This window comes from Nerophis ophidion, linkage group LG26 (assembly GCF_033978795.1).
Source record: "Nerophis ophidion isolate RoL-2023_Sa linkage group LG26, RoL_Noph_v1.0, whole genome shotgun sequence".
Taxonomy (NCBI): domain Eukaryota; kingdom Metazoa; phylum Chordata; class Actinopteri; order Syngnathiformes; family Syngnathidae; genus Nerophis; species Nerophis ophidion.
Genome location: NC_084636.1, coordinates 14,641,005 through 14,713,093, shown reverse-complemented (window position 1 = coordinate 14,713,093; position 72,089 = coordinate 14,641,005). Strand labels below are relative to the sequence as shown.

The 72,089-nt window shown below is 41.7% G+C and overlaps 2 protein-coding genes and 1 long non-coding RNA gene across 3 annotated transcripts; 2 read left to right on the top strand and 1 right to left on the bottom strand.

The window, feature by feature from the left end:
- Positions 1 to 32,240: 32,240 nt before the first annotated feature.
- LOC133543532 (zinc finger protein OZF-like) lies at positions 32,241 to 41,693 on the bottom strand. The gene is made up of 2 exons (XM_061888140.1): positions 41,257 to 41,693; positions 32,241 to 33,662 (listed from the first exon to the last, which is right to left on the bottom strand). The coding sequence occupies exons 1-2, from the start codon at positions 41,435 to 41,437 to the stop codon at positions 32,704 to 32,706; spliced, it is 1,140 nt and encodes a 379-aa protein (XP_061744124.1). The 5' UTR covers positions 41,438 to 41,693; the 3' UTR covers positions 32,241 to 32,703.
- An 8,162-nt stretch (positions 41,694 to 49,855) lies between these two features.
- Positions 49,856 to 56,784, top strand: LOC133543351 (zinc finger protein OZF-like). The gene is made up of 2 exons (XM_061887878.1): positions 49,856 to 50,291; positions 53,712 to 56,784. Exons 1-2 carry the CDS (start codon positions 50,102 to 50,104, stop codon positions 54,887 to 54,889), a joined length of 1,368 nt encoding a protein of 455 aa, XP_061743862.1. The 5' UTR covers positions 49,856 to 50,101; the 3' UTR covers positions 54,890 to 56,784.
- Positions 56,785 to 64,223: 7,439 nt separating this feature from the next.
- LOC133543548 (uncharacterized) lies at positions 64,224 to 66,085 on the top strand. Its single transcript, XR_009804401.1, has 2 exons — positions 64,224 to 65,636; positions 65,713 to 66,085. It is a non-coding gene; the product is annotated as an uncharacterized LOC133543548 (long non-coding RNA).
- The last annotated feature ends 6,004 nt before the right edge of the window (positions 66,086 to 72,089 follow it).

The following is a 72,089-nucleotide window of genomic DNA, read 5'->3' as shown; positions in this document are numbered from 1 at the left end:
CATGTACTGCTTGCCTGTGTATCGGCTGGGGACATCTCTGCGCTGCTTATCCGCCTCCGCTTGGGATGGTTTCCTGCTGGCTCCGCTGTGAACAGGACTCTCGCTGCTGTGTTGGATCCGCTTTGGACTGGACTCTCGTGTTGGATCCATTATGGATTGAACTTTCACAGTATCATGTTAGACCCGCTCGACATCCATTGCTTTCCTCCTCTCCAAGGTTCTCATAGTCATCATTGTCACCGACGTCCCACTGGGTCATTATTGTCACCGACGTCCCACTGGGTGTGAGTTTTCCTTGCCCTTGTGTGGGTTCTTCCGAGGATGTCGTAGTCGTAGTGGCCTACTGAGGATGTTATTTGTGGTTTGTGCAGCCCTTTGAGACACTAGTGATTTAGGACTATATAAGTAAACATTGATTGATTGATTGATATACTGTATATATAGTATTCTATTTTGTTACATTGAATTTACAACCCCCTGGCACTGTTTTTACTGTTTTTATAATGTTTTGTACCTGGTTTATTATATATATATATATATTATATATATTATATATATATAATAAACCAGGTGCAAAAGCCATAGGCTCGTTCAGATTCATTAAATAACTTAAATTTGGAACACAGTATCATCGTTTCCACAGCTTTTTTTGTTGTTAGAGGTAGAGAGCGTTTTAATGTAAAGTTAAAAATGTGTGCCATTGCATTTTTTTTATGTTTATTTATAGATTTCAACAATAACAAACAGATGAAAAACAATAAAATAGTTCAACAACAATATAAAACATTACAAAACTTTATAAAAACAGTACAAAACAGTGCCAGGGGGTTGTAAATTCAATGTAACAAAATAGAATACAAAAAAAAAAAATTATATATATATATAAAATAAACCAGGTGCAAAAGCTCGTTCAGATTCATTAAATAAAATTTGGAACACAGCATCATCGTCTCCACAGCTTTTTGGTTGTTAGAGGTAGACAGCGTTTTAATGTAAAGTTCAAAATATGTGTGCTAAAATGGATAGTGGTTTCGAAGATAGCGAAAATAAGGCACTTTAAAGCTTTATTTGGGATATTCCGGGACCGGTAACATTTTGAAAAAAAACTTCAAAAATACAAAAAGCCGCTGGGAACTGAATATTTTTTTTAACCCTTTTGAAATTGTGAAAATGTTCCCTTTTTAAAGGTGAGCTTCAGTGTTGAGTCACGTGTCTGAAGCTCGGTTTTGCTATCGGTGGAACGAACCATTTTGCAATTTCTTTAGGGGGGTGTAGATAGTGTTGGACAATTTTACTTTGATGCAGCGAAACTTATTATTGAACCTTCACATGCTATATTTATTTAATTATATTATCTATGTTTTAGTGTACATGCAGTGTTTAAAATACATAAAATAATCTTTAAACTTTACAAAGCCGAGCCAGCCCGCCCCCGTGCTTGGAGTCCGGTAGAGCACCCTCACCTCAGCCATAAATATGAGAACTCGGCGCCAAATTCGCGTGTTTACAGTGAGGAACCATCTAAGAAGATCCGAAAGATAGTATCCATCCATTGTCTACCGCTTGTCCCATTCGGAGTTAGCAAGTTTGTTGAAAAAAAAAAAAAATGTGTAAAGTCACCCAGTTGAGAGCGTTGATGGAGCAGCGGCTGAATTCTGTCATTGAAGAAATATTTGGAGTGTTGGAAAGAACCATAGCAGAGTACGAGGAAGAACTTTCTAGAACAAAAGAGAAGACAGATCGACAACAACAACTTCTGGACGCCGTTTTCCAACCTCGAATTGTGCTACACAAAGCAGGTTTGTTTACATCTTTTTTTTTTCTTTACCTCATGTAACTTGAAAGTTAGACATTAGCATTTTGTTTGTGGTAAATTAGTATTAGTTTTATTCATATTATTACACGATTGTAATTCAGGATGTGCATTCTCCGAACGACCCAGTCCACAAGATTTTGTTTGTGACCCCATGTTTGTCTGTAATATTACTTATTTATTTTTTTGTATTTATAATTCAACTCTTTAAGGGCCCCCACACCACCCTAAACATAACATACTACTACTACTCTGTGGCCTAGTGCAGTGGTTCTCAAAGGGGGGTACTTGAAGGTATGCCAAGGGGTACGTGAGGTTTTTTTTTTGTTTTTTTTTTAAATATTCTAAAAATAGCAACAATTAGAAAATCCTTTATAAATATATTTATTGAATAATACTTCAACAAAATATGAATGTAAGTTCATAAACTGTGAAAAGAAATGCATCCATCCATCCATCCATCATCTTCCGCTTATCCGAGGTCGGGTCGCGGGGGCAGCAGCCTAAGCAGGGAAGCCCAAACTTCCCTATCTCCAGCCACTTCGTCTAGCTCTTCCCGGGGGATCCCGAGGCGTTCCCAGGCCAGCCGGGAGACATAGTCTTTCCAACGTGTCCTGGGTCTTCCCCGTGGCCTCCTACCAGCTGGACGTGCCCTAAACACATCCCTAGGGAGGCGTTCGGGTGGCATCCTGACCAGATGCCCGAACCACCTCATCTGGCTCCTCTCGATGTGGAGGAGCAGCGGCTTTACGTTGAGCTCCTCCCGGATGGCAGAGCTTCTCACCCTATCTCTAAGGGAGAGCCCCGCCACCCGGCGGAGGAAACTCATTTCGGCCGCTTGTACCCGTGATCTTATCATTTCGGTCATGACCCAAAGCTCATGACCATAGGTGAGGATGGGAACGTAGATCGACCGGTAAATTGAGAGCTTTGCCTTCCGGCTCAGCTCCTTCTTCACCACAACGGATCGATACAACGTCCGCATTACTGAAGACGCCGCACCGATCCGCCTGTCGATCTCACGATCCACTCTTCCCCCACTCGTGAACAAGACTCCTAGGTACTTGAACTCCTCCACTTGGGGCAGGGTCTCCTCCCCAACCCGGAGATGGCACTCCACCCTTTTCCGGGCGAGAACCATGGACTCGGACTTGGAGGTGCTGATTCTCATTCCGGTCGCTTCACACTCGGCTGCGAACCGATCCAGTGAGAGCTGAAGATCCCGGCCAGATGAAGCCATCAGGACTACATCATCTGCAAAAAGCAGAGACCTAATCCCGTGGCCACCAAACCGGAACCCCTCAACGCCTTGACTGCGCCTAGAAATTCTGTCCATAAAAGTTATGAACAGAATCGGTGACAAAGGACAGCCTTGGCGGAGTCCAACCTTCACTGGAAACGTGTCCGACTTACTGCCAGCAATGCGGACCAAGCTCTGACACTGATCATACAGGGAGCGGACTGCCACAATAAGACATTCCGATACCCCATACTCTCTGAGCACTCCCCACAGGACTTCCCGAGGGACACGGTCGAATGCCTTCTCCAAGTCCACAAAGCACATGTAGACTGGTTGGGCAAACTCCCATGCACCCTCAAGAACCCTGCCGAGAGTATAGAGCTGGTCCACAGTTCCACGACCAGGACGAAAACCACACTGTTCCTCCTGAATCCGAGGTTCGACTATCCGGCGAAGCCTCCTCTCCAGTACACCTGAATAAACCTTACCGGGAAGGCTGAGGAGTGTGATCCCACGATAGTTGGAACACACCCTCCGGTCCCCCTTCTTAAAGAGAGGGACCACCACCCCGGTCTGCCAATCCAGAGGTACCGCCCCCGATGTCCACGCGATGCTGCAGAGTCTTGTCAACCAAGACAGCCCCACAGCATCCAGAGCCTTAAGGAACTCCGGGCGGATCTCATCCACCCCCGGGGCCTTGCCGCCGAGGAGCTTTTTAACTACCTCAGCGACCTCAGCCCCAGAAATAGGAGAGTCCACTACAGATTCCCCAGGCACCGCTTCCTCAAAGAAAGACGTGTTGGTGGGATTGAGGAGGTCTTCGAAGTATTCCCTCCACCGATCCACAACATCCGCAGTCGAAGTCAGCAGAACACCATCCGCACCATACACGGTGTTGATAGTGCACTGCTTCCCCTTCCTGAGGCGCCGTATGGTGGTCCAGAATCGCTTCGAAGCCGTCCGGAAGTCGTTTTCCATGGCTTCCCCGAACTCTTCCCATGTCCGAGTTTTTGCCTCCGCGACCGCTAAAGCTGCACACCGCTTGGCCCGTCGGTACCCGTCCACTGCCTCCGGAGTCCTATGAGCCAAAAGAACCCGATAGGACTCCTTCTTCAGCTTGACGGCATCCCTCACTGCTGGTGTCCACCAACGGGTTCTGGGATTACCGCCACGACAGGCACCAACAACCTTGCGGCCACAGCTCCAATCAGCCGCCTCGACAATAGAGGTTCGGAACATGGTCCACTCGGACTCAATGTCCCGCACCTCCCTCGTGACATGTTCAAAGTTCTCCCGGAGGTGTGAATTGAAACTCTCTCTGACAGGAGACTCTGCCAGACGTTCCCAGCAGACCCTCACAATGCGCTTGGGCCTGCCAGGTCTGTCCGGCATCCTCCCCCACCATCGCAGCCAACTCACCACCAGGTGGTGATCGGTAGAAAGCTCCGCCCCTCTCTTCACCCGAGTGTCCAAAACATTAGGCCGCAAATCCGATGACACAACTACAAAGTCGATCATGGAACTGCGGCCTAGGGTGTCCTGGTGCCAAGTGCACATATGGACACCCTTATGTTTGAACATGGTGTTTGTTATCGACAAACTGTGACGAGCACAAAAGTCCAATAACAAAACACCACTCGGGTTTAGATCCGGGCGACCATTCTTCCCAATCACGCCTCTCCAGGTTTCACTGTCGTTGCCAACATGAGCGTTGAAGTCTCCCAGTAGGACAAGGGAATCACCCGGAGGAGCACTTTCCAGTACTCCCTCGAGTGTACCCAAAAAGGGTGGGTATTCTGAACTGCTGTTTGGTGCGTAAGCACAAACAACAGTCAGGACCCGTCCCCCCACCCGAAGGCGAAGGGAAGCTACCCTCTCGTCCACTGGGTTGAACTCAAACGTACAGGCTTTGAGCCGGGGGGCAACCAGAATTGCCACCCCAGCCCGTCGCCTCTCACTGCCGGCAACGCCAGAGTGGAAGAGGGTCCAGTCCCTCTCGAGAGAACTGGTTCCAGAGCCCTTGCTGTGCGTCGAGGTGAGTCCGACTATATCCAGCCGGAACTTCTCTACCTCGCGCACTAGCTCAGGCTCCTTCCCCCCCAGTGAGGTGACGTTCCACGTCCCAAGAGCTAGCTTCTGTAGCCGAGGATCGGACCGCCAAGTGCCCTGCCTTCGGCTGCCGCCCAGCTCACAATGCACCCGACCTCTATGGCCCCTCCTATGAGTGGTGAGCCCATTGGAGGGATGACCCACGTTGCCTCTTCGGGCTGTGCCCGGCCGGGCCCCATGGGAACAGAAATGCAACAATGCAATATTCTGTGTTGACAGCTAGATTTTTTTGTGGACATGTTCCATAAATATTGATGTTAAAGATTTCTTGTTTTGTGAATTTTTTTTTTTCATGAATCCAGATGGATCTCTATTACAATCCCCAAAGAGGGCACTTTAAGTTGATTACTTCTGTGTAGAAATCTTTATTTATAATTGAATCAGATGTTTATTTTTCAACAAGTTTTTAGTTATTTTTATATCTTTTTTTCCTAATAGTTCAAGAAAAACCACTACAAATGAGCAATATTTTGCACTGTTATACAATTTAACTCAGAAACTGATGACATAGTGCTGTATTTTACTTCTTTATCTCTTTTTTTCAACCAAAAATGCTTTGCTCTGATTAGGGGGTACTTGAATTAAAAATATGTTCACAGGGGGTACATCACTGAAAAAAGGTTGAGAACCACTGCCCTAGTGGTTAAAGCAGGGGTGTCCAAACTTTTTCCACTGAGGGCCACACACAGAAAAATTAAAACGTGGGGGCCGTTTTGTCATTTTCAAACCATAACAAAATATATGGATTTTTTATTTTATTTTTTTTTACCTTTAGGGCTCCCAGGGACCATAGAGGGTCTCCGTCATTAACATGTTAAAAATAGGTCAAATTATTTTCATTTTTTATGTAATGCTTACAGTAAATCTCTATATCAGGGTTCACCAACGCGGTGCCCGCAGGCACCAGGTAGCCCGTAAGGACCAGATGAGTCGCCCGCTGGCCTGTTCTAAAAATAACCCAAATGGCAGCACTTACCAGTGAGCTGCCTATAATTTTTAAATTGTATGTATTTACTAGCAAGTTTTTTCTCGCTTTGCTTGACATTTTTAATTCTAAGAGAGACAAAACTCAAATAAAATGTGAAAATCCAAGAAAATATTTTAAAGACTTGGTCTTCACTTGTTTAAATAAATTCATTAATTTTTTTACTTTGCTTCTTATAACTTTTCAGAAATACAATTTTAGAGAAAAAATACAATCTTAAAAATGATTTTAGGATTTTTAAACACATATACCTTTTTACCTTTTTAAATTCCTACCTCTTTTTTCCTGACAATTTAAATCAATGTTGGAGTAAATAATTTTTTTTATTGTAAAGAATAAGAAATACATTTTAAATTAATTCTTCATTTTAACTTCTGTTTTTTCGAAGAATATTTGTGATATATTTCTTCAAATTTATGATTAAAATTCAAAAAAATTATTATGGCAAATCTAGAAAATCTTTAGAATCAAATTTGAATCTTATTTCAAAGATTTTTGAATTTCTTTTAAAATTTTTGTTCTGGAAAATCTAGAAGAAATAATGATTTGTCTTTTTTAGAAATATAGCTTGGTCCAATTTGTTATATATTCTATCAAAGTGCAGATTGGATTTTAACCTATTTAAAACCTGTCATCAAAATTCTAAATAAAAAAACCTTCCGTAAAAGGAAAAAAAATGTACGACGGAATGACAGACAGAATTACCCATTTTTTTATATTTATATATAGATAATTTTACTAAAGGTAAATTGAGCGAATTGGCTGTTTCTGGCAATTTAAGTGTGTATCAAACTGGGAGCCCTTTGCATTATTCAGTACCCAAGAAGTAGCTCTTTGTTTCAAAAAGGTTGGTAACCCCTGCTCTATATTAACTTCAGGTTGATGTAAAAAAAAAAAAAAGTTTTTATGCCTTTTCAGTCAAAGACAACTTTTTTTTTTTTTTACTGTTATATGCAGTATTGGCCAAAAAATTCAGAAAGCAATGTTTGATCTGAAGTAATTGGAGCCATCAAAAGATCAATAATGCAGGACACCATTGATTTAAATGTATTATTATTTCTGAGTAATCACAGTGAAAAAATAAATAAAATCCCACTAAATATCTTCAGGATCCAAAAGGTACCCCACTCATAAAGTGATACATTTTTATTATTTGTTTCACTTTCAACACTTAAATTACGAGATCAACTTCAGATATATCTGTGGATTTTACGTTTGAACTATTATTTTGTTGGTTTTATGCTCTTGTCAAAGAAAACACTGTTTTTATATGGAAACCACACAGTATATGCACATTTTCCACAAAAAACATTATGAAGTGAAATATTTGGAGTAATTGGAGCCTTAAATAGGTCAATGATTCATTATAAAAAGAAAGAAAATACTTTTTTTTTTTTTAGCATTGGCAATAAGAGCAAAATAAAAAAAAACAAACAGCCTGCATGGCAGTTTTGTGTCAACATTGCAACTTTTCCCTGTTAAATTTCACCTCAGTCTACTTTTTTTGTGTTTTTTATTTTTTTATTTTTGCAATGGTATTTCCAGAATGTGTGGCGGGCCACTTAAAAATTAGCTGTGGGCCGCACTTTGGACACCCCTGGGTTAAAGTGTCCGCTCTGAGATTGTGAATTCAAACCCCTGCCGAGTCATACCAATAAGATGATAAAAATTGGACCCATTACCTCCCTGCCTGGCACTTCGCATCAAGGGTTGGAATTGGGGGTTAAATCACCAAAAATGATTCCCGGGCGTGCCCACTGCTGCTACTCACTGCTCCCCTCATCTCCCAGGTACGGGAACAAGGGTGATGGGTCAAATGCAGGGAATAATTTAGCCACACCTAGTGTGTGTGTGACAATCATTGGTACTTTGACTTTAACATCTGCTCCCCACATGCACACAATAAAAATAAATGATTTATTTAGGGCGGCAACAACTAATCGATTAAAATCGATTATGAAAAATAGTTGGCGATTAATTTACTCATCGATTTTTTGGATGTATGTAATGCGCACGTGCTGAGGCTTTTTTTTTTTCTACCCTAAACCTTTATTTATAAACTGCAACATTTACAAACAGTTGCGAAACAAGAATCAAAATAATTCCAAAAACAGTACAAAACAGCGGCAGGCCATGTGTCATATGGTGGCAGTAAGCCAGCCATGATGTGTCATGTGCAGCTCACCTGACCACGCAGTCTCCTTTGTTTGGAAACATCGGGAAAATGTCGGAAAACAGTACCAATAGTTCGGCGCAGAAACATCTGGAGGTTAATGCTGCAATGCAGAAAAGTATATGACCTAAGTCGTCAAAAGTGTGGGAATACTTCACTTTAAACACTGCAAAGAAGACAGTTTCCTGCGTGGCACGGAAGTACTACATCACTTCGGGAGCACCTGAAGAGGAAGCATGTGGGAGCCATGGATGAAGAGAAGAACTCACGGTACGTAACTTTTTCAGTCCATAGTCCGAGTACATTGATCCGTTCTGTCCGTCTTTGTGTCTTTTTATTATTTTGTTAACGAGATATTTTCCAGGAAGCGCAGGAGCAACTGTTTGGTATTAACTTTCAGAGTGTTAGGAATTTTTTGGATAGTTCGACGTCTTCATTTTCTGTGTTGTTTTGAGTGGCAACAGGCATTCATAAGTTCAGCTTTTTTGTGAGTAACGTTAACGTTTTGTCTTTGTTACAACGCGGGGCTGATAATGTGTCTCCGGCACATTTGACTCCGTTTTAAGAGAGAGAAAACGCACGGACGGACAGAATTTCATATCTCAGGTTGGTTTCATAATGGATCAATGTAGCCGAACCCGATAAAGCTATATAGATATATTTAGATTTGAGTGACGCTTTAGTATAACTAAACGTTATGAAGGTGCTGGAATATTTAATGCTATTATTCACAGGCAGCCTAAAAGGAATCCTTTATATTCACAACAGAAACGTGTACCATATCTGATCCAGTTCTGATCTGATGAGTTACATTTCTGTGTTATTATTGGTGTATGCTGCATCCCCAATGTCCATTTATTTCATTTGGCTTTTTTTAATGTGGTGCTGTAATTAGATAGATAGATAGATAGTACTTTTATTGATTCCCTCAGGGAGTTTCCTCAGGAGCATTTAAATTCCAGCAGCAGTGTACAGAATTAAGATCAAATTTAAAAAGTAAAGAGTAAATAATGGAGGATTAAATGGAAAAAGAAAATACAATAAAAATAAAAAAGCAACATAAGAATGAAAAATATAACAGTAAAAATAACAATATAACAAGAAAAACTGGGCAGCAGTTACCATGGTATGAAAACATGTGACTTTTACATCAGAAATTATTAAATAAATCAACTAAGTATGTATTGAGTTACATGTAAATGTTGCTACTATGTATGTTCATTATATGGTTTTTCTCATTTCAGAAAGAAACAAGCCAGCATTAGCGACTTCGTACAAAAGGTCTGCACACCACAGCAAGCGGCTGTATTGACTGATAGTGTCCTAAATATGTTGGTGACTGACATGAGGCCACTATCAATGGTGGAGGATGACGGTTTCAGAAAAATGATTTATGTCCTCAACCCTGGTTACACTCTTCCCTCGAGGAACCATTTTACCAAACTGATGGAGAGGAAGTACGAGCAGACATTTCAAGTTGTGAAAACTGACATTAAAGCCCCCCAGAGCAAAATTGCTCTGACCACTGATGTGTGGACAAGTATAGCCACGGAAGCCTACCTTGGCAATACATGCCACTACTTTGGAGTTGAATGGAACATGAAGTCAATCTGCCTTATGACCATGCCACTAGAGGAAAGACATTCAGCATCCAACATTGCAGAATGGTTGGAATAGGTAGTAGGCAGGTTTGAAATTCCCCAAGCAAAATTATTGCTATTGTGCATCACAATGGTGCACTTCATAAAAAATATTTTTTTCTAACACGTGCCTTGTTTTATTTTGCAAGTCTAAAGGACATGGTGCCAGTATGCGTTTTTTTTAAAATAAAGTATTAAAAAGGATAGAAATGTAGTTTGTCTCTTTTATCCGATTATTAATCGATAAATCGAAGTAATAATCAACAGATTAATCGATTATCAAATTAATCGTTAGTTGCAGCCCTAGATTTATTTAATTAGCTTGAAATAGGTAAAAATATGAAATGTCTCTAAGATGTTTTATGGGAAAAATAACTTTTAAAAGGTTTTTGACTTTTTAAAGATAGGATTGATTTAGCTGATATTCCGGCACGTGACTTCTTTCCGGAAGTTTGGTCATCTGTGTTTTACATTTTTTATGTCTATTTATCGTTTTAATTGGTTTTACTTTTTAAAATAGTTTTTAATCATATTTATTTTTATATTGGTTTTGTATTTATTTATTTTGTTTTTATTCAGTCATTGGTGGATGTCAGGTTCAAATGTTGATGACATCTATTAAACAGTCGAGAAGCAAGGAATCATGCAGAGACAGAGTTAAATTTTGCTCAATTGTGGAAAGACGTTTTTTTGGCTGTACTGTAGTAACATATCCAAACTACACTCTAAAGTCCAGCCCATTTCCTTCCTCTATTTACAAACCCCGTTTCCACATGAGTTGGGAAATTGTGTTAGATGTAAATATAAACGGAATACAATGATTTGCAAATCCTTTTCAACCCATTTTCAGTTGAATATGCTACAAAGACAACATATTTGATGTTCAAACTGATAAAAAAAAATTGGGGGGGGGGGAATAATCATTAACTTTAGAATTTGATGCCAGCAACACGTGACAAAGAAGTTGGGAAAGGTGGCTATAAATAATGATAAAGTTGAGGAATGCTCATCAAACACCTATTTGGAACATCCCACAGGTGTGCAGGCTAATTGGGAACAGGTGGTTGCCATGATTGGGTATAATAGCAGCTTCCATGAAATGCTAAGTAATTCACAAACAAGGATGGGGCGAGGGTCACCAATTTGTAAGCAAATTGTCGAACAGTTTTAGAACAACATTTCTCAACGAGCTATTGCAAGAAAATTAGGGATTTTACCATCAACGGTCCGTAAAATTATCAAAAGGTTCAGAGAATCTGGAGAAATCATTGCACGTATTCGATGATATTACGGACCTTTGATCCCTCAGGCGGTACTGCATCAAAAACCGACATCAGTGTGTAAAGGATATCACCATATGGGCTCAGGAACACTTCAGAACACCACTGTCAGTAACTACAGTTGGTCGCTACATCTTTAAGTGCAAGTTAAAACTCAACTATGCAAATGCGAATGCCATTTATCAACACAGGAACGCCGCCGGCTTCGCTGGGCCAGAGCTCATCTAAGATGGACTGATGCAAAGTAGAAAAGTGTTCTGTGGTCTGACGAGTCCACATTTCAAATCATATTTGGAAACTGTGGACGTGGTGTCCTTCGGAACAAAGAGGAAAATAACCATCCGGATTGTTATAGGCGCAAAGTTCAAAAGCCAGCATCTGTGATGGTATGGGGGTGTATTAGTGCCCAAGGCATGAGTAACTTGCACATCTGTGAAGGCACAGGTAATGCTGAATGGTCCATACAGGTTTTGGAGCAACATACGTTGTCATCCAAGCAACATTATCATGGACGCCCCTGCTTATTTCAGCAAAACAATGCCAAGCCACGTGTTACACCAGCGTGGCTTCGTAGTAAAAGAGTGTGGGTACTTTCCTGGCCCGCCTGCAGTCCAAACATGTCTCCCATCAAAAATGTGTGGCGCATTATGCAGCTTAAAATACAACAAGACCCCGGACTGTTGAACAACTTAAGCTGTACACCAAGCAAGAATGGTAAAGAATTCCACTTTCAAAGCTTCAACAATTAGTTTCCTCAGTTCCCAAACGTTTGAGTGTTGTTAAAAGAAAATGTGATGTAACACTGTGGTGAACATGCCATTTCCCAACTACTTTGGCACGTGTTGCAGCCATGAAATTCTAAGTTCATTTTTTGAAAAAATAAAAAAAAGTTTATGAGTTTGAACACCAAATATCTTGTCTTTGTAGTGCATTCAATTGAATATGGGTTGAAAAGGATTTGCAAATCATTGTATTCCGTTTATATTTACATCTAACACAATTTCCCAACTCATATGGAATTGGGGTTTGTATTTGGGAGGTCCCTGGTTACGTCACTGAAGATGTCGACAGCTCCAGTTAGACACAATATATGATTATTCAGAAATGGAAATGTGCTGACAGTCGTGATATCGCCCTGTCTCTGCTTTGTCTGCGTCACGGCGGTGTTCGGGTTTGGCGGTTAGCAGGCTGTTCCTGGACACTGATACGAGATTACTTCCAATCTTTGGATTTGCAAGTCATCTCTTTGCACAGATAGAGAAGTACTACTTCAACACAATTGGTAATAACTATAGCAACGGCCCTTAAGCATAAATTTGTGTGATAATTTATACATAATTATTTTAATAGTGGAGCTAAGGATTGTATTTGAATATTTTTTGGAATATATCTTTGCAGGACTGTGGAAACATCTTTGTTATTTAAAATGTGTTATATAAATAAAGTGGATTGGATGAAGTTGAAACTAGTGGCGGTCCACCAAGCTAAGATGGCTGTTGTACAGCAAGCAACACGCAAACTGAGTACAAAAGAGGATTAAATCTTCTTGCAAAAAGCAAGTACGAGAAAAAAAATCTAACTGTGCAATGGAATATATCCCTACACTTTGTTAAAAAAAAAAAAAAAAGGTTTGTCGAGTGATAAAGGATTTTACATTAGTCGCGTTCCCAGACACGTCAAACTATTGTGCTCCAGATGTCGTTCTACACGACAAAACAGATGAAAACTTGGAAAAGTATGGAGGTCAACAACTTCTTTGTGTGTGACTGGGTCAAGGAAATTGGCATCAGGGCTCTCCCGGATAAATATGCATTGTTTTTGCTCAGGTAAGGTTGCGTTCCTTGATGTAACTTTGCGTCTACTGCCATGTTTGTTGCTGTTGCAGGCGCCAGTCGCATGTTTTTCCCCATCTTTATCAAAATATAACTATAGATGTAAACATTGTTTGCTGCAAGATTAATTTATGCTAGCTGCCTTTTGTCCCTCATAAGGATCGGGAATGAAAAGTTCACTTCTCCTTTAAAACCTGCTTTTCAAAACACTTAAAAAACCTTAAATATGCCTTTGACTCATTTAGAGCCCCCCCCCCAAAAAACAATCGTCTGCCCCAACCATTTGGTTTTATTTATTAAATCAAAGTTAATGGGGGTGGTTTACAAGAAATCTCAACAAATTAAATAGTATCGGCATAAATGTTCTTATTCATCTTACAACCTGCCATTATTCACTTAAATATGACTGTCAAGTTTTCCTTCAAAGTGTGAAGTACCGATGCACTACTTTGCATTCATTTATCATCAGAGGCTAATACAAACCCAAAAAATTAAATTGTTATTATAATGGTTAATATTACTTAATTTTTTAGGGATTAAAACTAGAGATGCCCGTTTCTGACTTTCGCCGAGGGTCCGTGAACGCACCACAGTTATGGGCTTTGTGATGCAAAAGTTGTCAGGGTCAAATACCATGAGACATTATAAAGACACAAAAACAGAGAATAGAAGACAAACCAGTGATTTCTTTTCACGTACGAGGAGAGAAACTGGAGCAAGTTGTCAGTTACAGGCTCCTAATTTACTCTGAAACTTTCTCCAGTCTCCTCACCTTTTTAATTCATTTAGGGAAGCCCTTTCAGTACAAGCACGCACACAGCTGCGCTCAGGGAGGTGGGTTTACAGCTGTGTGGGATACCGAACCCCTGTGCTGATAACTAAACACAGGCAAATACATAGCAATAAAAGGATTAGCAACTTCCTGCATTGCTCTGGCCCATCTGCAAATTCCTCGTTTAAGTGGGTAGGTCAACCTAAGTTCAATCCAACACCAAGTTTCCTTTCTACTTGTCTACGCAATGCACAAAACAATCATATTTGAAGAAATTAGATGACTTATTTACAATTAATCCAACAAAAGTGGTAAGTAAATTTGGTAAGAGCTTAACTCTTCCAGATTTTGCTCACATTTGCTTTCATTTTTAGACACATAGAGTTGGTGCTTTTCGAAACACTCGTCCATTTTCTACCGCGTGGCCCTCTCGGGGTCGTGGGGGTCTGGAGCCTATCCCAGCTGCACTCTGGCGGAAGGCGGGGGGCACCCTGGACAAGTCGCTGTTGCAACTATGTGTTTAAGAAATACAAATAATATCAAGATAATACCTGAATGGGAAAAAATAACCATTAAAAGAATCTCAAACCTTTCATACTACTGAAATGAACGCTAATGTAGGTGACTCCAGTGTAACGACCGAGTTTGGTCGTTTTTGCCACATAATACTTCAATGATAACGAGGGGGAATTCCATTTTTAATGACTGTTGTTGGTCGCTCCTTTGTATCCTAACAGTTGTTTTTTTTTACACCACAATAGAGCAAAATCATCTATCCCTGAACACGCCCTCCGCTTTTTAGATTATAAATAGTTGGCGCTTTGGCACCGGCATCTAAACTAGAGTTGAACAATCTGAAGCCTGATCAGATGAGATGCTTGTTCAAGTGAGATGCAAAACGTCTTTTAAAACCAACTGAACAGTCCAATTGCGATCGAGTGAATGCCCTGACGAAGAAATGACTTGCATAAATGTTGATGGATACATCTTCCAATAAATATTTTACATGTTCCAGGTAAGGCGAGGTGATTTGGCCTTTTATTAATATCTCAATATTTTTAGGCCATGTCACGATACACAATATATATCTCGATATTTTGTCTTTGCCTTGAATGAACACTTGATGCATATAATCACAGCAGAATCATGATTCTATGTGTCTACATTACAACATTCTTGTTCATACTGCATTAATATATGCTCATTTTAAAGTTTCATGCAGAGAGGGAAATCACAACTAAGTCAATTTACCAAAACTGTATTTATTAAACAGTTATTAAGCAGTGGCACAGACAGTCATGTCATTTCAAAAACCGAAAGTGCAGGATTGACAGAGACATTTTAAAACAAGCTATAAGTGCACTTTTGTGAATGATGTCACTAAGATGACATATCAAAACAACACTAATTTAAAGTGTACTTTTTGTACAGAATGCCACCGCAGTAGTTGAAAACAAATAAAGTGCACTTTTGTGCATGATGTCACACAAGATATGTCAAGTGTCAAATAAAAATGATCTGCATAATCAATCAATCAATCAATGTTTATTTATATAGCTCTAAATCACAAGTGTCTTAAAGGGCTGCACAAACCACAACGACATCCTCTGTACATAGCCCACATAAGGGCAAGGAAAAACTCACCCCAGTGGGACGTCGGTGACAGTGACAATGATGAGTATGAGAAACCCCCCCCCCAGGGAAGACCGAAAGCAATGGAATAGGTTCCTGCAGATGTTATCTCCTTCAGTTGTTGACTTTTTTTTTTTTCATACGATGTTGATCTGGAAATAGTTGCTTCGGCATTTTGTAGGTGTGGCACCGGCCAGAAATGTTGACATGCTGAGTTTCAAGCACTCATTCTCTAGCAGGTGACTTTTCACATGATGCTACATTAGCAGTCGTGTTACTTTTTGTTGCAACACTTTTGCCGCATAAATGTTGAACATATTCCCTCGTGAAGCCAAACCACCACCGGACGATGTTAATGGACGAGAAATGTAACAGTAAAAGGTATAATGATAATTTGCGATAAAATTCCTGAAAACTTAAAAAAAAATGTATTTACAGAAAAAACGTCCTTTATTAATAAGCATTTTAGCCAACCACAGTCAGGCGCATGCACACTAGCGTTGTTTGGCTTGATAATCATGGCGGACTAAGGACACAGACTTTGCTCCGGAGATTTCCCCTCGGAGTAAACAGAGCCAAGTGCTTGCTTTAACGTCATTTTCCCTTCGCTTCCCCGCCGTGCGTTTAAGAGCACATACATCAGGGGTCACCAACCTTTTTGAAACCAAGAGGTAGTTCTTGGGTACTGATTAATGTGAAGGGCTACTAGTTTGATACACACTTAAATAAATTGCCAGAAATTGCCAATTTGTTCAATTTACCTTTAACTATATTTTATTATTCCATCCATCCATCCATTTTTTACCGCTTATTCCCTTTTGGGGTTGCGGGGGGCGCTGGCGCCTATCTCAGCTACAATCGGGCGGAAGGCGGGGTACACCCTGGACAAGTCGCCACCTCATCGCAGGGCCAACACAGATAGACAGACAACATTCACACTCACATTCACACACTAGGGCCAATTTTTAGTGTTGCCAATCAACCTATCCCCAGGTGGATGTCTTTGGAAGTGGGAGGAAGCCGGAGTACCCGGAGGGAACCCACGCATTCACGGGGAGAACATGCAAACTCCACACAAAAAGATCCCCAGCCTGGATTTGAACCCAGGACTGCAGGAACTTCTTATTGTGAGGCAGACGCACTAACCCCTCTGCCACCGTGAAGCCCCTATATTTTATTATTAATAATTAATATTTATCTTTGTGAAAACACTGACCATCTTAATGATTTCTCACAATAAATACTTATAGAAACAGATAAATATCAATATGCAACATGTTATTTTTATATTTTCTCTAAGTGCACATTTTCAAATGATCACTTCCAAGACAGTCTTGTGAAATCACAATATCCCATTTCAACTAGCTAGCCACTAACATTTTTTAACTAATCATGAATTACTTTGCACCATGTTTGTACAAATAACTCATGTAAAATACAAAAGTCAACCCTCAATTTTTTTGATAAATCATGTCACACTTTGAACTGGACACCAAATCTGTTATCTGTTTCTTTGTCAGTTATGGGGAAGCCTGGCATTGCATGCTGTTAACTAGTGTGTTGTACTCTGGTGTGTAACTTGACACTGCAACTCTGAGTGAGTCTTGCAGATGTGCATCAGTGAGGCGTGTTCTGTGTTTGTTCTTGATGAAGTTCATGTCAGAAAAGGCTGATTCACAAAGATAAGTTGAACCAAACAGGCTTGCAACCTTCATAGCTGCTGCGCATACACCACTGTACTTTTCTGTGTCAAGAAGGCATCAAAAGTTTGGTGCAGCCTGGTGGGCTTTAAATTTTAAATGGTCAGGAAAGAAGAGGAAGGAATTTAAAAGGTAAAAGGGTATATGTGTTTAAAAATCCTAAAATAATTTTTAAGGTTGTATTTTTTTCTCTAAAATTGTCTTTCTGAAAGTTATAAGAAGCAAAGTAAAAAAAAATGAATTTATTTAAACAAGTGAAGACCAAGTCTTTAAAATATTTTCTTGGATTTTCAAATTCTACTTGAGTTTGGTCTCTCTTAGAATTAAAAATGTCGAGCAAAGCGAGACCAGCTTGCTAGTAAATAAAAACAATTTAAAACATAGATTAGATAGTACTTTATTCATTCCGTCAGGAGAGTTCAGCTCACTGGTAAATGCTGCTATTTGAGCTATTTTTAGAACAGGCCAGCGGGCTACTCATCTAGTCCTTACGGGCTACCTGGTGCCCGCGGGCACCGCGTTGGTGACCCCTGACATACATACATACATATATATACATATATATACACACACACACAGAACATTTTCATTAATGTTCATAATATGCAGCATAATTAATTCAGTTATTAGTTGGCGTAAGCGCTGCAAACTAAAATAACACCATCCATCCATCCATCCATTTTCTACCGCTTATTCCCTTTCGGGGTCGCGGGGGGCGCTGGCGCCTATCTCAGCTACAATCGGGCGGAAGGCGGGGTACACCCTGGACAAGTCGCCACCTTATCGCAGGGCTAAAATAACACCTCATTTGTTTTTGTTGTTCCACAGACAACCATCAGGTGACAGTAACTGTGCGGCAAAAGGAGCGAGAGTCTAACCTTACAGAGGAAAAGGAGAAAACTTGGGAGCAGACTCAATGGTTGCAGGAGGAGGAGGGAGATAATGAGGCACAGTTTTCACAACTTCATCACAGTCAAAGTGAGGAGTGCAAAGGGGCGGAGCTTCGAACTCAACACATTGCAGATGGAGAGCATTGTGAAGATATAAACTCAGAACCAGACAGCATCTTTGCTCCACTGTCAGATATAGACGACATGATGTCAGACTCTTCTGACAGCGATCATAGTAACGACATCCTAAAACCTTTGGAGAGGACAAATGACTTTAAACGTGATACGAGAGATCATACCGACTACAAACACTTTGACTTTAGACACGGTAGCCTTTCGACAACATACATGAGAACACACACCATAGCAAAACCTTTCGCTTGCTCAGTTTGCCAGAAGAGTTTCTACACTAAGGATGGTATGATCACACACACGCGATCACATATGGAGATGAAATTCCCCTGCTGGCTTTGCAATGAAAGATTCAAAAGTCAACACCACGCCATGATACACATGCGAACGCATGCTGGGGAGAAATTGTTAAGTTGTAATGTGTGTGGCAAAAAGTTCACATTAAAGGGTACCCTGAAAACACATACAGGGAAGAAACCCTTTTTGTGTTCACATTGCGCTGAAAGATGACGATTAAAGCAAACTCTGTATTACACACTGGTGAGAAACCTTTTACCTGCTCTGTTTGCAAGAAGATTTTCTCCATGAAGTATAATTTGACCACACACATGGAAGAGAAGGCATTTTTCCTGCTCTATTTACCCTAAAAGATTGACTCCAAAAAGAAAAAAATTAGAACATACACTGAAAATACCATGAATGTATTGACGTGGAACCTGACTTAAACAAGTTGAAAAACTTTTTCAGGTGTTACCATTTAGTGGTCAATTGTATGGAATATGTACTGTAGTGTGCAATCTACTAATAAAAGTTTCAATCAATCAAAAAAGAGAAACCGTTAATTTGTGATTTGTGCGATCAAAGGTTCACGTATTGACTTGTATTCAGTTGGTTACTTTGTTAGGTCTGCTCCTATCTCTGGCCATGCTCCCCCCATGTGAGTATAAGTGTGTTTGTGTGTGTGTGTGTGTGTGTGTGTTTATTTGTGTGTATATATAGTACAGGCCAAAAGTTTGGACACCTTCTCATTCGCAACACAACTGATGGTCCAAACCCCGTTGATTAAGCAAGAAATTCCACGATTCAACCTTGATAAGGCACACCCGTGAAGTGAAAACCATTTCGGATGTTTTTAATGAATATTTAGGCCAAAAACTGGGTGACGACAAATTGAACTATGGCGGGAGAAATAGGTGAATGTTGTGAGACAAATAGTGAGTAAAAACACGAAAAAACCAATATGTTAAGAATTTAAAATGAAATGCTTCTTTTTTCCCATTTTTTATGTCACCAACAAGCCTGTGAGTGCTTTTTAGATGAGGCCCACCACAGCACCTTATGCTCATTGTGAAGAGCGATATGTGCTTAGATGTCAAAGTTTTTTGACTAAATTTGTCGCCAGTTGACTTTTTAAAGAAAAGATAGTACCTTGGGGGCTCCGCTTAAATAGCAACATAGCTTAAGCTGTATATTATGTTAAATCATGTTGTTGCAGTCTAAGTTTGTTACAGCAAGCCACAAATATAATTATTCCTATTTCCAAAAATCGTCTATAGGCCGAATCCTTATTTATTTATTTTTCAGTGATTATCCCTGTTCTGACAGCTAAATGATGTAATAGATCATAATGTATGGCTTTTGATTATTTCTTTTTCAATCTACAATTCCAATAAATAAACACGTATTTACAGATTACTGATAACTTTTTCAAAATAAAATGTAATTCCTGAATAAGCTTATCGTATCGAATCCTATGGATTGTCTGGCCCTAAATCCTCTTTGTAATGTTTGTTTGATTCTTCAAAAATACGACACAGGCTAATATGAAAAACATTTCTGCCCCGTTGCGCTGTAGTGGAAAAAACCCAAAATAACTTCTGACATGTTTGCTTACCTCTCCTAGTCCTTTTTCTGCCGTGTCAACAAAGTAAAAGTTTCCTTGCAAGTCAAAGATGGATCAGAGACCACCTTTGCCCCTACGCCCACCCCCTCTCCACTCCCAAGAGAACAACAATCTGAGGTGAGTTTTTTAAAATATTCCAACATGACTTTTTACTTTCATTTTGTATCAAATCTGAGTTGTGCTCTCTGTTTTATTTTGCAAATGAACCACCACAACATTCAAATGGAAGAGCTTTCGCAGGTCATTCCTTTTTTTTTCTTTTTTTTTTTATTATGCATTACACTACAATTGTATAGATAGTCGTTTATGTATTTACTTTATTTTGTTGACAATGTTATTGTAATATTATACAGGGTTTCCCACACATTCATTTATTTGTGGCGGCTCGCCACGAAAGAATTACGGCCGACACAAATCATAAAAAACTAATTATATTTTTATTTTTTTCAGTTTTTGACTCGCTCGACCGCTCATAAAAGCAATGGAACTCTGTCGGTGAATGGAGCTTGTAGTTACATATTATATAAATATGTAAATATGTATATAAATATGTACATAAAGTGTTGTAATTATATTCCAACTCCGCGTTCTTCTTGGTCATCGCCGCTGCTAAACTGGATACTGATAACATGATGATGCAGCTTAGAAGTACAATATTCTTATGAAAATCCTAAAACACGTAAATGTATTTAATCATTTTTACATTTAATTATTTAATTTGAGGCCAAATTTAGTGAAGAAACTTTGACATCTAAGCACATATCGCTATTCTCAATGAGCATGCGGTGCGTGCGTGTGTGTGCGTGGTATAAAGTTTCAAACAATTAAACCGTGCACATACCTTGGATGCTCAAAGGACTGATGTCGGTCAGATGTCATTCTCAAGCACCATTTTGTGTGTGTGTGTGTGTGTGTGTGTGTGTGTGTGTGTGTGTGTGTGCGTGTGTGTGTGTGTGTGTGTGTGCGTGTGCGTGTGCGTGTGCGTGTGCGTGTGCGTGTGCGTGTGCGTGTGCATGTGCGTTGGGGGCTCAAAGGGTAGATTCATAGTCAACAATGTTCATGCTTGCTTCCAAGCACCATTTCTAAAGCAAAGACTCGGACAGACGCATCTGAGAAAGACTCAGAAACACTCTACTTTTCTGCGGGGCGTCTAAGTAAGTTTTATAACAAACCCTGTTTCCATATGAGTTGGGAAATTGTAACAATTTTCAATTGATGCACTACAAAGACAAGATATTTGATGTTCAAACTCATAAACTTGCAAATAATAATTAACTTAGAATTTCATGGCTGCAACATGTTCCATAGTAGTTGGGAAAGGGCATGTTCACCACTGCGTTACATTACCTTTCTTTTAACAACACTCAATAAACGGTTGGGAACTGAGGAAACTAATTGTTGATTTTTTTAAAGTGGAATTCTTTCTCATTGTTTTATGTAGAGCTTTAGTTGTTCAACAGTCCGGGGTCTCTGCTGTCGTATTTTACGCTTCATAATGCGCCACACATTTTTGATTGAAGACAGGTCTGCACTGCAGGCGGGCCAGGAAAGTACCCGCACTCTTTTACTACGAAACCACGCTGTTGTAACACGTGGCTTGGCATTGTCTTGCTGAAATAAGCAGGGGCGTCCATAACGTTGCTTGGATGAAAACATGTGTTGCTCCAAAAGCTGTATGGACCATTCAGCATAAATGGTGCCTTCACAGATGTGTAAATTACCCATGCCTTGGGCACTAATGCACCCCCATACCATCACAGATGCTGGCTTGTGAACTTTGCGCCTATAACAATCTGGATGGTTATTTTCCTCTCTGTTCCGGAGGACACCACGTCCAGTTTCCAAATATAATTTGAAATGTGGACTCGTCAGACCACATAACACTTTTCCAATTTGCATCAGTCCATCTTAGATGACCTCGGGCCCAGCGAAGCCAGCGGCGTTCCTTGGTGCTGTTGATAAATGGGTTTTGCTTTGCATAGCAGAGTTTTAACTTGCACTTACAGATGTAGCAACCGACTGTAGTTACTGACAGTGGTTTTATGAAGTGTTCCTGAGCCCATATAGTAATATCCTTTACACACTGTTGTCGGTTTTTGATGCAGTACCGCCTGAGGGATCAAAGGTCCGTAATATCATCGCTTACGTGCAGTGATTGCTCCAGATTCTCTGAACCCATCCATCCATCCATAATCTTCCGCTTATCCGAGGTCGGGTCGCGGGGGCAGCAGCCTAAGCAGGGAAGCCCAGACTTCCCTATCTCCAGCCACTTCGTCTAGCTCTTCCCGGGGGATCCCGAGGCGTTCCCAGGCCACCCGGGAGACATAGTCTTCCCAACGTGTCCTGGGTCTTCCCCGTGGCCTCCTACCAGCTGGACGTGCCCTAAACACATCCCTAGGGAGGCGTTCGGGTGGCATCCTGACCAGATGCCCGAACCACTTCATCTGGCTCCTCTCGATGTGGAGGAGCAGCGGCTTTAGTTTGAGTCCCTCCCGGATGGCAGAGCTTCTCACCCTATCTCTAAGGGAGAGACCCGCCACCCGGCGGAGGAAACTCATTTCGGCCGCTTGTACCCGTGATCTTATCCTTTCGGTCATGACCCAAAGCTCATGACCATAGGTGAGGATGGGAACGTAGATCGACCGGTAAATTGAGAGCTTTGCCTTCCGGCTCAGCTCCTTCTTCACCACAACGGATCGATACAACGTCCGCATTACTGAAGACGACGCACCGATCCGCCTGTCGATCTCACGATCCACTCTTCCCCCACTCGTGAACAAGACTCCTAGGTACTTGAACTTCTCCACTTGGGGCAGGGTCTCCTCCCCAACCCGGAGATGGCACTCCACCCTTTTCCGGGCAAGGACAATGGACTCGGACTTGGAGGTGCTGATTCTCATTCTGGTCGCTTCACACTCTGCTGCGAACCGATCCAGTGAGAGCTGAAGATCCCGGCCAGATGAAGCCATCAGGACTACATCATCTGCAAAAAGCAGAGACCTAATCCCGTGGCCACCAAACCGGAACCCCTCAACGCCTTGGCTGCGCCTAGAAATTCTGTCCATAAAAGTTATGAACAGAATCGGTGACAAAGGACAGCCTTGGCGGAGTCCAACCCTCACTGGAAACGTGTCCGACTTACTGCCGGCAATGCGGACCAAGCTCTGACACTGATCATACAGGGAGCGGATCGCCACAATAAGACATTCCGATACCCCATACTCTCTGAGCACTCCCCACAGGACTTCCCGAGGGACTCGGTCGAATGCCTTCTCCAAGTCCACAAAGCACATGTAGACTGGTTGGGCAAACTCCCATGCACCCTCAAGAACCCTGCCGAGAGTATAGAGCTGGTCCACAGTTCCACGACCAGGACGAAAACCACACTGTTCCTCCTGAATCCGAGGTTCGACTATCCGGCGAAGCCTCCTCTCCAGTACACCTGAATAAACCTTACCGGGAAGGCTGAGGAGTGTGATCCCACGATAGTTGGAACACACCCTCCGGTCCCCCTTTTTAAAGAGAGGGACCACCACCCCGGTCTGCCAATCCAGAGGTACCGCCCCCAATGTCCACGCGATGCTGCAGAGTCTTGTCAACCAAGACAGCCCCACAGCATCCAGAGCCTTGAGGAACTCCGGGCGGATCTCATCCACCCCCGGGGCCTTGCCGCCGAGGAGCTTTTTAACTACCTCAGCGACCTCAGCCCCAGAAATAGGAGAGTCCAATACAGATTCCCCAGGCACCGCTTCCTCAAAGAAAGACATGTTGGTGGGATTGAGGAGGTCTTCGAAGTATTCCCTCCACCGATCCACAACATCCGCAGTCGAAGTCAGCAGAACACCATCCGCACCATACACGGTGTTGATAGTGCAGTGCTTCCCCTTCCTGAGGCGCCGTATGGTGGTCCAGAATCGCTTCGAAGCCGTCCGGAAGTCGTTTTCCATGGCTTCCCCGAACTCTTCCCATGTCCGAGTTTTTGCCTCCGCGACCGCTAAAGCTGCACACCGCTTGGCCCGTCGGTACCCGTCCACTGCCTCCGGAGTCCTATGAGCCAAAAGAACCCGATAGGACTCCTTCTTCAGCTTGACGGCATCCCTCACTGCTGGTGTCCACCAACGGGTTCTGGGATTACCGCCACAACAGGCACCAACAACCTTGCGGCCACAGCTCCAATCAGCCGCCTCGACAATAGAGGTTCGGAACATGGTCCACTCGGACTCAATGTCCCGCACCTCCCTCGTGACATGTTCAAAGTTCTCCCGGAGGTGTGAATTGAAACCCTCTCTGACAGGAGACTCTGCCAGACGTTCCCAGCAGACCCTCACAATGCGTTTGGGCCTGCCAGGTCTGTCCGGCATCCTCCCCCACCATCGCAGCCAACTCACCACCAGGTGGTGATCGGTAGAAAGCTCCGCCCCTCTCTTCACCCGAGTGTCCAAAACATAAGGCCGCAAATCCGATGACACAACTACAAAGTCAATCATGGAACTGCGGCCTAGGGTGTCCTGGTGCCAAGTGCACATATGGACACCCTTATGTTTGAACATGGTGTTTGTTATGGACAATCCGTGACGAGCACAAAAGTCCAATAACAAAACACCACTCGGGTTTAGATCCGGGCGACCATTCTTCCCAATCACGCCTCTCCAGGTTTCACTGTCGTTGCCAACATGAGCGTTGAAGTCTCCCAGTAGGACAAGGGAATCACCCGGAGGAGCACTTTCCAGTACTCCCTCGAGTGTACCCAAAAAGGGTGGGTATTCTGAACTGCTGTTTGGTGCGTAAGCACAAACAACAGTCAGGACCCGTCCCCCCACCCGAAGGCGAAGGGAAGCTACCCTTTCGTCCACTGGGTTGAACTCAAACGTGCAGGCTTTGAGCCGGGGGGCAACGAGAATTGCCACCCCAGCCCGTCGCCTCTCACTGCCGGCAACGCCAGAGTGGAAGAGGGTCCAGTCCCTCTCGAGAGAAGTGGTTCCAGAGCCCTTGCTGTGCGTCGAGGTGAGTCCGACTATATCCAGCCGGAACTTCTCTACCTCGCGCACTAGCTCAGGCTCCTTCCCCCCCAGTGAGGTGACGTTCCACGTCCCAAGAGCTAGCTTCTGTAGCCGAGGATCGGACCGCCAAGTGCCCTGCCTTCGGCTGCTGCCCAGCTCACAATGCACCCGACCTCTATGGCCCCTGCTATGAGTGGTGAGCCCATTGGAGGGATGACCCACGTTGCCTCTTCGGGCTGTGCCCGGCCGGGCCCCATGGGGACAGGCCCGGCCACCAGGCGCTCGCCATCGTGCCCCAACTCCGGGCTTGGCTCCAGAGCGGGGCCCCGGTGACCCACGTCCGGGCGAGGGAAATCTGGGTTCATTTTGTTGTAATTCCATAGAAGTCTTTGAGCTGCTCTTTGTCTGATCACTCACCTAGGACCTGTTTGTCTTGGGAGACCCTACCAGTGGGCATGAAAGCCCCCAGACAACATAGCTCCTAGGATCATTGGGACACGCAAACTCCTCTACCACGGCAAGGTAGCAGCTCAGAGAGGAGTTCTCTGAACCTTTTGATGATTTTATGGACCGTAGATGGTAAAATCTCTAAATTCCTTGCAATAGCTCGTTGGCAAATGTGTTCTAAAATTGTTCGACAATTTGCTTACAAATTGGTGACCCATTCTTGTTTGTGAATTACGTAGCATTTCATGGAAGCTGCTTTTATACCCAATCATGGCAACCACCTGTTCCCAATTAGCCTGCACACCTGTGGGATGTTCCAAATAAGTGTTTGATGAGTATTTCTCAACTTTATCAGTATTTATTGCCACATTTCCCAACTTCTTTGTCACGTGTTGCTGGCATCAAATTCAAAAGGTAATGATTATTTGCAAAAAAAAAAAGATTATCAGTTTGAATATCAAATATGTTGTCTTTGTAGCATATTTAACTGAATATGAGTTGAAAATGATTTGCAAATAATAGTATTCCGTTTAAATTTACATCTAACACAATTTTCCAACTCATATGGAAACGGAGTTTGTATTTTTATAGATGGAAACAGGCGTTTTGCTAATCATGGCTGAAACAAACAAAGTCTTTACTCTAACGTATAAAGTTCCAAATAATGACTAACCCGTGCACCTCCCTTTGAAACCCCCGTGTGCGTGTGCGTGTATGTTGGGGGCTCAAAGGACAGATTCATCATTCCATATTCATTTTCCAAATACCGACTCACTTTGTAACTCACACCCCTCATCATAACCCCCCCCCCCACACACACACATTTTTCCCCCATTTTACCGCACATTTTCCCCCATTTTACCGGACCTATCAATCATATCTAACAATACAACATTCCACAAAATTGAACCTGGGTCAAACAGATGGCTGTCACACTAAACCCACCTTTCTTCCCTTTTGATCACGCCCCCTTCCGGTCTTAGGTCCTTCCGGGTTAAGTCCCGCCCTCTTACGGTCTTAACCACTCCCTCTTCCAGACTTAGATCCTTCCGGGTTAAGTCCCACCCTCTTCTGGTCTTAACCACTCCATCTTCAGGTCTTAACCACTCCCTCTTCCTGGTTAAGCTCTGCCCACTTCCTGGGTAAGTCCTGCCCCATGACACGTGACCCCCCTTAGCCCTGCCCCTTGACCTTTGACCCCATCAATTAATTTTTTTGACAAAAGGTACAGCCACACGCACAATCACTGTACAAACATACATATACACATACTGTACATATACATTCACTGTTCAAACATACAAATACACATACTGTACATACTGTACATTGAATAAAGTTTGATGGCGGCGCCCGGACGGGCTGCGACACTGCGGAGCTCTTGCTAAAGATGGAACATTTGGCGGAAATGCCGGACAGTTCTGCAGACTTCATGGCTGGCTCGCATCGTGGTCACTCCGTGATCACGTACGACCGCCAGACACTTCTGGATATGGACATATCGGGCCGTTTTGGACTGATAGACGCGTGCTTGTTCGACGTGCTAACTAGCATGGGAATACTTCGGCGGCTACATCCAGCGGCCTGTGAAGCAGCGCAGTCTAGTAGCAGCGGGGGCCGTCTACGGAGCAGATGCCAGCGGTGTGATCGGAAACGCGGATGCCGAGCGGGGCTTAAAACAAAGCAGAAGGCTAATCCCCACAGAACACCACTTCCCTCCATCCTGCCGCGAGATTTAAATAAAGGATGCGAGACTACTGGTCTGGGTAAGAAGTCAGTTAAATTAGAACAAGTTTTTTCTGCTTTGAGTGTTTCAGAGTTGGACATGTGTTTTACCGAGGTGGCTAACTATGATGCGTGCAGTTTATCAAAGCAACAAACAAACAATCGGAAAATCCCCGTTACTGAGGTGGCTAACCATGATGCGTGCAGTTTATCAAAGCAACAATCAAACAATCGGAAAATTCCCGTCGTATCAATTCCTAGATATGGTCGTAATTATACTAAATGCACTGGGCATAATGAACACAACATTATTAATATTGCTACTACGGATAATTTGATCAAAAATTCCCTAAAACAGCCGACTACCTATAATATAGGTTTTTTTAAACATAAGATCATTGTCTCCCAAAACGTTGTTAGTTAATGATATTATCAGAGACAACAATCTTAACGTCATCGGTCTCAGCGAAACCTGGCTTAAACCAAACGACTTTTTTGCGCTAAATGAGGCATGTCCTCCTAACTTTACACATGCGCATATTGCCCGTCCGCTTAAAAGGGGTGGGGGGGTCGCACTAATATACAACGAAAACTTTAACCTTAGTCCTAACATAAATAATAAATATACATCGTTTGAGGTGCTTACTATGAAGTCTGTCACACCGCTCCCTCTACACCTGGCTGTTATCTACCGCCCCCCAGGGCCCTATTCGGACTTTATCAATGAATTCTCAGAGTTCGTTGCTGATCTAGTGACACACGCCGATAATATAATCATAATGGGGGACTTTAATATCCATATGAATACCCCATCGGACCCACCGTGCGTAGCGCTCCAGACTATAATTGATAGCTGTGGTCTCACACAAATAATAAATGAACCCACGCATCGCAACGGTAATACGATAGACCTAGTGCTTGTCAGGGGTATCACCGTTTCCAAAGTTACGATACTCCCGTACACTAAAGTATTGTCCGATCATTACCTTATAAAATTCGAGGTTCAGACGCATGTTCGTCAAACTAATAATAATAATAACTGCTATAGCAGCCGCAACATAAATACGGCCACAACGACAACTCTTGCTGACCTACTGCCCTCGGTAATGGCACCATTCCCAAAGTATGTGGGGTCTATTGATAACCTCACTAACAACTTTAACGACGCCCTGCGCGAAACCATTGATAACATAGCACCGCTAAAGTTAAAAAAGGCTCCAAAAAAGCGCACCCCGTGGTTTACAGAAGAAACTAGAGCTCAGAAATTATTATGCAGAAAGCTGGAACGCAAATGGCGCACGACTAAACTTGAGGTGCACCATCAAGCATGGAGTGATGGTTTAATAACTTATAAACGCATGCTTACCTTAGCTAAAGCTAAATATTACTCAAATCTCATCCACCGTAATAAAAACGATCCTAAATTTTTGTTTAGTACGGTAGCATCGCTAACCCAACAAGGGACTCCTTCCAGTAGCTCCACCCACTCAGCTGATGACTTTATGCAATTCTTTAGTAAGAAAATTGAAGTCATTAGAAAGGAGATTAAAGACAATGTGTCCCAGCTACAACAGGGTTCTATTAACACTGACACGATTGTATATACGGCGGATACTGCCCTCCAAAATAGTTTCTCTCGTTTTGCGGAAATAACATTAGAGGAATTGTTACAACGTGTAAATGGAATAAAACAAACATGTTTACTTGACCCTCTTCCTGGGAAACTGATCAAGGAGCTCTTTGTATTATTAGGTCCATCAGTGCTAAATATTATAAACGTATCACTTTCCTCGGGCACTGTTCCCCTAGCATTCAAAAAAGCGGTTATTCATCCTCTTCTTAAAAGACCTAACCTCGATCCTGACCTCATGGTAAACTACCGACCGGTGTCTCACCTTCCCTTTATTTCAAAAATCCTCGAAAAAATTGTTGCGGAGCAGTTAAATGAACACTTAGCGTCTAACAATCTATGTGAAACCTTTCAATCCGGTTTCAGGGCAAATCACTCCACGGAGACAGCCCTCGCAAAAATGACTAATGATCTATTGCTAACGATGGATTCTGATGCGTCATCTATGTTGCTGCTCCTCGATCTTAGCGCTGCTTTCGATACTGTCGATCATAATATTTTATTAGAACGTATCAAAACACAAATTGGTATGTCCGACTTAGCCCTGTCTTGGTTTAACTCTTATCTTACTGATAGGATGCAGTGTGTCTCCCATAACAATGTGACCTCGGACTACGTTAAGGTAATGTGTGGAGTTCCCCAGGGTTCGGTCCTTGGCCCTGCACTCTTCAGCATCTACATGCTGCCGCTAGGTGACATCATACGCAAATACGGTGTTAGCTTTCACTGTTATGCTGATGACACCCAACTCTACATGCCCCTAAAGCTGACCAACATGCCGGATTGTAGTCAGCTGGAGGCGTGTCTTAATGAAATTAAACAATGGATGTCCGCTAACGTTTTGCAACTCAACGCCAAAAAAACGGAAATGCTGATTATCGGTCCTGCTAGACACCGAATTCTATTTAATAATACAACTCTAACATTTGACAACCAAACAATTAAACAAGGCGACACGGTAAAGAATCTGGGTATTATCTTCGACCCAACTCTCTCCTTTGAGGCACACATTAAAAGCGTTACTAAAACGGCCTTTTTTCATCTCCGCAATATCGCTAAAATTTGTTCCATTCTGTCCACTATAGACGCTGAGATCATTATCCATGCGTTTGTTACGTCTCGCCTCGATTACTGTAACGTATTATTTTCGGGTCTCCCCATGTCTAGCATTAAAAGATTACAGTTGGTACAAAATGCGGCTGCTAGACTTTTGACAAGAACAAGAAAGTTTAATCACATTACGCCTGTACTGGCTCGCCTGCACTGTCTTCCTGTGCACTTAAGATGTGACTTTAAGGTTTTACTACTTACGTATAAAATACTACACGGTCTAGCTCCATCCTATCTTGCCGATTGTATTGTACCATATGTCCCGGCAAGAAATCTGCGTTCAAAGGACTCCGGCTTATTAGTGATTCCCAAAGCCCAAAAAAAGTCTGCGGGCTGTAGAGCTTTTTCATTTCGGGCTCCAGTACTCTGGAATGCCCTCCCGGTAACAGTTCGAGATGCCACCTCAGTAGAAGCATTTAAGTCTCACCTTAAAACTCATTTGTATACTCTAGCCTTTAAATAGACTCCCTTTTTAGACCAGTTGATCTGCCGTTTCTTTTCCTTTTCTTCTATGTCCCACTCTCCTTTGTGGAGGGAGTCCGGTCCGATCCGGTGGCCATGTACTGCTCGCCTGTGTATCGGCTGGGGACATCTCTGCGCTGCTGATCCGCCTCCGCTTGGGATGGTTTCCTGCTGGCTCCGCTGTGAACGGGACTCTCGCTGCTGTGTTGGATCCGCTTTGGACTGGACTCTCGCGACTGTGTTGGATCCATTATGGATTGAACTTTCACAGTATAGACCCGCTCGACATCCATTGCTTTCTTCCTCTCCAAGGTTCTCATAGTCATCATTGTCACCGACGTCCCACTGGGTCATTATTGTCACCGATGTCCCACTGGGTGTGAGTTTTCCTTGCCCTTATGTGGGCCTACCGAGGATGTCGTAGTGGTTTGTGCAGCCCTTTGAGACACTAGTGATTTAGGGCTATATAAGTAAACATTGATTGATTGATTGATATACATTCACTGTACAAACATACATATGCCTACATGCAGTCATACGTATCACGTTTCATCAAACATATATTAACTTTCCCCCATTGCACACTGACAAACCTCAAACTATTTTTACTATAACAATCTATAAGGTTAATATAGTTTGCTTCCTTCTTCCCCTCCATCTATGCCATTCAAGTTATCATTACATATATGTATTGTTGCATTTGAAACAATTGTATTTTTGAAACGAGGTAATTGTTATTATTCATTATCAATTGTTCTATTTCTATTGGTTTCATATTAGTGCTACATATAAAGTTCAATGTCATTTCTGTGTTATTAATATTTACTTCACCAATTGCTTCTTTGCTATAATTTTTCATATTTTTACACATTTCATTTGCTGCTGATGTTCTGTTTTTGTTGTTGTCTCTGTCTAATCCCCCTCTTCTTTTTTCTTCTTTCTATCCCCTCCTGCTGCGGTCCGGCTGCACCTAACATTAAATAAATCCATTTAAAAAAGTAAAATACAAATTCGGCAACAAGAGAAGAATTCCACACTTCTCTTTTGTAAAAAAAAAATCTACAGCAGATAAGGGCGTCTACATCAACAATATGATGTGCCTGAGTTACTGGACAGGACAAAAAAAAAGACGTTGCATTTTTCATAATGTGAACGACAACATACAAATATTAGATTTGACAAAAAAAAACAATCCGAATTGGACATTCTACCATGCAGTGTGGATATAGCCAGATTACTCTTAAGGCCTTAATGGCCACATAAATGGACAGCACTCTTATTTCCAAAATTGTGTACACTACTGAATTTTTTTATAATTGTCCATATGCCGACATATGGACAATTATACTGCCATCTGGTGGTGTCAGAAGAGTATAACATACAATGCAATTTGGGGGGGAAAAAAGTGTAAAAAATTAAAATTAGCATGTCACTAAACATGAAGTACACATTTGTGTACTTATGGACTAAGTCCATCATATCAAAAGATGGTTTTTAGCTTTTATTCTAATTAGGGTCCAATAAGCCCAAATAGCAAAGAGAAATATAAAAAAAAAAGCATGTAAACAAACAGCTTGAGCCTTAAAGGTTAAGTTACCATGGTAAGGGACTTTTGAGTTTGACTTCTTTTTTTTGTTAGGGATATCCCTAAAATTTCCTTATCTCAGGCTTCACATATGTAGTTTTCACTTAAACTGCTTTCTGGAATACTCCCCAGATATTTAAAGTTAAGCGGAATTAATAACAAAGTTTACTTACAGGCAGAAAGGAGGAATTTTCATTTATTTTTGTTGAACTTGCTAAAACAGTTTAAGCTAAAAAAAAATAAGCAATAGCAGTTTACATCATAAGACATAATATGACTGTTTAATTTACAAAAGGTAATTTGTAAGTCCGGTTCACCCTAATCAATGGCATTAAAAATACAGTTAGCATATTAGGCTGGCAGTGAAACAAACTTGACAAGGTCGGCACAAAACTAATCCCTCAATCAAAACGGGCTCGTACAAAGCCCAAAATGACAAGCCAACGAGTTAGGATGACTAAATCAACCTTTAAATGAAAAAAATATATTGACAGGAATTCTGTAATACAGATTATCGCTACCTTGGAGATCAAAATAAGACATAAAGATATATTTACCTAATGTACATTGACCCTGTTACACATGCTTATTAAGACATGCTGCATTTTTTTATCTGTTTTTGAGTGTATTCAAGTCCGACGTCTCAGGACACATTTTGCAACGCCAAGGTTTCTCTCCCGGTGTGTGTTCTCATGTGCTTGATCAGCTGATACTTGTCTCTAAAGGTCCTGGCACAAACTGAACAGGGGAAGGGATTCTCACCTGTGTGGATCAACATGTGCGTTTTCATATACACCTTTGAGGACAGCCTTTTATCGCAGACCGTGCAAGCGAAAGGTTTCTCTCCGGTGTGCGTTCTCATGTGTCGGGTCAAATATCCCCTTCGACCGAATACTTTCCCACACTCGGAGCATTCGAAGTGTTTGGAGTGAAGGAAATTCTCGCCTGTGTGTTTCATCATGTGTCTTTTCATGTTGTCCTTTGTAGAGAATCGGCTCTGGCAAACTGAGCAAGCGAAAGGTTTCTCCCCGGTGTGTGTTCTCATGTGTATTATCAAGTTGTGCTTTAGGTAGAAACTTTTCGCACAAACGGCGCAAACAAAACGCTTCTCTCCGGTGTGTGTGATCATGTGTCTTCTCAGACTGTCCCGGTTCTTTAGTGATTTCCCACATTGAGTGCAGTCAAAGTGTTTGTTGTGGGTATTCTCTCTCAGATCGCCTTTAGAGGTCTTATTATTCTCCAAAGGTTTTTGGATGTCCTCACTGTGATCGCTCTCAGAAGCGTCGGACATCATGTCGTCCATGTCGGCCAGTGGAGCAAATTTTATGTCTGGTTCTGAGTTTACATCTTCACAATTCTCTCCATCAGCTTCCACGATGTGTTGAGATGGAAGCTCCGCCCCTCTGTTCTCCTTACTTTGACTGCGACCAAACTGGAAGGACTGATCTTCATCTTCCTCATCCGCATCCTCCAACTCTTGAAATTGCTCCCAAGGTTCCTCTTCTTCCTCTTTAATGTGAGGGGGCTCCAGCCTTTTCTGCCCCACATTGGGGCCCCTTGCGGGAAGCTCCTCTTCACTCTTCACTGACACCTTTTGGATGTCTGCGGAACAACATATAACACAAATAAGGTTAGTAGGATTTAGCGCAGGCCTGGGCAATTACTTTGCCTCGGGGGTCCAAATTTAGAGAAAAAAAATGTGTCTATTTTCAGGAACACTAATACAAAACCTCCCAATGTCTGATTGAAAGTTAAAAACGGTATAATAGACCGCCTTAAAAAAACGTATTGGAATTGTATTTATTTTTTTACTGAATGCGACCCAGAATCCATCCAACCATCCATTTTCTGCCGCTTGTCCCTTTTGGGGTCGCAGAGAGTGCTGGAGCCTATCTTAGCTACAATCGGGCGGAAGGCAGTGTACACCCTGGACAAGTTGCCACCTCATCTATAAAGAATGAGTGGTTTTACAATATTAACTATGAAGGATAAAACACTGAATATTGACAACATATGAACGTCACACCCCCTCTCCATCCACATATTTTACAAACAACAAAAATGCATAAAACATAGTAAAATATGAACGTGAGGGGTAAAAAAAAACCCTAGCAACATATCACTAAGCTTTACACCTTTGTTGTCATAATCTCCTTTCGCGTCTGTCCCTGATACCAGCATTTCAGCCTCTTGAAACACTGTGGAAACGCTCCTCACCCACACTGATGACCATAATAACTAATTAGATGACCATAATAACTAATTAGATGACCACAGTAACTAATTAGATTACCATATTAACTAGTATATCATACAAAAGCGCAGATTCCAACCATTGAATTGTATTGTATAGTTCATTTGAAAACATGAATGCACATAATGGTAGCTACACCTTCCATCGTAAAGATTTAAAAAAAATTGGGGGGGAATGTCCGGCGGGCCAGATTGAAAAGCTTAAAGGGCCGCATGTGGCCTTAATTTGCACAGGTCTGATGTAGCGGTAAGGTATGAAATGTTTGCGATTTTCAATCCAGCCCACCGGACTGTCTACATAACTTTTTTGTAGACCTTTAACACCAAAACTGTCGCCGCCATTATAATGTGCAGTGCTTAGGGGTGCAACAGCACACAAAAATTTTGGTTCGGTACATACCTCGGTTTAGAGGTCACGGTTCAGTTCATTTTCGGTACAGTAAGAAACCAACAAAATATACATTTTTTGGTTATTTATTTACCAAATTTGTAAAATATGGCATAACATACATATACACACAGGGTCCATTGCCAGGGTTAATGTGGTCAACATACATAAAATAAAAACTAAATAAGATAAAGCTCAGAATGGTTTCTTAAAACCTTTCTACATATAAAGTGTTTTTTTGATTGATTGAGACTTTTATTAGTAGATTGCACAGTACAGTACACATTCCGTACAATTGACCACTAAATGGTAACACCCCAATCAGTTTTTCAACTTGTTTAAGTCGGGGTCCACGTTAATCAACATTAAACTGCCTTCAGTTGTTGCTCAGATGAAATAAAATTACAAAACTTTTCTTTTACATATAAAAAGTGCAACATTAAACAGTTTCAAGTCAACTCAGCCTCAGATTGAGAGTGTGCAAAGCAGTAATCCGAGCAAAGGGTGGCTATTTTGAACAAACTAGAACAGTGGTTCTTAACCTGGGTTCGATCGAACCCTAGGGGTTCGGTGAGTCGGGCTCAGAGCTTCGGCGTAAGTCAAAACACACCCGACTCATTGTGCAAATAAAAACTTCTCATCGTGCAAATAAAAACTTCTCCCTATAGGTGTATTACGGATACGGCAACAGCTGACTGATTTGCAGGTGTGTAATTTGTTGTGAGTTAACGCACTGTTAGTTTTGCAGTTGAACAAGGTGATGTTCATGCACGGTTAATTTTGTGCACCAGTAAAAAAAACATAGTAACACTTTAGTAAGGGGAACATATTCACCATTAATTAGTTGCTTTTTAAACATGCAAATTAGTCACATGTTGGCTCTTAACTATTAAGTAGTTATTAATGCCTTATTCGGCATGGCATTATTATAACCCTAAGCCTCTAACCCCAACCCCAACCCTAACTAAATAACTCTAAATTAAGTCTTTATTACATAGAATATGTTCCCCTAGTGTCCAAATAACTCTAAATTAAGTCTTTGTTACTTAGAATATGTTCCACATACTAAAGTGGTACCAAAAACATACAACTTTGTCTTGAATTTGAAAAAAAAAACAAGACATTTTATTTTTCGATGAATGCGCATATGAAACCGGTGAGGTTCGGTACCTCCAACAAGGTTAAGAACCACTGAACTAGAATGCAAAACATGTTTTCAGTTATTTCACCTTTTTTTGTTATGTGTGTTCATTCATAGTTTTGATGCCTTCAGTGACAATCACCTAGTCATGGGAAAAAAAGAAAACACATTGAATGAGAAGGTGTGTCTAAATGTTTGGCCTGTACTGTATATTTACATTCATTTTTACACACTGAATTTTAAAACACTATTTTGACAAACTGACTTAATCGTGTGTGAAAAAAAAAAATTCAGTTCACAAAATTAAAATGCAAAAAATGCAGTTACATAAATTCAGTTTAAATCAACCTCCATAAATTTCACTGTACATTGTACAAATAAAGGTAATTTTCTTTTAAAACTTTTCTTCTTTGTATTTTAAAGGGGAACATTATCACCAAACCTATGCAAGCGTCAATATATACCTTGATGTTGCAGAAAAAAGACCATGTAATTTTTCAACCGGTTTCTGAACTCTAAATGGGTGAATTTTGGCAAATTAAACGCCTTTCTGTTAATCGGTCTTGTAGCGATGACGTCTGAACGTGACGTCACCGAGGTAATACACCCGCCATTTTCATTTTCACATTACAAACACCGGGTCTCAGCGCTGTTATTTTCCGTTTTTTCGACTATTTTTTGGAACTTTGGAGACATCATGCCTCGTTGGTGTGTTGTCGGAGGGTGTAACAACACTAAAAGGGAGGGATTCAAGTTGCACCACTTGCAAGAAATCTGCCGCCAGACCCCCATTGAATGTACCAGAGTGTCTGCACATTTGACCGGCGATGCTAAGACAGACATGGCACAGAGATGTATGGATAACCTGCAGATGCATTTGCAACGATTAAGTCAACAAAATCACAAAGGTGAGTTTTGTTGATGTTGTTGACTTATGTGCTAATCAGACCTATTTGGTCGCAGCATGACTGCCAGCTAATCTATGCAAACATGCTACGCTAATCGATGCTAACATGCTATTTACGCTAGCTGTATGTACATTTGAAGCTAGATACCCACATTTAATGCGAAACAAACACTTACCAATCAACGGATTTAAGTTGCTTCAGTGTCACAAGATGCGAAAGTCCTGATCGTTTGGTCCGCACATTTTACCGGCGATGCTAAAAAGGCAGCCATGCTATGGGCCACTTCATTAGGTACACCCATGCTATGGCCGAATAGCGTCAATAGCTATTCGCTCAATAGCTTCAGTTTCTTCTTCAATTTCGTTTTCGCTATCTGCCTCCATACTCCGACCACCTGTTTCAATACATGCGTAATCTGTTGAATCGCTTAAGCCGCTGAAATCCGAGTCTGAATCCGAGCTAATGTCGCTATATCTTGCTGTGGTAACCGCCATGTTGTTTGTATTGGCAGCCCTGTATGACGTCACAGGGAAATGGACAGTTGCATCGCAAATAGCGAAAATCAAGAACTTTAAAGCTTTTTTATGGATATTCCGGGAGGTGTAAAATTTTGAAAAAAACTTCGAAAAATAAAACAAGCCACTGGGAACTGATTTTTATTGTTTTTAACCCTTTTGAAATTGTGATAATGTTCCCCTTTAACAGCTGTTGTTTTGCACCACAATGAAGGGAAACTGGGCATGTCCCCTCTTATACAGGATGAATACTTTGGATCCTTTAGCGGGCCTTCAGACGAGAACTGTGATGAATAAAAAAAATAATACAGTGTACAGGTTTGGATGAAAACTTGGACACAAATTTTTTTTTCTGTGCTAAAACTACCGATAGCGCCGTGATTCATTTACTGTGTTAACTGCAAAATATCCAAGAATAGGTGCCTTGTAATTCCACTTAGTATTTCTTCACAAGGACATTTTAAAGTACAAGCATTTTAAACCTGGTTTTAAAATTAAATCCAGAGGGACTCCGGAGTTTTTTACCTAACAAAAATAAAGTCTAGACCAGGGGTGTCCAAACTTTTGCAAGCAAAAAAGTTGAAGGCTATATAGCGGCCACATGGTACTCTTTTGTACATTCACCCTAAAACCTGTCATGATCTAACATAACAGTTTTTATTACTTTTTTGTATTATTTCCTGCCCAGCGCTCTTATATTTTGTTCCACATCCTGTTTGCCTAAATTTGTCACCACTCTGTCACCTGTTCCTGTTGGCAGTCAGGAAGCACCTATCCCTGGTTGCCAATCAGAATGCTTCTAGGGACTGGATAATTTCGCTTTGTACCTCAACTTGCGCTTCATACGCCATATACCTTTCCATAAATATGGGTGTTTCTTTTCGGTACTTGTCTGCTGTCTCTGCATCCGTACAACGAAATGTAACAAAAACAAACACAATGATGTCATTAAATTTTTCTTTTTGTTATTATTTATTAATAATAGTATAATTAATACACTGTAGGGCTTTAGCACACTTACCTTATCTTGCAGGAAACATGTATATGTTTATCAAATACCACGTAGAAAAGGGATTCTCAACCTTTTTTGACCTTGGGACCCAACTTTTTCACTAAATAGAGGCTCCGAGCCTACTCGAATATTGATTTGAATCACATTAAATAATTATATCAAACCTATTATTCGATTTTAGTCATATTCAATAATTATAACCTACTTACAGTTTAACAGGATAGACTGTCAAATTAATGAAAAACATGTGTTAGTCACAAACTTATCAAGGCTTAGGCTGATAACAAAAAAATAACTCTGTAAATGTACTTTAAAACAAAAATATTAATGCACATACAATTTTGCAGTGCTAATATACATACATTCAACCAAATTACTACTTATTATATTTTTGATCTCGGGGTCCAACTTTTCCACCACATAGAGGCCCAGAGAGCCTACTCAAATGTTGATTTCAATCATATTCAATAATTATATCAAACCTATTATTTTAATTATATTTAATAACTATATCCAACGTACTTACGGTTTAACAGGATAGACTGTGTCAAATTACAGAAAAAAACATGTGTTAGTCACAAAATAATTATCAGGGCTTAGGCCAGGCTGATTACAAAAATACTATTTAAATGTACTACAAAACAAAAACACAAAAAAATGCTCATACAATTTTGCAGTGCTAGTATACATAAATTCAAACAAAATTATTACTTTTTTTTTTCATCGGGGCCCAACTTTTCCTCTACATAGAGGCCCCAAACCCACTCCAATATTGATTTTAATCATATTCAATAATTATATCCAACCTATTATTCGATTTTAATCAACTTCAATAATTATATCCAACCTACTTACAGTTTAACAGAATAGACTTTGTCAAATTGTAGAAAAACATGTGTTAGTCACAAAATTGTTATCAAGGCTTAGGCTGATTGCAAAAATAAATACTATTTAAATGTACAGCAAAACAAACAAAAAATAAAATAAATGCACATACAAATTTGCAGTACAACTATACATAAATTCCAACAAAATTTCTACCAATAGTAATAACTTTCAATAAAATTGAAGTACAAGTGAAAATACAAATTCACCACTTCAGTCAGAAAAACATATGTTAATCACCAAATTGATATCAAGGCTCGGGCCAGGCTGATTACAAAAATAAATACTATTTAAATGTACTGCATAACAAAACAAAAAAACGTACACATAGTTTTGCAGTGATAATATGCATAAATTCAAACTAAGTTACTACTAATGGTAATAAATGCTTCTTAAATAAACTTTCAATAAAATTTAAGTACAAATGAAAATACAAATTCACCACGTGAGTCAGAAAAACATGTTAATCAAGAAAAATTTTCATCAAGGCTTAGGCCAGGCTGATTACAAAAATAAATACTATTTAAATGTACTGCAAAACAAAAAAATAAATGCACCTATCATTTTCCAAAACAAACAATTTAATAAACGCACATATCATTTTACAGTGATATGCATAAATTCAGACGCGTGACGTCTCGGGTTGTAGCGGACAATTTTCCAGCCTGATCCAAGCTATAAGTAGTCTGCTTTAATCGCATAATTACACAGTATTCTGGACATCTGTGTTGCTGAATCTTTTGCAATTTTTTCAATTTATAATGGAGAACTCAAAGTACAAAAATGGAGGTGGGAAGCGGTGCACTGCAGCTGCCTTTAGCATCACAAACACAGCCGGTGTTTCCTTGTTTAAAATTTCCGAAGGTGAAGCTTTACTATGGAACAGAGCGGTCAAGCGAACATGGATCCCGACCACATGTCAACCGGCAGGTTTCGGTGAGAAAATTGTGGCAATACGTCGGCTCTTACCGGAGACTTCAGCTGAGCTTCCGTCCTGCTGCAACTGCGTAGCTTTCTTCAGAAACACTGGCAGTCACCACACCCGTGGCCACACCCCTCCGACTTTCCGATACCATATAATCTTACTAGTAACACAATAGGCAGATAAGAACCGCTCGTCCAGAGTCTGAAACCAGGATGGACCACTTGCCTGTGTATCGGCTGGGGACATCTCTGCGCTGCTGATCCGCCTCCGCTTGGGATGGTTTCCTGCTGGCTCCGCTCTGAACGGGACACTCGCTGCTGTGTTGGATCCGCTTTGGACTGGACTCTCGCGGCTGTGTTGGATCCATTATGGATTGAACTTTCACAGTATCATGTTAGACCCGCTCGACATCTATTGCTTTCGTCCTCTCCAAGGTTCTCATAGTCATCATTGTCAGACGTCCCACTGGGTGTGAGTTTTCCTTGCCCTTATGTGGGCCTACCGAGGATGTCGTAGTGGTTTGTCCAGCCCTTTGAGACACTAGTGATTTAGGGCTATATAAGTAAACATTGATTGATTGATTGATAAGGGATTTTCCAGAATCATCCTAGTAAATGTGTCTAATAACACCTGAATCGCTCTCACTGCCCTCAACAGTTTTTTTTTCTAGTCCTTCACTCTCATTATCCTCATCCACGAATCTTTCATCCTCACTCAAATTAATGGGGAAATTATCGCTTTCTCGGTCCGAATCGCTCTAGCTTGTGGTGGCCATGATTGTAAACAATGTGAGGATGTGAGGAGCTCCACAACCCGTGACGTTACGCGCACATCGTCTGCTACTTCCGATACAGGCAAGGCTTTTTTATTAGCGACCAAAAGTTGCAAACTTTATCGTCGTTGTTCTCTACTAAATCCTTTCAGCAAAAATATGGCAATATCGCGAAATGGTCAAATATGACACATAGAATGGACCTGCTTTTCCCGTTTGAATGAGAAAATCTCATTTCAGTAGGCCTTTAAATGGCCCTCGGGCCACACTTTGAAGAGCCCTGGTCTAGGCTATTTATATTTACAGATTACATTACAGTTGTATTTTATTTTAAACCCAATGCTAATTTTCAAACACAATGCAACCCCAATATTAAATTACAAATAAGTAAACAAACCTGCTGGGTGTCGCACAGCTGGGGGTTGGAGAAAAGCCGCCAGTTGTTCTTTCTCCTCTTTCGTTCTGGAGAGTTCCTCTTCGTACTCTGCTATGGTTTTCTCAAACAGTCCAAATATTTCGTCCACAGCGGCATTTAGTCGCTGCTCCATCAACGCTCTCAGTATTTTCACTTTACACATTTTTTATTTATTAATTTTTTTTCTTCAAAAACTGCGTATTGCTAACTTCCGGGTTTTCTTCTTCTTCGGTGGTTTCTATCAGCTTCGAGCAAACGCGCAGATTGAAAGCTGATTTTAAAAAAAATTAACAAAAGGCACTTCTTTGTGATTAAGACGTTTCACCTTGGATAAAAATAATGCTTCTTCCGTCACGAATGTTTTTGGTACATACTGCAGAGTTGTCATATTGATCTGTGCGGCGTGTCCATAGTCGGCAAAGTGGGTGGGTAAGACGTAATGTTGTACCCTCGACTATTTTTCCTTTCATTAAAATATGTCAGTTAACAACACTGACGTTATTATCAGTATAATAAAATATTTGTTGCCGTGAATGTAAAAAAAAAATACAAGTTTGGTTGGATCAAATTATGACGGTCTCATGCTACCTTCACCCCCTTTTGAAGAAATGGTTCCTTCCATCGAGTAGCGGCAAACATGGCGCTCAACACTGACGTCATAATGTCATCAAAGCTCACCTTATTGCATGTGATGGAAGAAATGGAAATAAAAGACTAAAACTACCCGTGACAACATCGGAGAACGTGGGATATGAATAAAGAAATGGAAACAGAAGACTAAAACTACCCGTGACAACATCGGAGAACGTGGTATATAAATCTCGCATATTAATATCACTGTGGTGCGTTCAAAGACCGTTAAATAATTTGAAAAATTGTGGATTTTAAAGGCCTACTGAAAGGAGATTTTCTTATTCAAATGGGGATAGCAGGTCCATTCTATGTGTCATACTTGATCATTTCGAGATATTGCCATATTTTTGCTGAAAGGATTTCGTAGAGAACATCGACGATAAAGTTCGCAACTTTTGGTCGCTAATAAAAAAGCCTTGCTTTTACCGGAAGTAGCAGACTTCCAGTAACTTGGCCACATCCTTGTACTATCCAGGTGAGAGGCATGGTATATGATCTAGAATTAACTTTCAGCATATCCAAGGGGCGCCAATCCATTGTCTTCCGAGACTAACGGAATGCCAACAACAACTTTCACCAACACAGCAGCAGCTCAATATGTCAATATAGCAGAATAAACTAGTTAGCCGCTAAAAATTATTCGTCTGAGTTCGCCCTTATAGTAACAATATCAGTAATATTTGGTTAATATTCAGGTTACAATATATAAATGGAGTATTGTTGGCGTTTTTTGTATATTTTTTAGAGGGCTTTATGGGCGGGATAGTGTACTCACTAGCTTCATCATATTTTATGACTTAGCATTAAAAAAAAGGAAAACGTGAAGTGAATTATATTTATATAGCGTTTTTCTTTAGTGACTCAAAGCGTTTACATAGTGAAAACCCAATATCTAAGTTACATTTAAACCAGTGTGGGTGGCATTGGGAGCAGGTGGGTAAAGTGTCTTGACTAGGATGGCGGAAGCGGGGATCGAACCTGGAACCCTCAAGTTTCTGGCACGGCCACTCTACCAACCGAGATATACCGCCCCTTGTCTTCTTGTCTTACATAAGGATTGTGAATGATAAGCAAAAAATACAAAAATATGCAGTTTCGTTTTTTTTTTCTTTTTTGCTCAAACTTGTCAATGAACTTCAGTCCTAAACAAAAATTTCAAACATCTGATATATTTTTGAAGACATTTTGATCAGTTTATGTCACAGGTTTAAATTAATAAAGTAACTCTATCCATCCATCCATTTTCTTCCGCTTATCCGAGGTCGGGTCGCGGGGGCAGCAGCTTAAGCAGTGAAGCCCAGACTTCCCTCTCTTCAGCTTCTTCCGGGGGATCCCGAGGCGTTCCTAGGCCAGCCGGGAGACATAGCCTTCCCAACGTGTCCTGGGTGTTCCCACTGGCCTACTGCCGGTCGGATGTGCCCCAAACACCTCCCTCTGTGTTTGGGGTAGATTCCCTAACCACGTCATCTGGCTCTTCTCGATGTGGAGAAGCAGCGGCTTTAGAATGAGCTCCCCCCCCGGATGACAAAGCTTCTCACCCTAACTCATGTTATGCAAATGTTGGGGTTAGAGTGTCTGCCCTGAGATCGGTAGGTCGTGAGTTCAAACCCCGGCTCAGTCATACCAAAGACTATAAATGGGACCCATTACCTCCCCGCTTTACACTTAGCATCAAGGGTTTGGAATTGGGGGTTAAATCACCAACAACGATTCCCGGGCGCGGCCACCGCTGCTGCTCAGTGCTCCTCTCACCTCCCAGGGGGTGATCAAGGGTGATGGGTCAAATGCGGAGAATCATTTTGCCACACCTAGTGTGTGTGTGGGAGTGATTCAGATGTTATTAGACACATTTACTAGGATAATTCTGGAAAATCCCTTATCTGCTTATTGTGTTACCAGTGTTTTAGTGAGATTATATGGTCGTACCTGTACAACCTGAAAGTCGGAGGGGTGTGGCCACAAGTGTGGTGACCGCCAGTGTCCCAGAGAGAAGCCACCTTTCTCGACGAGGCCAAGGCAGCCGGGCTGAGATTCTTTATTTTTTTCCCTCCTCCACGGTGTAAGCATCTGACGGTCAGGGGCGGTCGGTGGGAGGAGGCAAGAGAGTCCGCAACTGCAGGAGGAACGACGCAAGCTCTCCGCTCATGTCTACGGTAAGAGCCGATTTATTACCACCATTTTCTCACCGAAACCTGCCGGTTGACATGTGGTAGGGAACCATGTTCGCTTGACCGCTCTGTTCCATAGTAAAGCTTCACCATCATCTTTCGGGAATGTAAACAAGGATACAAGGAAACACCGGCTGTGTTTGTGTTGCTAAAGGCAGCCGCAAGGACAGCTTCCCACCTACAGCGTTCTTCTTTGACGTCTCCTTTATTAATTGAACAAATTGCAAAAGATTCAGCAACACAGATGTCCGGAATACTGTGTAATTATGCGATTAAAGCAGACGACTTATAGCTGGGATCGGTGCTGGAAAAAAATGTCCGCTACAATCCGTGACGTCACGCGCACGCGTCATCATACCGTGACGTTTTCAACAGGATAATTCGCCCAAAATTTAAAATTGCAATTTAGTAAACTAAACCGGCCGTATTGGCTTGTTTTGCAATGTTAAGATTTCATCACTAATGTAAAAACTATCAGACTGCGTGGTCAGTAGTAGTGGGTTTCAGTAAGCCTTTAACTTAACTTATACAAATTGGCAACTGTAAGTTCAAAAAGCATAATAACAAGTACATACATTTGATTATTTACATTTGATTAATTACAATCCGGGGAGGTGGGATGTGGTGGGAGGAGGGTGTTTGGCCTTTGTCCACTCTGGGTTAATTAAGTCAGTGTTCTTCAACCACTGTGTCATGGCACAGACTCAGTCTGGTGTGCCGTGGGAGATTATCTAATTTCACCCATTTGGGTTAAAAATATTTTTTTGCAAACCAGTAATTATATTTTTCCAAGATGGCGGCGCCCGGACGGGTTGCAACATCGCGGAGCTCTTGCTAAAGATGGAACATTTGGCAGAAATACCGGACAATTCTGCAAACTTCATGGCTGGCTCACATCGTGGTCACTCCGTGATCACGTACGACCGCCAGACACTTCTGGATGTGGACATATCGGGCCGTTTTGGACTGATAGACGTGTGCTTGCTAGACGTGCTAACTAGCATGGGAATAATTCGGCGGCTACATCCAGCGGCCTGTGAAGCAGGGGAGTCTAGTAGCAGCGGGGGCCGTCTACGGAGCAGACGCCAGCGGTGTGATCGGAAACGTGGATGTCGAGCAGGGCTAAAAACAAAGCAAAAGGCTAATCCCCACAGAACACCACTTCCCTCCATCCTGAAGCCGGATTTAAATGGAAGATGCGAGACTACTGGTCTGGGTAAGGAGTCAGTTAAATTAGAACAAGTTTTTTCTGCTTTGAGTGTTTCAGAGTTGGACATGTGTTCTACCGAGGTGGCTAACTATGATGCGTGCAGTTTATCAAAGCAACAAACAAACAATCGGAAAATTCCCGTTACTGAGGTGGCTAACCATGATGCGTGCAGTTTATCAAAGCAACAATCAAAAAATCGGAAAATTCCCGTCGTATCAATTCCTAGATATGGTCGTAATTATACTAAATGCACTGGGCATAATAAACACAACATTATTAATATTGCTACTACGGATAATTTGATCAAAAATTCCCTAAAACAGCCCACTACCTATAATATAGGTTTTTTAAACATAAGATCATTGTCTCCCAAAACGTTGTTAGTTAATGATATTATCAGAGACAACAATCTTAACGTCATCGGTCTCAGCGAAACCTGGCTTAAACCAAACGACTTTTTTGCGCTAAATGAGGCATGTCCTCCTAACTTTACACATGCGCATATTGCCCATCCTCTTAAAAGGGGTGGGGGGGTCGCACTAATATACAACGAAAACTTTAACCTTAGTCCTAACATAAATAATAAATATAAATAGTTTGAGGTGTTTACTATGAGGTCTGTCACACCGCTGCCTCTACACCTGGCTATCTACCGCCCCCCAGGGCCCTGTTCGGACTTTATCAATGAATTCTCAGAGTTCGTTGCTGATCTAGACACACACGCCGATAATATAATCATAATGGGGGACTTTAATATCCATATGAATACCCCATCGGACCCACCGTGCGTAGCGCTCCAGACTATAATTGATAGCTGTGGTCTCACACAAATAATAAATGAACGCACGCATCGCAACGGTAATACGATAGACCTAGTGCTTGTCAGGGGTATCACCGTTTCCAAAGTTACGATACTCCCGTATACTAAAGTATTGTACGATCATTACCTTATAAAATTTTCGAGGTTCAGACGCATGTTCGTCAAACTAATAATAAAAATAACTGCTATAGCAGCCGCAACATTAATACGGCCACAACGACAACTCTTGCTGACCTACTGCCCTCGGTAATGGCACCATTCCCAAAATATGTGGGCTCTATTGATAACCTCACTAACAACTTTAACGACGCCCTTCGCGAAACCATTGATAACATAGCACCGCTAAAGTTAAAAAAGGCTCCAAAAAAGCGCACCCCGTGGTTTACAGAAGAAACTAGAGCTCAGAAATTATTATGTAGAAAGCTGGAACGTAAATGGCGCACGACTAAACTTGAGGTGCACCATCAAGCATGGAGTGATGGTTTAATAACTTATAAACGCATGCTTACCTTAGCTAAAGCTAAATATTACTCAAATCTCATCCACCGTACTAAAAACGATCCTACATTTTTGTTTAGTACGGTAGCATCGCTAACCCAACAAGGGACCCCTTCCAGTAGCTCCACCCACTCAGCTGATGACTTTGTGCAATTCTTTAGTAAGAAAATTGAAGTCATTAGAAAGGAGATTAAAGACAATGCGTCCCAGCTACAACGGGGTTCTATTAACACAGATACGATGATATATACGGCGGATACTGCCCTCCAAAATAGTTTCTCTCGTTTTGAGGAAATAACATTAGAGGAGTTCTTACAACGTGTAAATGGAATAAAACAAACAACATGTTTACTTGACCCTCTTCGGAAACTGATCAAGGAGCTCTTTGTATTATTAGGTCCATCAGTGCTAAATATTATAAACGTATCACTTTCCTCGGGCACTGTTCCCCTAGCATTCAAAAAAGCGGTTATTCATCCTCTTCTGAAAAGACCTAACCTCGATCCTGACCTCATGGTAAACTACCGACTGTTGTCTCACCTTCCCTTTATTTCAAAAATCCTCGAAAAAATTGTTGCGGAGCAGTTAAATGAACACTTAGTGTCTAACAATCTATGTGAAACCTTTCAATCCGGTTTCAGGGCAAATCACTCCACGGAGACAGCCCTCGCAAAAATGACTAATGATCTATTGCTAACGATGGATTCTGATGCGTCATCTATGTTGCTGCTCCTCGATCTTAGCGCTGCTTTCGATACTGTCGTTCATAATATTTTATTAGAACGTATCAAAACACGAATTGGTATGTCCGACTTAGCCCTGTCTTGGTTTAACTCTTATCTTACTGATAGGATGCAGTGTGTCTCCCATAACAATGTGACCTCGGACTACGTTAAGGTATTGTGTGGAGTTCCCCAGGGTTCGGTCCTTAGCCCTGCACTCCAGCATCTACATGCTGCCGCTAGGTGACATCATACGCAAATACGGTGTTAGCTTTCACTGTTATGCTGATGACACCCAACTCTACATGCCCCTAAAGCTGACCAACACGCCGGATTGTAGTCAGCTGGAGGCGTGTCTTAATGAAATTAAACAATGGATGTCCGCTAACTTTTTGCAACGCAACGCCCAAAAAACGGAAATGCTGATTATCGGTCCTGCTAGACACCGAACTCTATTTAATAATACAACTCTAACATTTGACAACCAAACAATTAAACAAGGTGACACGGTAAAGAATCTGGGTATTATCTTCGACCCAACTCTCTCCTTTGAGGCACACATTAAAAGCGTTACTAAAACGGCCTTCTTTCATCTCCGTAATATCGCTAAAATTCGCTCCATTCTGTCCACTAAAGACGCTGAGATCATTATCCATGCGTTTGTTACGTCTCGCCTCGATTACTGTAACGTATTATTTTCGGGTCTCCCCATGTCTAGCATTAAACAATTACAGTTGGTACAAAATGCGGCTGCTAGACTTTTGACAAGAACAAGAACGTTTGATCACATTACGCCTGTACTGGCTCACCTGCACTGGCTTCCTGTGCGCTTAAGATGTGACTTTAAGGTTTTACTACTTACGTATGAAATACTAAACGGTCTAGCTCCATCCTATCTTGCCGATTGTATTGTACCATATGTCCCGGCAAGAAATCTGCGTTCAAAGGACTCCGGCTTATTAGTGATTCCCAAAGCCCAAAAAAAGTCTGCGGGCTATAGAGCTTTTTCATTTCGGGCTCCAGTACTCTGGAATGCCCTCCCGGTAACAGTTCGAGATGCCACCTCAGTAGAAGACTTTAAGTCTCACCTTAAAACTCATTTGTATACTCTAGCCTTTAAATAGACTCCCTTATTAGACCAGTTGATCTGCCGTTTCTTTTCTTTTTCTCCTATGTCCCACTCTCCCTTGTGGAGGGGGTCCGGTCCGATCCGGTGGCCATGTACTACTTGCCTGTTTATCGGCTGGGGACATCTCTGCGCTGCTGATCCGCCTCCGCTTGGGATGGTTTCCTGCTGGCTCCGCTGTGAACGGGACTCTCGCTGCTGTGTTGGATCCGCTTTGGACTGGACTCTCGCGACTGTGTTGGATCCATTATGGATTGAACTTTCACAGTATCATGTTAGACCCTCTCGACATCCATTGCTTACCTCCTCTCCAAGGTTCTCGTAGTCATCATTGTCACCGACGTCCCACTGGGTCATTATTGTCACCGATGTCCCACTGGGTGTGAGTTTTCCTTGCCCTTATGTGGGCCTACCGAGGATGTCGTAGTGGTTTGTGCAGCCCTTTGAGACACTAGTGATTTAGGGCTATATAAGTAAACATTGATTGATTGATTGATATAGTCTGCAAATGAGGTGTTGTTGTTGCGTGGTCGGTGCTGTCTGAAGCTCGGCTGGTTAACCATGTAATACTCTTCCATATCAATAGGTGGCAGCAGATAGCTAATCAGAAACAGCGGGAGGCAGCGTGCAGGTAAAAAGGTGTCTTATAATTAAACCAAAAATAAGCAAAGGGCGAGTGCCCCTAAAAAAAGGCATTGAAGCTTAGGGAAGGCTATGAAGAACGAAACTAAGACTGAACTGGCTACAAAGTAAACAAAAACAGAACGCTGGACAACAGCAAAGACTGACTGTGGAGCAAAGATGGCGTCCAAAATGTACATCTGAACATGACATGACAATCAACAATGTCCCCACAAAAAAGGATAAAAACAATAAAATATTCTTGATTGCTAAAACAAAGTAGATGTGGGAAATATCGCTCAATGGAAGACATGAAACTGCTACAGGAAAATACCAAAAGAAGAGAAAAAGCCACCAAAATAGGAGCGCAAGACAATAAGTAAAACACTACACACATGAAAACAAAACAAGTCAAAATAAGTCGGGGTGTGATGTGACAGGTTGTGACAGTACACCTACTTTGAGACAAGAGCTATATTGATGCATGCTTGGTTATGCGTTAAAGTCATCCAACAATTGTGACGACGTATTACTGTCAACTGAGTTTTGTTTTTTGATGATTTCTGCTGGTGGTGTGTCTCCGGATTTTTTCAACGCAAAAAATGTGCCTCGGCTCAAAAAAGGTTGAAAAACACTGAATTAAGTAACATTGCACTTTTATTTTTGTACTGCGTTGTTGCAGCAGACACGCTTGTCAATACTACGATGCCACAGTCAGGGATCTCCAGTAGATGGCAGAATTATGACACTGTAGCCTGTGATCACTTCTAATTAGCAGCCGAAGAAAAACATGCGGAAGTTAGCGACATTACGAAACCGAAGCCAACGCGACTTATTGTATTGCTGCGCGTTTGCTTATTTCAGCACGCCTGTGCCACGTCTGTTAAAGAAACAAAACAAAAACGCATATTTGTGCTTTGAATAAAAGAACCAAACTGACGGCTAAAGTTGTTAAAATTGTCTTTTCAGTCCGCTTGTTGGCGAGCTGCGGCGGTTGCTAAGCGGGGAGCTAATGTGTTGGTGTTAAAAATGCGTAAAGTGAAACTACTGAGAGCCTTGATGGAGCAGCGACTAAATGCTGTCGTGGAAGAAATATTTGGACTTTTTGAAAGAACCATCGCCGAGTACGAGGAGGAACTTTCCAGGACAAAAGAGGAGAAAGAACGACAAGAACTACCGGACGCGGTTCTCCAACCTCCGGTTCGGTTACACAGAGCAGGTTTGTTTACCTTCTTTCTACCTTATCCAATTCGAACATTACAGTCCAGATAAGAACGATTTTTTTGTGCATTAGTTCGTTGTAGTGCAGGATAAAAGAGCAATAAGGTGCAGATATACAAACCCCGTTTCCACATGAGTTGGGAAATTGTGTTAGATGTAAATATAAACGGAATACAGTGATTTGCAAATCATTATCAACCCATGTTCAATTGAATGCACTACAAAGACAACATATTTGATGTTCAAACTCATTAAACTTTTTTTTTTTTGCAATTAATTGGAATTTCCTGGCTGCAACACGTACCAAAGTAGTTGGGAAAGGGCATGTTCACCACTGTGTTACATCACCTTTTCTTTTAACAACACTCAATAAACTTTTGGGAACTGAGGAGACTAATCGTTGAAGCTTTGAAAGTGGAATTCTTTACCATTCTTGCTTGATGTACTGCACAAGTTGTTCAGCAGTCCGTCTTGTCTTATTTTACGCTTCATAGTGCGCCACACATTTTTGATGGGAGACGTGTCTGGACTGCAGGCGGGCCAGGAAAGTAACCGCACTCTTTTACTATGAAACCAAGCTGTTGTAACACGTGGCTTGGCATTGTTTTGCTGAAATAAGCAGGGGCGTCCATGATAACGTTGCTTGGATGACAACATGTGTTGCTCCAAAACCTGTATGGACCATTCAGCCTTAATGGTGCCTTCACAGATGTGTAAGTTACCCATGCCTCGGGCACTAATACACGCCCATACCATCACAGATGCTGGCTCTTGAACTTTGCGCCTATAACAATCTGGATGGTTATTTTCCTCTTAGTTCCGGAGGACACCACGTCCACAGTTTCCAAATATCATTTGAAATGTGGACTCGTCAGACCACAGAACACTTTACCACTTTGCATCAGTCCATCTTAGATGAGCTCAGGCCCAGCGAAGCCGGCGGTGTTTCTGGGTATCGTTGATAAATGGCTTTGGCTTTGCATAGTAGAGTTTTAACTTGCACATTACAGATTTAGCGACAAACTGTAGTTACTGACAGTGGTTTTCTGAAGTGTTCCTGAGCCCATGTGGTAATATCCTTTACACACTGATGTCGCTTTTTGATGCAGTACCGCCTGAGGGAACGAAGGTCTGTTATATCATCGCTTACGTGCAGTGATTTCTCCAGATTCTCTGAACCTTTTGATGGTATTACAGACCATAGATAGTGAAATTCCTAAATTCCTTGCAATAGCCCCTTGAGAAATGTTGTTTTTAAACTGTTTGACAATTTTCTCACGCATTTGTTCACAAAGTGGTGACCGTTTCCCAATCCTTGTTTGTGAATGACTGAGCATTTGACGGAAGCTGCTTTTATACCCAATCATGACACCCACCTGTTCCCAATTAGCCTGCACACCTGTGGGATGTTCCATATAAGTGTTTGATGAGAATTCCTCAACTTTATCAGTATTTATTGCCACCTTTCCCAACTTCTTTGTCACGTTTTTCTGGCATCAAATTCTAAAGTTTATGATTATTTGCACAAAAAAAAAATGTTTATCAGTTTGAACATCAAATATGTTGTCTTTGTAGCATATTCAACTGAATATGGGTTGAAAATGAGTTGCAAATCATTGTATTCCGTTTATATTTACATCTAACACAATTTCCCAACTCATATGGAAACGAGGTTTGTAACATATATGTAATATTTACATATAGACTTAGACTTCCTTTAATTGTCATTCAAATTTGAACTTTACAGTACAGATAGGAACGAAATGTTTTTGCATTAGCTCGTTGTAGTACAGGATAAAAGAGCAATAAGGTGCAGATATAAATACATAGATTACCGTACAGATAAATATATTGCTCTTTTGCATATGCATCCACGTTTATAGATGTATGTTATATTGTCTTTATATTCCAGCCAGTTAATCAATTTTTGGGGGGGAATTAAGGGGATTATTATGATGCGTTCAAATGTCTTACGGGCTGAGGGAAGAAGCTTGCTGGATAATTTCTAATACACTTCTGCCTCGGAGACTTTGTGCATGTAAGTAATATGCAACTATACTTGTTGGATACTCGTTTATATTGACAAATGTTGTGTTTTGGACTGCAATAATGTTCAATTAAGGACACCTAAAGTCCTACTGAAACCACTACTACCGACCACGCAGTCTAATAGTTTATATATCAATGATGAAATATTAACATTGCAACACATGCCAATACGGCCTTTTTAATTTACTAAATTGCAATTTTAAATTTCACGCGAAGTATCCTGTTGAATACGTCAGTATGATGACGCGTGCGCGTGACGTCTCGGATTGTAGCGGACATTTTTTTCCAGCCCGATCCCAGCTATAAGTAGTCTGCTTTCATTGCATAATTACACAGTATTCTCGGCATCTGTGTTGCTGAATCTTTTGCAATTTGTTCAATAAAAAATGTAAACGTCAAAGAAGAAAGATGTAGGTGGGAAGCGGTGTATTGCAGCTGCCTTTAGCAACACAAACACAGCCGGTGTTTCCTTGTTTACATTCCCGAAGGTGAAGCTTTACTATGGAACAGAGCGGTCAAGCGAACATGGTTCCCGACCACATGTCAACCGGCAGGTTTCGGTGAGAAAATTATAGTAATAAGTCGGCTCTTACCGTAGACATGAGCGGAGAGCTTGCGTCGTTCCTCATGCACCTGTCAAAGAGGCAGCTGCGTGGCTTCCCTCAGAGACACTGGCGGTCACCACACCCGTGGCCACGCCCCTCCGACTTTCAGATACAACAGTATAATCTCACTACAACACTAGTAACACAATAAGCAGATATGGGATTTTCCAGAATTATCCTAGTAAATGTGTCTAATAACATCTGAATTGCTCCCACTGCCCTTTCTTTTTTTTCGTCTTATTCACTCTAACTTTCCTCATCCACAAATCTTTCATCCCCGCTCAAATTAATGGGGAAATCGTCGCTTTCTCGGTCCGAATCGCTCTCGCTGCTGGTGGCCATGATGGTAAACCGTGTGAGAATGTGAGGAGCTCCACAACTCGTGACGTCAAGCGCACATCGTCTGCTACTTCCGGTAAAGGCAAGGGTTTTTTACTAGCGACCAAAAGTTGAGAACTTTATCGTCGATGTTCTCTACTAAATCCTTTCAGCAAAAATATGGCAATATCGCGAAACGATCAAGTGGGACACATAGAATGGACCTGCTATGCCCGTTCAAATAAGAAAATCTCATTTCAGTAGGCCTTTAATACGTATGTCTATCCTGGGAGTCGGCAACCTGGAGCTTTTTAAAAAAATTTCAAAAGTGGAAAAAGATGGGGTTAGAAAATACATGTGTATATATAACAAATAATACAAAGCATGAATACAAACAAACATAATACAAAGCATATATTGACTTACATTGAATTGTTGTCCTGCAGGCATTCATCAGGTGTTGGTGGAGAGTGAAGACAAGATTGCTTACGAGCAGCAGGAGTGGATCTCCGGTGTTTGGCAGGGTGAGCCACAGCTCCCCTTCATTAAAAAGGAAGAGGAGGAACCGTGGGATCAGCTCCAAGGGCTGGAGGAGGCTGACATCACCAAGTTGACTAGCCGCCCTTTGGAGACTAAAGATGAAGACAGAGCTCAGTCCTCACAGCTTCATCACAGTCAAAGTGAGGAGAACAGAGGGTCGAAGCCTCTAACACAACACATGACAGCAGAAGACGGAGACAACCCAACGTCACTCTGTTCTGAGATTGATCTCAGTGATGAGGACAAACCTGTAGAGAGTAATAGGGACTCGAAAGGTGATATGGGACGTCCCGCTGACAAGAAACACTTTGACTGCTCGGAATGTGGGAAAACATTTGACCAAAAGGGAAATTTGACAATGCACATGAGAATACACACTGGAGAGAAACCCTTTGCTTGCTCCGTTTGCGCTAAAAGATTCTCCGTGAAGGCTAACTTGAAAAGGCACATGCTCGTACACACGGGGGAGAGACCCTTTTCTTGTTCATTATGCGCTAAAAGATTCCGAGATAAGTACGACATGACCGTACACATGAGGAAACACGCCGGAGGCGCTTTGACGTCCGGCTGCTCGAGTCTTCACATGACAACAGAGGATGACGGAGGGCACTGTGGAGGACCACAAGCGGACGGCAACTTTGCTCCGCTGTTGGGTTTGTACGAAATGATGTCACAATCTTCCGATACCGATCACAGCGACGACGCCCGAGACCCTTTGGACCCTAAAGCTGACACGAGACATCACATCGACAACAAAAACTACGACTGCCCCGAATGTGGGAAAAAGTTTTCCCAGAGGGGAAGTTTGACAGTGCACATGAGAATACACAGCGGTGAGAAACCTTTTACCTGCTCGGTTTGTTTGAAAAGTTTCTCGAGAAAAGAGAATATGATAATACACGCCAGATTGCACATGGAAGAGGATAAATATCCCTGCTCGCTTTGTCCTAAAAGATTCACTTGCAGACGGTCTGTGGAGACGCACATGAGGATACACACCGGGGAAAAACCGTTCAGTTGCAAAGTGTGCGATAAAAGGTTCATGTATAAGTTTCAGGTCACCAGACATAAGTGTGTAACATAAGACATTTTGACTTTTTACAGTATCCAAACTGTAATTTTGATCACACAGAGTATTTTAGTGGTGTTTCTCACTAAGTGTTGTGTAGTTTTTCGAGCTAATATAGTAATGGTTTGTTAATGTTCTCATTAATATTTCTGCATTTCATTTGGATTTTTATTGAAATGAGATAATTCAGGTTGAAGGTTCTGTGTGGAAATAGTATTATTGTCACAACTGAACTGTGAGATTGTAAGATGAACTGTAAGATTACTATTCAAGTTAAAGTACCACTGATAGTCACACACACTAGGTGTAGTGAAACTACTCTGCATTTGATCTGTCCCCTTTTTCCACCCCCTGGGAGGTGAGGGGAGCAGTGAGCAGCAGCAATGGCAGCGCTTGGGAATCATTTTGGTGATTTAACCCTCAATTCCAACCCTTGAGTGTCAAGCAGGGAGGTAATAGGTCCCATTTTTATAGTCAATGGTATGACTTAGCTGGATTTTGAAATCACGACCTACCAATCTCAGGGCGGAGACTGTAACCATAAAGCCACTGAGCAGGTCTATTCTTTGTGTTTAATCACGTGAACAAAGTGGTGGGCCACCAAACCGAAATGGCTACTGTGACAGTTTCTTGCTGTCGTCGTGCGGGTTCAATGGACCACCCAGGAAGGACATCTTTTTAGCAGGTTTGACTCTGGTTTGTTTTTCAATAAACAAGCTTTAGTGTAGGTCGGATCGCTTTTCAGCTGCTCCTTTCCACTGATCACTCACGGTCCGCTCTTTCATCCGCCGTCGTCGTCGTCCTCTTCAATGGCTCGCTCTCTGTCGCGCTCTTGTTCTTCATCTGCTCCTGCAGGCTCTCCAACACCTTCCTCTCGATCTCTCCTCCTTCTCCCCTTTTATACATCATCAGGAGAAATGTTAATAGTTTCTCGGTGTGTGAGCTACGCACCTGAATTTAAGAATGCGGCGGCGTCGCTCCCGGCACGCCCGCCTCTCCTCTCCGCCGCCTCCTTGCCGCCATCTTGGGCAGGGCTGCAGCGTGCCCTGCCCCGGCGTCGGACCGTTTGCTGCGCTTCTCCACAGCTACATTACAGCAAACTATCTTGAGTATGCAAGATGCCGAGATCTTAACTGCTAAAAGTGGATATGGGAAAAAAAGATTTGTCTCGTGATCTCAAGGATTATCCACCTACTCAGTGGCCTTGGTGTTAGAGTGTCCACCCTGTGATCGGTAGGTTGTGAGTTCAAACCCCAGCAGAGTCATACCAAAGACTATAAAATGGGACCCATTAGCCCCCCTGCTGGGCACTCATTATCAAGGGTTGGAATTGGGGGTTAAATCACCAAAAATGATTCCCAGGCGTGGCCGCCGGTGCTGCTCACTGCTCCCCTCACCTCCCAGGGGGTGATCAAGGGTGATGGGTCAAATGCAGAGAATAATTTCGCCACACCTAGTGTGTGTGTGACAATCATTGGTACTTTAACTTTTAACTTCATTATCCATTGGTCGCGTTCCCAGACATGTCAAAATATCTTTTGCTCCAGACGTCCCCTGACACAGGAAAACAGATAAAAACTTGAAAAAGCACGTAGGCCTACAACAACTTTGTGTCTGGCAGAGTAAAAGTAATTGGTATTTTGCTTAATTTTCATGGTTTACCTTTTGGTATTGTGAGGACGCCTCCTTGTAAACAAACTGCGAGTAGCTCTCTAGAGCCTTGATTCACTATTTTATTTTTCCATATGTCAACTGCTCATAAAGATAATCGGAGACACCACTGAATACCTGGCAGGTTGTGAAAGAAGACGGAGAGGCGATAGCAGCTCACTGTCACTGCTAAGTCTCGGCCATGTCGCCTTGATGAGTGTTTTTCTCTGTCTTTATCAAAATATAAGTATAGAACTCAGCGTTGTTTACGTGCTGGAAGCTTAATTTATGATTGCTGTCTTTGGTAAAAGCTTAACTGAACTTGTGCCTTACGAAATACTCGTCAATGCGTTTTAAGAATCTACACAAGGGGTCTCAAACTCAATTCATCTGTGTCCACTGGATGTGGAGTCTGGGTGAGGCCGGGCCGTAAGAAGATTTCTTAAAACAAATTTTGCATAACCCTCAGCATGTCTAGTTGTATAATGACGTTTCAAATCGTATCCTTTGTTCACCGCAACTTTCTCTGTGCAAATAAGACACGTCGGAGAATAATGTTATTTCCGCAATGTGTGTCGTTCCGCTTTTCCTCTCTACAGCAACACGGCAGTCGGCAGATAACCCGGATAGCATGCGCAAAAAAGTGACGGCTCTCGCAGTGTTATCCGGCGTTATATAGAAATATATGTAGTGTTCATCGTGTGAGGCAATGCAAATTAAACAATAAAAAAACAAATAACAGTTTGAATTGGTCCAGGTTATCGGGGACTGTTATTTCTGACGGACAGGTGTCGCGGTGTAACTGCAGCCAGGCACGTAAGAAAACCCTTGTCTCCTTAGCAACGTCTCTGTCGCTTTCACTCATTTGTCGCTTTTCCACTGATGCAGGGGCAGGCAACCCAGAACGTTGAAAGAGACATTTTGGACCCAAATAACACAACGCTGTCAAGTGCCATTCATATAAAACTTGCGGGCCGCGCTAACATTAAACTTTCATATTAAGGTGGGGGTCTGAGTCCCCTGATTTAGACTAAAGGTAAAACACAAAAAATATCAAGATAATGGGTAATACTGAACGTTAAAAGCATAGTACAGGCCAAAAGTTTGGAAACACCTTCTCCTCATTCAATGTGTTTTCTTTATTTTCATGACTATTTACATTGTAGATTGTCACTGAAGGCATCAAAACTATGAATGAACACATGTGGAGTTATGTACTTAACAAAAAAAGGTGAATTAACTGAAAACATGTTTTATATTCTATTTTCTTCAAAATGGCCACCCTTCGCTCTTGTATATTTAATAGTCGTGTGATGGGTGATGAGCCAAGGAGACGCCAAGAGAAATCGTCAAACAAAAAGCTTTGTTTTTTTCAACGAGCCTCCGACTAGAGCTGCAGCTCCAGGAGAAAAAGTGTGCCAAATTGATGGGGGCGGTATAACTCAGTTGCTAGAGTGGGCGTGCCAGCAACTTGAGGGTTCCAGGTTCGATCCCCGCTTGCGCCCTCCTAGTCACTGCCGTTGTGTCCTTGAGCAAGACACTTTACCCACCTGCTCCCGGTGCCACCCACACTGGTTTAAATGTAACTTAGATATTAGGTTTCACTATGTAAAAGCACTTTGAGTCACTAGAGAAAAGCGCTTTATAAATATAATTCACTTCACACTTCACTAAATCTCTTCATTCTGCTGTTCTGTCGGAACACTGTCCTTTAAATACCTTTCCTGTTGACCCCCTCTCCTTGTGGGTCTAATCTTGATGCCGAACAGTCTGGCCCGTATCTTTCCTTGTCATTATTCCTATGATTAGTTTAAGTCGGGGCAGCACGGTGGAAGAGGGGTTAGTGCGTCTGCCTCACAATACAAAGGTCCTGAGTAGTCCTAGGTTCAATCCCGGGCTCGGGATCTTTATGTGTGGAGTTTGCATGTCCTCCCCGTGACTCCGTGGGTTCCCTCCGGGTACTCCAGCTTCCTCCCACCTCCAAAAACATGCACCTGGGGATAGGTTGATTAGCAACACGAAATTGTGTGTGAATGTGAGTGTGAATGTTGTCTATCTGTGATGGCCCTGCGATGAGTCGGCGACTTGTCCAAGGTGTACCCCGCCTTCCGCTCGATTGTAGCTGAGATAGGCACCAGCGACCCCAAAGGGAATACGCGGTAGAAAAATGGATGGATGTATAGTTTTAAGTCTGGTGTCCTCCGACCCCTATACTCTGTCCTTATCTGTGGACCTTCTACCAGGTGTTGCTAATGTCTTTGATCTTCTTCCTGACACATACATTCTTACGGGATTCCCAATTTCCTGTGGACAGTCTTCAGTGCCGGTTATGAACCTTTGCACTTTGACCTTAGTAGAATGATATAATTAACCACAGTCTGATCACTTTATCGCACACTTTCGGCATTCTCTCGATGAGCTTCAAAAGGTAGGTCACCTGAAATGGTTTTCACTTCACAGGTGTGTTTGAAGCTCATCGAGAGAATGCCAGGAGTGTGCAAAAAAGTAATCAGAGCAAAGGGTGGCTATTTTGAAGAAACGGGAATATAAAACATGTTTTCAGTTTTTTCACCTTTTTTTGTTAAGTACATAACTCCACATGTGTTCATTCATAGTTTTGATGCCTTCGGTGACAATCTACAATGTAAATAGTCATGAAAATAAAGAAAACGCATTGAATGAGAAGAAGGTGTGTCCAAACTTTTGGCCTGTACTGTATATCAAACAAACTTTTAACAAATTGATCTCTGCTTGGTAAAATCCAACACTCGCCGGAATGCAGCTGAGATAGGCTCCAGCACAAGGGACGAGCGGTTAAAAAATGGATGGATGCGAGATGGTAGCATCGTGACGTCCTCTATGTTAACTACACCAAAACGGGGACGAGGAACAATGCGTAAGTTAGTGACATTACTAAGTGTACATTTGTGATGACTTTATGACACGTGCACTGTATGAGACACCGCATCAAAGCTCGTTGTCAACTGAGTAAACTTGTCAAAAGTACATGGAAAATGTTGTTCAGAGAGCTTTTAGGTCTTGCGTCTGTGACCTGCACAGGTTAACGCCGCCTGGCTGGTGATGGAGGAGCAAACTTAATGCTGCTGTTGAAGAACTCTTTGCAAGAACCACAGACAACGCACATTCTCGGACGAAAAGAGGAGAAAGAGCGACAGCAAGACTTACGGGGTGATGTTTCAAAGCTCAGGTTGTGTTAACACAGGGCAGGTGTTTTTGCAGCCTAATGGTGTGTTCACTGCTCTCTAGCATTCAAAATCTGTTGTGGTTGTGTCCCTTGTTGTCCCACAGACCTCCACAGGGTGTCAGTAAAGAGTGGGGATTTGGTCTGAGCATCGTGGGGCAAGAGGACCCTGTCCACTGATGGAGATACACTATATTGCCAAAAGTATTTGGCCACCTGCCTTGACTCACATATGAACCTGAAGTGCCAGGCCATTCCTAACCCACAGGGTCTAATATGATGTCGGTCCACCTTTTGCAGCTATTACAACTCTTCTGGAAAGGCTGTCCACAAGGTTACGGAGTGTGTTCGTAGGAATTTTCCACCATTCTTCCAAAAGTGCACTGGTGAGGTCACACACTGATGTTGGTCGAGAAGGCCTGGCTCTCAATCTCCGTTCTAATTCATCCCAAAGGGGTTTTATCGTGTTCAGGTCAGGACTCTGTGCCGGCCAGTCAAGTTCATCCACACCAGACTCTTGTCACCCATGTCTTTATGGACCTTGCTTTGTATACTGGTGCACAGTCGTGTTGGAAGTGAAAGAGGCCCGCTCCAAAAATGTTTTGGTATCCTGTGGCATTCCAAGTTCCATTCACTGGAACTAAGGGGTCAAGCCCAATTCCTGAAAAACTACCACAAACCATAATTCCTCCTCCACCAAACTTCCTACTCGGCACATTGCAGTTCGAAATGTATCGGGGCGGCATGGCGTAGTGGGTAGAGCGGCCGTGCCAGAAACCTGAGGGTTGCAGGTTCGCTCTGGACTCTAAAGCAGTGGAAACGCCTTCACTGGAGTGATGAATTACGCTTTTCCATCTGGCAATCTGATGGACGAGTCTGGGTTTGGAGTTTGCCAGGAAAAAGCTACATAATAATAATAATAATAATGGATTAGATTTATATCACGCTTTTCTATTACTAGATACTCAAAGCGCTCACAGAGAAGTGGGAACCCATCATTCATTCACACCTGGTGGTGGTGACATCCAAATCGCTGCCGTTGTGTCCTTGGGCAGGACACTTCACCCTTGCCCCCGGTGCCGCTCACACTGGTGAATGAATGATAGGCGGTGGTCGGAGGGGCCGTACACATATGTAGCTTACCACCACCAGGTGTGAATGAATGATGGGTTCCCACTTCTCTGTGAGCGCTTTGAGTATCTAGTAATAGAAAAGCGTGATATAAATCTAATCCATTATTATTATTATTATTATTATTATGTAGCTTTTTCCTGGCAAACTCCAAACCCAGACTCGTCCATCAGATTGCCAGATGGAAAAGCATAATTCATCACTCCAGTGAAGGCGTTTCCACTGCTTTAGAGTCCAGAGTAGACGTGCTTTACACCACTGCATCCCACACTTTGCATTGGACTTGGTGATGTATGGCTTAGATACAGCTGCTCGGCCATGTAAATCAATTCCATGAAGCTCTCTGCATACTGTACGTGGGCTAATTGGAAGGTCACATGAAGTTTGAAGCTCTGGAGCAACTGACTGTGCAGAAAGTCGGCGACCTCTTTGCACTATGCGCTTCAGCATCCGCTGACCACTCTGTCAGTTTACGTGGCTTACCACTTGGTGGCTGAGTTGCTGTTGTTCCCAAACTCTTCCATTTTCTTATAATAAAGCCGACAGTTGACTTTAGAATATTTAGGAGCGAGGACATTTCACGACTGGATTTGTTGCACAGGTGGCATCCTATGACAGTTGGAAATTACTGAGCTCCTAAGAGCGGCCCATTCTTTCACAAATGTCTGTAGAAAGTTTTCATTACTAAGTGCTTGATTTTATACACCTGTGGCCGGTCCAGGTGATTAGGACACCTAATTCTCATCATTTGGATGGATTGGCCAAACACTTTTGGCAATATAGTGTATATACAGTAACACCTCACGTACAAGCTCGTAACTCAAAACGTACAACGCCGCCTGTTTCATGGAAATGAAATGGATTTAATTTAATTTACTGCCAAAAATCGACAATTTTAACATGTAACATATGCCTTTTAAAAAAACAAACTTTTAGATGAGAAATATTGTTTCAAGAAGAGTACAATAGAATGTACTACAAACAAATACTGTAGTTTTATGTAATATTGTACATCAGGGGTCACCCCGTAAGGACCAGATGAGTAGCCCGCTGGCTTGTTCTAAAAATAGCTCAAATAGCAGCACTTACCAGTGAGCTACCTCTATTTTTTTTATTTGATTTATTTACTAGCAATCTGGTCTCGCTTTGCTCGACATTTTTAATTCTAAGAGAGACAAAACTCAAATAGAATTTGAAAATCCAAGAAAATATTTTAAAGACTTGGTATTCACTTGTTTAAATAAATTCATTTATTTTTTAACTTTGCTTCTTATAACTTTCAGAAAGACAATTTTAGAGAAAAAATACAACCTTAAAAATGATTTTAGGATTTTTAAACACATATACCTTTTTACCTTTTAAATTACTTCCTCTTCTTTCCTGACAATTTAAATCCATGCTCAAGTAAGTTTTTTTTTTATTGTAAATAAGAAATACGTTTTAATTTAATTCTCCATTTTAGCTTCTGTTTTTTCGACGAAGAATATTTGTGAAATATTTCTTCAAACTTATTATGATTAAAATAAAATAAAAATATTTTGGCAAATCTAGAAAATCTGTAGTATCAAATTTAAATCTTATTTCAAAATCTTTTGAATTTGTTTTAAAATATTTGTTCTGGAAAATCTAGAAGAAATAATGTTGTCTTTGTTAGAAATATGGCTTGGTCTAATTTGTTATATATTCTAACAAAGTGCAGATTGGATTTTAACCTATTTAAAACATGTCATCAAATTTCTAAAAATCTTAATCAGGAAAAATTACTAATGATGTTCCATAAATTATTTTTTCAAAAAGATTCGAATTTGCTAGTTTTTCTGTTCATTTTTTTTGGTTGAATTTTGAATTTTAAAGAGTCAAAATTGAAGATAAACTATGTTTCAAAATTTTATTTTTTTACTTTTTTTTGGTGTTTTCTCCTCTTTTAAACCGTTCAATTAAATGTTTTTTTCATCATTTATTCTCTACCAAAAAATTCCTCAAAAGGAAAAAAAAATGTACGACGGAATGACAGACAGAAATACCAATTTTTTATATATATACATAGATTTATTTATTAAAAGCAAATTGAGCAAATTGGCTATTTCTGGCAATTTATTTAAGTGTGTATCAAACTGGTAGCCCTTCGCATTAATCAGTACCCAAGAAGTAGCTCTTGGTTTCAAAAAGGTTGGTGACCCCTGATGTACATCAATGCAAAACCAACTTTTTTTTCCTATATTTGAGATCTGCATTCGTTCGGTAAATGTGAAATCAAACCATGGAGGCATTGCGGAGATATTTATAAAACATTCTTGCCTTCCTTCATACTTCCTCCAAAAGAGCCTTTTGGAATTGGCCCTTTTGTGACATTTTTCCAAGCGTGACGTCAACAGATATGGTAAAGTTTTACCCGAAGAGCTTTGCGCGAGTCCACCATTGTTGTCCGATATGTTCCTTCTTTCTCCCTATCATGTCTTGTTGTGGGGCAGACTGGCTCGTACATGCACATGCATCTTCCACTTTTGCCATTCGTAATACAATTACAAAGTGGCGTATAGTTTGAATTTATATCTGTTAGCAGACTCCATTTGGAAAACGCTAAAAACTACAACATGGATGACGGAGAGAGGACGCAGTCAAAGTGGAGGCACATAAATAAGACCACCCGCAAAACAACGCATCCTGAAGAGATGGTCTGTAAAATATATGAAAAATTAAAAATAACCCAATAATATAGTATTTTATATTTTAATGAAATACAATCACTTAGTTCCCTCACAATTTCAAAAATATATTTGTTCTTGATTGGTCAGCCATGTGATGCTGCGTTTTAACACCTGTACAAACCTGGGGCCCAAAACGGACAATGATATGTTCATTATGTGATATAATTGTTCAGGTGGATGGTTAGTGGTCTGAATAGGCTATAAACAAACTACACACACTCTCTCTTAAAAACTCTTTCGATCCTATTGACTCCCGTTATAACGGCTATGTTTTTAACAGACTATAATCCTGGTGTATCACTTTGCTCTTTCCATGAAAACAGAACTAATTGCATTTTTGTCAATTGAAAAACGAGAGCATTTTGTTTTTATGTAATTGCGCTTCTTTACCAACAGATGTCGCCAGAAAACTATGCGCATAAGTGTCAGCGCTTTGATTAAAGTACAAATGCTAATTGCCTTTAAACCACTGAAATGAAATAATATATATATATTAAATTATATATATTATATATATATATATATATATATATATATATATATATATACACACACATATATATGTACATGCACATATATATAATGTATATATATACACACATATGTATATATATATAAAAATATACAATGTATATATAAACACATATATGTTGGTATACATATATATATATGTATATATATATAGACATGTATATATGTAAGTATATATGTGTACATGTATATAATCATGTATATTTGTGTATATGTATGTATATACGTGTGTATATGTATGTATATATATGTGTGTGTGTGTATGTATATATATATGTATACATATATGTGTATACCTGTGTATATGTATGTATATATATATGTATGTGTATATGTATGTATATATATATATATATATTATATGTTTTTGTATATGTATTATATCCATCCATCCATCCATCCATTTCCTACCGCTTATTCCCTTTCGGGGTCGCGGGGGGCGAAAGGCGGGGTACACCCTGGACAAGTCGCCACCTCATCGCAGGGCCAACACAGATAGACAACATTCACACTCACATTCACACACTAGGGCCAATTTAGTGTTGCCAATCAACCTATCCCCAGGTGCATGTCTTTGAAAGTGGGGGGAAGCCGGAGTACCCGGAGGGAACCCACGCATTCACGGGGAGAACATGCAAACTCCACACAGAAAGATCCCGATCCTGGATTTGAACCCAGGACTGCAGGATCTTCGTATTGTGAGGCAGACGCACTAACCCCTCTGCCACCGTGAAGCCCTGTGAATATGTATTATATCTCTATATTATTATATATTCATATATGTATGTATATCCATATTATTAACATGTATGTGTATATGTATATCTATAGTATCACTGTTTATATAAAATATAAATGAGCACAAATGAGTCCTGCTTTCCCTTTTATTCAAAAAGTAGAGCTGTAAAAATAATATATTTTTGTCTGCTGCATCAAAATTAATGTCATGAATTATATCCAATTTAAGACTGTCTATGCCCAACCACAAATATTCCACTATGCATTCTATCTTTCAAAATATTGCATATTTTGCATTTTCCCATGATAAAATAAAACAGTTGGTATTTTTCAATCAATCAATCAATCAATCAATGTTTATTTATATAGCCCCAAATCACAAATGTCTCAGAGGACTGCACAAATCATTACGACTACAACATCCTCGGAAGAACCCACAAAAGGGCATAAAATGGTCATAAAACATAAAAAAAACACAAGAAATTATTAAAAACGGTATATTAGTAGATAGATCTGAAGTTGTTCGAATATTTCAAGCGTTGAAAGTAGATATTAAATGTATTGGTGACTTGTGACACTTTTGTGAGCTCTTTTGGTCCTAAGAAAAGTGTATATAGTTTATCTTAATCTTGCACAATGTTTAAGCAGGAAAGGGAGAGGTGCAGGGTTATGGACACACACACACACACACACACACACACACGAAACCCTTTGCACTGCAGGAACTTTTGCCTGTTTCAACCTGCAGGAAATTACTTTCCTGGTCAAGACTGAGTTCTGTCTGAAACAGACAGCTATTGAGGTGAGTAACAAAATAACAGTGTGGCTAGTCATAATTCATATTTGTTTAATCTGTTCTTGTGTGTTTATCATTTCAGGCTGAATGAGGAGCTGGACAGACCCTCTGAGTCCCATCATGTTTCCATGGGGGCTCATGCTCTGCGTTACAATGAACCACAGCTCCCCCGTGGGGGCAGCATTCGTGCATCCCCCAGACATTGACTGTACCAAGACACAGTGAACCTGCTCCTCACTTGTGCTGACACATTTTCAATGGATACTAAAGGCCTACTGAAATGAGATTTTCTTATTTAAACGGGGATAGCAGGTCCATTCTATGTGTCATACTTGATCATTTCGCAATATTGCCATATTTTTGCTGAAACGACTTAGTAGAGAACATTGACGATAAAGTTCGCAACTTTTGGTCGCTAATAAAAAAGCCTTGCCTGTAGCGGAAGTAGCAGACGATGTGCGCGTGACGTCACGGGTTGTGGAGCTCCTCACATTGTTTACAATCATGGCCACCTGCAGCGAGAGCGATTCGGACCGAGAAAGCGACGATTTCCCCATTAATTTGAGCGAGGATGATAGATTTGTGGATGTGGAAAAGAGAGTGAAGGACTAGAAAAAAAAAGACGAGGGCAGTGGGAGCAATTCAGATGTTATTAGACACATTTACTAGGATAATTCTGGAAAATCCCTTATCTGCTTATTGTGTAACTAGCGTTTCAGTGAGATTATATGGTCGTACCTGAAAGTCGGAAGGGTGTGGCCACGGGTGTGGTGACTGCCAGTGTCTCTGAGGGAAGCCACGTTTCTCGACGAGGCGAAGCGAAGGCAGCCGTTGGGCCGGGCTGAGATTTATTTTTTTCCCCCTCCACGGTGGAATCATGCCACGTTCGGGGGCGGCTGGTCGGAGGAGGCAAGAGAGTCCGCAGCTGCCTCTTTGACAGGTGCACAAGGAATGACGCAAGCTCTCCACTCATGTCTACGGTAAGAGCCGACTTATTACCACAATTTTCTCACCGAAACCTGTCGGTTGACATGTGGTAGGGAACCATGTTCGATTGACCACTCTGTTCCATTCTAAAGCGTCACGTCATCTTTCGGGAATGTAAACAAGGAAACACCGGCTGTGTTTGTGTTGCTAAAGGCAGCCGCAATATACCTCTTCCCACCTACAGCTTTCTTCTTTGACGTCTCCATTATTAATTGAACAAATTGCAAAAGATCCAGCAACACAGATGTCCAGAATACTGTGTAATTATGCGATTAAAGCAGACGACTTATAGCTGGGATCGGGGCTGGAACAAAATGTCTGCTACAATCCGTGATGTCACGCTTACGCGTCATACGCGTCATCATACCGCAACGTTTTCAACAGGATACTTTGCGCAAAATTTGATGTTGCAATTTAGTAAACTAAAAAGGCCGTATTGGCATGTGTTGCAATGTTAATATTTCATCATTGATATATAAACTATCAGACTGCGTGGTCGGTAGTAGTGGGTTTCAGTAGGCCTTAAGTCTACATGAGCTGTACCAGGTCTACTCTAAAGCAGTGTTTTTTTAACCATAGGGCTATTCTTGCACCACAAAATATCTGTTTCTCAGATGCGGTCCATATGGGTCGCAGCATTAATTTGTTGTGGGGCGGTATATCTCAGTTGGTAGAGTGGCCGTGCCAGCAACTTGAGGGTTCCAGGTTCGATCCCTGCTTCTGCCATCCTAGTCACTGCCGTCGTGTCCTTGGGCAAGACACTTTACCCACCTGATCCCAGTGCCACCCACACTAGTTTAAAAATGTAACTTAGATACTGGGTTTCACTATGTAAACCGCTTTGAGTCACTGGAGAAAAGCGCTACATAATTCACTTGTAGTACACTTTTGGTGGTGGAAGAAGTTGTCTAGCGCTAAATACGTTTCTTAAGCACAAAAAATAAAACTAACGGGATGAAGCTGTATTTTTACTAGTAAATTATCATTTACTAATCATTTAGATAGAATTTATTTATTTTAGCACTGTATAATTGTAAGTACATTTATTTGTCATCAGTTTCCATGAGTCCCTTCTTTTGCAGTATATTTGACAATTAAATTGTAGTATATTTTTTGTAATCAGCTGACCAAAGCTTTGATTATAGTCCTTGTGATTAACACATGCTTTCATATGATTTAACAAAGTTGAAGGTAAATACGATCAAGAGTAAGATTACTAATTCAGTGTTGATATTTGACTAGGCCCCGGGCCCGTCTGTTGTGGAATAGTATGCCCCCCGGTCAAAAAGGTTAGGAACCCCTGCTTTAAATTATAACAATGTTTTATCTCTATAGTATGTTCCCTTGTCAATATATTTCTCTGAGCAATCGGTAGAAAGGCGGTTCAAGAGTGACAGGTAGAGGCATGATGTGCTTTGTAAAGTACACTATATTGCCAAAAGTATTTGCCCACCTGCCTCGACTCACATATGAACTTGAAGTGCCATCCCATTTGTAACCCATCTTTTCCAGCTATTACAGCTTCAACTCTTCTGGGAAAGCTGTCCACAAGGTTGCGGAGTGTGTTAGTAGGAATTTTCGACCATTCTTCCAAAAGCGCATTGGTGAGGTCACACACTGATGTTGGTCGAAAAGGCTTGGCTCTCAGTCTCCGTTCTAATTCAATTCCAAAGGTGTTCTACCGGGTTCAGGTCAAGACTCTGTGCAGGCCAGTCAAGTTCATCCACACCAGACTCTGTCATCCATGTCTTTATTGACCTTGCTTTGTGCACTGGTGCACAGTCATGTTGAAAAAGGAAGGGGCCCGCTCCAAACGGTTCCCACAAGGTTGGGGAGCATGGAATTGTCCAAAATGTTTTGGTATACTGGAGCATTCAAAGTTCCTTTCACTAGAACTAAGGAGCCAATCCCAACTCCTGAAAAACAACCCCACACCATAATTCCTCCACCACTAAATTTCACCCTCGGCACAATCCAGTCCGAAATGTACCGTTCTCCTGGCAACCTCCAAACCCGGACTCATCCAACAGGTTGCCAGATGGAAAAGCGTGATTCATCAATCCAGAAAACGCGTTTCCACTGCTCTAGAGTCCAGTGGTGACGTGCTTTACACCACTGCATCCCACATTTTGCATCAGACCTGGTGATGTATGGCTTAGATTCAGCTAATGGCCATGGAAACCCATTCCATGAAGCTCTCTGGGCTCTGTACGTGGGCTAATTGGATTGTCACATAAAGTTTGGAACTTTGTAGCAACCGACTGTGCAGAAAGTCGGCGGCCTATTTGCACTATGCGCTTCAGCATCTGTCAGTTTACGTTGCCACTTGGGGGCTGAGTTGATGTTGTTCCCAAACTCTTCCATTTTCTTATAATAAAGGAGAGGTGCTGAATTTCGGGAGTCTCCCGGAAAATCCGGGAGGGTTGGCAAGTACGCCTTTGGTAAGCGCAGGAGTGAGAAGAGGTTTTAAATTAATTAGCGCCCCTGCGGCAATTCAAGGAAATACGGTATCTTGAACTCCATTGATAAAATACACTTGAATAGTGTGCATGTTTGGGTATCTTCCTTTTAAAGTGTTACGTGTCCTTGATTAATTGTCCTCAGCGTGCTTGTCTTACCCGCCCGTCAGTCTGAAGTGGTTCCGGTGTACGCCGGAGAGAAAACAAAGCAAACCCATGTGAATGTCACCCTCAGGCCGCTGTCCAATCGACGTTTCGCTTTTTTCTGGACTGGCACCTATTCGCTCCAATGGAAAGCCGTACACTATGTAGGCGTGAACTAGTGCAGCCAATCACAAAGCAGAAGGCGGGACTAAGTGACCACAGGCTTCTCTGACAGAGGGAGCACTTTCAACACCGAGGCAGATTGAGGAGGAAAAAAAAAAATCACGCCACTACGCAAATCCTTCCAATGGAGGAGGGCCAGGACGTTAAGGCTTGTTCGGCGAATGAAAAGGACGTCTGCGAGCCAGCCAAATAGCACAAACAACTAACGGGCGAGAGGAATAAAGTTGTAAGTAACGCTTTGTGTGTGTGGACTAATGTTAGCCGCCGAGGACGCGGTGCTTGCATCCTGATGTTGGAGTCGACGCTAACTTTGTCGCTGAGGCTTAACCGCAGCTTAGCATGCTACTTGGACTTTTTTTCTTTTTTCTAAAGCAGACTAACTCTAACATCTCCCTTTTTTCTAATGACTCATTGTTTACCATGACTTTTTCAGCACTTGTAGTAAGGCAGGCTGCCAGTTAGCATGGTAGCCTTTGTTACATATTAACTTCAAACTTGCTGTTGTTGCTAACTAGCATCTCTCTTTTTTTTACATTAGCTTCTTTTATTGTATTTTATTTACCCTAATACAGCAGTTAAAGTCCACATGCTGATGTGCTGGCATTGTAGTCATTTAAAACAATATTGTGTTAATGCACAATACATTTGCAATAAGTACAAACACCATCCATCCATCCATCTTCTTCCGCTTCTCCGAGGTCGGGTCGCGGGGGCAGCAGCCTAAGCAGGGAAGCCCAAACTTCCCTCTCCCCAGCCAGTTCATCCAGCTCTTCCCGGGGGATCCCGAGGCGTTCCCAGGCCAGCTGGGAGACAGTATTCCCAATGTGTCCTGGGTCTTCCCCGTGGCCTCCTACCGCTTGGACTTGCCCTATCCTGACCAGATGCCCGAACCTCCTCATCTGGCTCCTCTCGATGTGGAGAAGCAGCGGCTTTACTTTGAGTTCCTCCCGGATGGCAGAGCTTCTCACCCGATCTCTAAGGGAGAGCCCCGCCACCTGGCGGAGGAAACTAATTTCGGACGCTTGTACCCATGATCCCATCTTTTCGGTCATGATCCAAAGCTCATGACCATAGCTGAGGATGGGAACGTAGATCGACCGGTAAATTGAGAGCTTTGCCTTCCGGCTCAGCTCCTTCTTCACCACAACTGATCAATACAGCGTCCGCATTACTGAAGACGCCGCACCGATCCGCCTGTCGATCTCGCGATTCACTCCTGAACAAGACTCCGAGGTACTTGAACTCCTCCACTTGGGGCAGGGTCTCCTCCCCAACCCGGAGATGACACTCCACCCTTTTCCGGGCGAGAACCATGGACTCGGACTTGGAGGTGCTGATTCTCATCCCGGTCGCTTCACACTGCTGCGAACCGATCCAGTGAGAGCTGAGTACAAACACACTTGCAGTAATTGCTATAAAATGAACAATAGCCCCAATATTCTATCCATCCATTTCTACCGCTTGTTCCTGCAAATATGGTGTGTTTGCATGGCTTTATAATGTATTGGCACGACATAGAGTAAGCCCCATTGAGTAAACATACACACAAACATGCTGTGATGGTTGTAAAAGGAGTATAACATCCCAACATTTATTTCTGCAAGAGGTAACTCTTTGCAAATACAATTTATTAGGAGGCACTGAGGTGTCCAAGCTTGGTGGTGGTGCACATTGGCACAACCGAAAGGGCAACAGTGCCGGATACCATGAATTGATTAACGTGGACCCCGACTTAAACAAGTTGAAAAACTTATTCGGGTGTTACCATTTAGTGGGCAATTGTATGTAATATGTACTGTACTGTGCAATCTACTAATAAAAGTATCAATCAATCTATCAAAAGGATACATTGCATGGAGAAAGTATTCACAGCGCACATTTTGTCCACATTTTGTTAAGGTACAACTTCTTTCCCAAATTGAATTAATTTTGTCCTCAAAATTCTTCACACAATACACCATAATGACAGTGTAAGAAATTTTGTTGTTGGGTTTCTCATAGTCATCATTGTCACTGCCACCAACGTCCCATTGGGTGTGAGTTTTTCCTTGCCCTTATGCGTGCTCTACTGAGGATGTTGTTGTGGTTTGTGCAGCCTTTTGAGACACTTGTGATTTAGGGCTATATAAATAAACATTGATTGATTGCGTTTTTTAAAATGTGACACAGGCATACTTGCCAACCCTCCCGATTTTCCCGGGAGACTCCCGGATTTCAGTGCCCCTCCCGAAAATCTCCCGGGGAAACCATTCTCCTGAATTTCTCCCGATTTCCACCCAAACAACAATATTGGGGGCGTGCTTTAAAGGCACTACCTTGAGCGTCCTCGACAATCTGTCTTCACGTCCGCTTTTCCTCCATACAATCTGCGTGCTGGCCCAGTCACATAACATATGCGGTTTCTACACATAAATGAGCTAAAACAGCCATACAGGTCACACTGAGGGTGGAGGCCATACAAACAACTTTAACACTGTTACAAATATGCGCCACAATGTGAACCCACACCAAACAAGAATGACAAACACATTTCGCACTGTAACACAACATAAACACAACAGAACAAATACCCAGAACCCCTTGCAGCACTAACTCTTCCGGGACTTCACAATATACAGCCCCCGCCACTACCTACCTCCCCACCTCAACCCCGCCCCCATCAACCTCCTCATGCTCTCTCATAGAG

Excerpts from the sequence above, each read along its gene's own strand:
- LOC133543532 (XM_061888140.1), bottom strand. The coding sequence starts at position 41,437 with ATGTGTAAAGTGAAAATACTGAGAGCGTTGATGGAGCAGCGACTAAAT. Across the intron at positions 33,663-41,256 it reads AGCTGTGCGACACCCAGCAG|ACATCCAAAAGGTGTCAGTG; the intron begins GTTTGTTTACTT and ends GTTGTTCCGCAG.
- LOC133543351 (XM_061887878.1), top strand. The coding sequence starts at position 50,102 with ATGCGTAAAGTGAAACTACTGAGAGCCTTGATGGAGCAGCGACTAAAT. Across the intron at positions 50,292-53,711 it reads GGTTCGGTTACACAGAGCAG|GCATTCATCAGGTGTTGGTG; the intron begins GTTTGTTTACCT and ends GTTGTCCTGCAG.